This window comes from Dromiciops gliroides, chromosome 5 (assembly GCF_019393635.1).
Source record: "Dromiciops gliroides isolate mDroGli1 chromosome 5, mDroGli1.pri, whole genome shotgun sequence".
Taxonomy (NCBI): domain Eukaryota; kingdom Metazoa; phylum Chordata; class Mammalia; order Microbiotheria; family Microbiotheriidae; genus Dromiciops; species Dromiciops gliroides.
This window is the reverse complement of record NC_057865.1, coordinates 219,084,416-219,156,504: the sequence shown is the minus strand read 5'-3', so window position 1 is coordinate 219,156,504 and position 72,089 is coordinate 219,084,416. Positions and strand designations below refer to the sequence as shown.

The 72,089-nt window shown below is 45.1% G+C and overlaps 1 protein-coding gene across 1 annotated transcript; it reads left to right on the top strand.

The window, feature by feature from the left end:
- Window positions 1-23,015: 23,015 nt before the first annotated feature.
- Window positions 23,016-56,102, top strand: KRT80 (keratin 80). Its single transcript, XM_043968943.1, has 9 exons — window positions 23,016-23,333; window positions 36,643-36,851; window positions 45,291-45,351; window positions 46,191-46,286; window positions 50,526-50,690; window positions 52,007-52,132; window positions 54,114-54,334; window positions 55,281-55,336; window positions 55,981-56,102. Exons 1-9 carry the CDS (start codon window positions 23,031-23,033, stop codon window positions 56,100-56,102), a joined length of 1,359 nt encoding a protein of 452 aa, XP_043824878.1. The 5' UTR covers window positions 23,016-23,030.
- The last annotated feature ends 15,987 nt before the right edge of the window (window positions 56,103-72,089 follow it).

Genomic DNA, 72,089 nt, shown 5'->3' with positions numbered 1-72,089 from the left:
TGGGAGGGAAAGGGGGGGATTTCACTATCTGCCCTCTCCTAGAATAGGAAAGAACTCAGCAATGACTTTGGTCCCTGCACACCCCGCCCCATGGCTTGGCCTCCCAGGGTGTGGCCTGCAGGGAACTTCAGAGCTTCACCTTTGTCCATATAGGGAACCAAAGCATCCAAGGACTGGAAAGTACCTTCCAGATCATCCCATCCAACCTCCTACCCTCTAAAGAGAAGGAAAAGGAGGCTCAGAGGGGTTGCTTTCCTGAGCACTGGACTTGGAGTCATTCTACCTGAACCAATGAATTAACAAGCATTTATTCATCACTATAAGCTAGGCATTGTGCTAGGTCTCTTAGGAAATGGGGAGACAAAAACAAAAGTGAAAATGTAGGGCCCCACCCTCAAGAAGCTTACATCCTGTACCCATCCATATCCTCTCATCTTGTTCAACCCTTGTTGACCCACCATACCCCAGGGTTCCACCCAATGTGCTACCTCTCATCCCCCATTCTTGTCATGTGACCAAAATAAATATAAAGAAATGAAGAGGAGGGGCAGTGGTCTTTGGTGTCTGGGGAGCGGGGCTGATCAAAAAAGGCCTCACATTGAAGATGGCAGGTATAGACATGAGTACTGAAGGAAATTAAGGTTTTAAGACAGAGGGGAAGAGAAAGTACATATCAGACATTTGGAGACAGTCAATGCAAAGTCTGAAAAGAGGAGATGAAGGTATAGTACAGAGGCCTGTTTGTCTGAAGTGTGTGTAGGGGAGTACTATCTAATAAAATTGGAAATGTAGACTTGATCCAGGTGTTAAAAGGTTTTAAGTAAAAAATAGAGAAGTAGGGGCAGCTAGGTGGCACAGTGGATAAAGCACCGGCCCTGGATTCAGGAGGACCTGAGTTCAAATCCGGCCTCAGACACTTGTCACTTACTAGCTGTGTGACCCTGGGCAAGTCACTTAACCCTCATTGCCCTGAAAAAAAAAACAGAGGAGTTTTACTCCTGAGGTTAATGGAGAGATTTATCTTTTCCCCCAAATCTTCTCCATTTCAATCAAAAGCATCATCATCATCCTTCCAGCAACCCAGTTTGACAATCACGGTGACATCCTCGACTCATTCCTACTAGCCCCACGTTGCCCATTGGTTAGCAAATCTTGAGGATTCTACCCCCAAAGCATCCTTTGCATCTGTCCCCTTCTCCTCACCCACACAGTCACTCCCAATTTAGGACCCCTTCCCTCTCTTCTTTTTTTTTTTAATTTTTTTTTTAGTGAGGCAATTGGGGTTAAGTGACTTGCCCAAGGTCACACAGCTAGTAAGTATTAAGTGTCTGAGGCCAGATTTGAACTCAGGTCCTCCTGACTCCAGGGCCGGTGCTCTATCCACTGTGCCACCTAGCTGCCCCCCTTCCCTCTCTTCTTGACCATTGCAATAACCTCTTCAGTGGTCTCCCGACCTCAAATCTCTCACCGTGCCAATCCATCTTCTGTACAGCCACCAAAAGGATCTTCCTAAAGTGAAGTTCCAATCCCTACTTTGTAAACTTCCCTTAGCTCCCTAGTACCTCCAGGAGCAAATATAAGATCCATGGCTTGCCGTTCAAAAAGCTCTTCATCTCACAGTCCCATCTTACCTTTGCAACCTTCTTACATCTTACACCACTTCACAAGCTCTATGGTACAGCCGAGCCAGCCTTCTTGCTCTTCCCTTCATTTCTCATCTCCAGGCCTTTGCACTGGCTGGTCCCCATGCCTGGAATGCTCTCCCTCCTCACCTCCGCCTCTTGAAATCCGTAATTTCTTTTCTTTTCTCTTGACAGGAGATTTTGATGTCTCTTCATTAATTTTGGATAAGTCTAAGAAAAAGATAAACAAAAGATTTCTTCCAAGCTTTAGCTCCAGCTCCTTCTATATGAGACTATTCCTGCTCCCCCACCACCCCATCCTTATCCTCTGACGTTACTTTGTATCTGATTTATATGTGTCTTGTATATAACTATGTGGCTATGTTGAATCTTTAGGGCAAGAACTGTTTCCATTTTGTCTTTGTATTCTCTGATACCTAGGCAACTAGGTTGCAAAGTAGATAAGGGTGGGCTTGGAGTCAACAGGACCTGAATTCAAATCCAGCCTCAGACACTTTCTAGCTGTGTGGCCCTGGGCAAGTCACTTAACTTCTGTTTGCCTCTTTTTCCTCATCTGTAAAATGAGCTGCAGAAGGAAATGGCAAAACCACCCCAGTATCTTTGCTAAGAAAACTCCGAATGGGATCACAAAGATTGAGATAAAACTGAATAACAATAATCCTCAGTACCTAGCACAGTGCCTGGTTGAGATTTGATTGATTGATTAGCTGATTGGTTGATGGGTCTAGAGGAAAGACTTTCTGAAGCAAGGGCCATAGATCAGGATTGGGAAGGGGCTGAGAACCAAGGTTTCTAGGAAAAGAGGCTGGGAAGACAAGATGACAAAAACTGACAAAAGTCAGATTTCCTCCATTGGAGAGAAGTATTATAACTGAAGAATTCAAAAAGACATTAAACAGACAAACAACACAAAAATGAGTGCAGGAGCCAAGAAGTTCAAGAGGAGGACATCACCTACAGGGAGAAGGATGCTTTGCTTAGCTTCCCTGTCTGAGAATGTTTTCTTTCTAAGTTTCTAAGAGCCCTTTGCTCCTACTATACTCTTTTTTATATTGAATATATGTGTGTAAATATACATACATATACATATATCTGTACACGTGTGCATATAAGCATATGTACACATGCACATGTGTGGATCTATACATGTGTATACATGTGTACACATATATGCATGCATTTACATATACATGTGTATATATACATATATATTCCTATTCCCCCAAAACTCCTTAAGGACTGAAACTAGGTTATTTCATCTTTCAATCTCCAGTACCTAGCACCTAGTAATGACTTAATAATTGTTTGTAGAATTGGATGGAGTTGCATTGAAGTATGTGTGTTAGCTTTTGGGGCCTGGCCCAGTACTGAGAAGAATTGGCCGGGGCCCTGTCCCCAGGATGGGAGTAGGGCTCTCATTTTTTTCTCCTTTGTTTACATTGCCCTGAGCTCACTGCCCACGACTCAGTGAACTGCTATTAGCCCTCAGTAAATGCAGGCTATATAATCGATGACCTGGGAAGATAAAATCCCTGAATAGAGCACTATCTGTCCCACTGAAAACAATCATTAGGTCCCCAACCTAGGCCTGGCGTTTGTTTGCTCTCCTGGAAAAGCTGCCCTCAGATGGCAGATCAGAGAGGAGCTGAGGTCATCAGATTCCTCCCAGCACCTGCCCGGCCTCCCCTGCAACACCCCCTCACAGATACCTCAGTGACCACCTGCCCTGTCCTCTCCCACCCATGCCCAAATTTCTACCCCTTCATTCCCCCCCAACTCCAGTGCCTGCCTCGTCCTCTACAAATGTCCTCCCGACCATCTCCATTGCCAGCCTAGGCCCACACACCTGTCTTCTCAGTGTGACTATACCTACACAAGCCATACGCTTAATGCCTGCCTCAGTGGATTACCTCCCTCCTCATCCCTGTTTTTATAGCTTTTCCTACTTCTTTCCAGCTGTGCACATAGACTCTCCCACTCAATCTTCTGCACTGATCTTTAAAGCCCATGTGCCCTTCTTTCTCCTGCCCACCATGGTCCTTAATCCTCAGCATTGATTGGTCCTCCAAACAGTCCCCTTTGCTCCTCAATTATCCTAGCCTTGATGTCCCCTGTGGTCAAAGTTCTAAAGCCAGCTCCATTTCCGCCCCCCACACCAAAACTATCAGTATCCTCCATAAGAAGTTAAAGGAATTGAGAAGGTGGAACAGGCCTTAAGGCCTGTTCCTGCTCTGACCCTTCCCAGTCCTACCTGCTCTGTACCCCTACCCCCAAGTCGGTAATGACTTCCCCTCTTAAACCCTGCATGTCTTTGTTCTTCACCACTAATGTAAGATTACAGTCATCCACAATGGCATCCCATTTCCCTGGTACAAACACCAAGAACTCCACAAAGACAGGGACTATCTAAACTTTGTATCATGTCCCTCAGTGCCCAGGTACATGACTCCATGGACAGTAAGCTCTTAACAAAGGCTTGTTGAGGGAAAGACACAGTGAGCTAGGCTGAACCTCAGATCCCACTCCCAGACAGGGATCCAAGCTGCATCCCTCACCCTTAGAAGAGAAAGAAAAAACTCATACTTCTTCTCTGGTACAAAGGGAGGGTCAAAAAATTTGATGTGGATTTTCCCAACTGAGGGACACCATGCCCCTAACTTCCTCCATGTGAGAGGGATAACAGTAAGTAGGTGATTTTTGTTGAACAAATGCTTATTGAACTGGATTGACACAGACCCTCAGGTTTGGAAGGGAACCTAGATAGCCTCTTGTCTAACCCACAGCTAAACAAGGATCCTCAGTTAGTGGCCATGCACGCTTCTGCTTGAAGACATCCAGGTAAAAGAAACCAACAGTGTGGTGCCATATCCAAGTGCTGGATCACAGGTCAAAGAATTCAAGACTTAACACTGTCACTGGATCAGCATCTCCCCTCTGAGATTTGCTCCCTAAGTCACGTTGGGCAAATCACCTACACTTTCTATACCTCAGTCTTCTCACCTCCAAAATGGCTGGGCTAGACTTGAGGCAGCTAGGTGGTGCAGTGGTTAGAGCTCTGAACCTAGAGTCAGGAAGTCCTTTCGAATCCAGGCTGACACTTAATAAGCTACTTAATTTCTGTTTGCCTCAGTTTCCTCAAATGTAAAGTGAGGAAAATAATAGAATCTACCTTCCAGGATTGTTGTGAGGATCAAATAAGACTATTTGTAAAGTGCTCATCACAGTGCCTGGCACATAGTAAATGGTATGTAAATTTTTCTTAGTACTCAAGGTCCCTCCCAGTTCTAAATCAATGATCCTGTGACTTCACAAAACAGTTCCTTCCATTTGGAGATCACTCCAGTTGTTGACATATGTTCCTGCCATCGAGCCTGAATCAGCCCAGACCTCTTCCATCCATTGCTCCCAATTCTTCCCGCCAGCACCACAGTAAAAATCTAATTCTTTTTCCACATTTGCCACACCTAAAAACACCATCAATCATGTTCCCCCCTAAATCTTCTCTTCTTTTAGTAAAACATTCCCAGTTGTTTTCAACTAGTTCTCCTCAATCACAGTCTACAAGCCCTGCTCTCCAGCTTAAGTTGAATTGATAATGATGATTTCATTTATTTGTTTGTTTGTTTATTATTATTATTTATTATTAAGTGCTTTTCATACATCAGTTCATTGCTCAGCAGTACACAGTGGGAAGTGTGCTAGATTTCAAATCCCATCCCAACTTTGTCACTGTGTAAGTTTGGATAAGTCACTTTCCATCACTGGGTCTCAGTTTCCTCATTTGTAGACAGAGGGGATTGGACCAAATAACCCCTAATGTACCTCCCAGCTCTAAATCTATCATTACCAAATGGCCTTAAGATCCTCACAACCACCAAGTGAGGCAGATACAATAGGTCTATTCTCCCCATTTTATAAGTGAGGAAACTGAGGTTCAGAAGTCAAGTGACTTCATAGAATCATAGATCTAGTACTGGCCAACCCCCTCACTTCACAGATGAGGAAACTGAGACCCAGAGAGGGGAAGTGACTTTCCCAGGGTCTCACGGGGTGTATATATGTGTGTATGTGTGTATATGTGTGTGCATATGTGCATATACATGTATGTATGTATGCGTGTGTGTGTGTGTATACATCAGATGGGGAGATTTGAACCCAGATATTTTGACTTGCTGCTTGCAACTTGCTCATGGTTGAATAGCTATTAAGTGTTTCATTTGGGATTCGAAATCAATTTCTTCTGACTAAAAGTTCAGCATTATTTCTATTTTACCAATGGAATTTAAGTGATTTGAATTGCCTTTAAAGATGTAACCTGGATGGGTGGATGGATGGATGGATGGATGGATGGATGGATGGATGGATGGATGGATGGATGGATGGATGGATGGATGGATGGATGGATGGGTGGATGGATGGCTGGATGGCTGAACAGACAAGTGGATGGATGGATGGATAGGTGTGGCCCCAGTAGCAAAGGTTCTCAGCTCACCCTTGGAGCTACCTCCTGGTTTCTGCCAAGTTGTCTCAGCTGATGAGGGAGCTGCAGTAGGACCTGGCAGAGAGATTGGCACCAATATTGGAGTCTAGGCTGGGTGTGAATCTGAGGATGAGAGTTTATCATTCTCCCTAGCTACAGAGCAGAAACAGCTCTAGATGTGGTTTCGGGCCACTATCAGGGCAGATAAAGGAAATGTCATATTGCTAGTGAAGGAGTGGTTGTTGGTTGTTTCAGCATTATTCACTGGCACCTACCCTACCACTCCCCTGGCCTCCTTTTGACAAAGGACCGCACTTTCGAGCTTCTTTTGTCCCCCCTCTGAAAGGATCTGGAGAAAGGGGGGAGGGACTGGGACCAGCAATATTTTGTGTCATTCATTGTAGGAGAGGAGGTTGAGATGGGTCAGGTGTCACTGGCTGCTGGGAAGGCAGGAGATTTGATGAACTCCGATTCCAAGGCTCAATATAGGGGTAGTGTGAGGGAGACTGAGGAGGAGCAGGAGGAGGAGGAGGTAGAGACTGCTATCTGAGAGGCAAGGGTGCCCAGAGAGGGGATAATTGGATGAGTTTCTGATCCCCAGTAGAAGTCTCAAAATCCAGCTCCTGGATGGCCTCCTACATGAAGCCTTCCCTGATTCCCCTGCTAAAAATGATCACCTCCCTCCTTAAATTTTCCTAGATGACTTTAGCTAAATTTCCCCTTTGCCCCCATCACTCTCCACCTTGTATTATATTTATCTGTCTACATTTCATATGTTCCTAGTAGACTGTAATCTCCTTAAAGGGAGGGTTTATGTCAAAAAGATCGTAGAGGGGCAGCTAGGTGGTGCGGTAGAAAGAGCACCGGCCCTGGATTCAGGAGTACCTGAGTTCAAATCCGGCCTCAGACACTTAACACTTACTAGGTGTGTGACCCTGGGCAAGTCACTTAACCCCAATTGCCTCACCAAAAAAAAAAAAAAAAAAAAAAGACCGTAGATTTACAGCTGAGAGGAAAACAGAGATCACCCACAAGCAGCTATGTGTTATAGTGAATAGAGTGTGGTTCTCAAGTCAAGAATTCTGCCTCAGATACTAGCTGTGTGACCCTGTCACTTAACTCCTCTCAGCCTCAGTTTCCTTATCTGGAAAATGGGGATAATAATAGCACCTACTTCCCGGGGTTATTTCAAATGAGATAGTATATGTAAAGTGCTTTTTAAACCTTAAAAGTACACTATAAAATTTATGAATTATAACTATCATCAAGTCCAATCCCTGCATATGACTGCTCAGAAATCTGAGTCCCAGGAAGTTGAAGTGACTTACCCAACGTCACATAGTTAGTAAGTACCAGAGCTAGATTGCAACCCAAGGTCTTTGATGCCAAAGCCTGTACCCTTTTTGCCACACCATCCTTCCCTCCTCTTAAAACGTTGTTTTACATCTTTCTATGCCCAGTACTGGAAACAGACCTGTAGGAGGCATTTTACGTATTTATTAGTGCCTGCTGCGTGTTTAATTGATTTTTGTCATTACAAAGTGTTCTATGCAATATTTAGTGTTTTGTTTTGTTGGGGAGGAGAAAGGGGGAGAGGATTAAGAAGAAGGAAAGAGGCCGGGACCTGCCCTTAGAGAGCTTCCATACTGATGGGATGAATGACACAGGACACACACCCAAGGAACAGACAGCGAATCAGTGATCTATGACAACAATGCAGACTATGTATGGAAAAGCTGGAAGAAAGAAGTAGAACTGGGTGAAGTCAGTCAGGGAAGGCTTCCTGAAGGAGGAGGGTGGACAAGGAGCAAGATTGGAGGGAAGGGAGGCACCTGGATGGTGCAGTGGATAGAGCACTGGCCCTGGATTCAGGAGGACCTGAGTTCAAATCCAACCTCAGACACTTGATGCTTACTAGCTGTGTGACCCTGGGCAAGTCACTTAAGCCTCATTGCCCTGCCCCCCCCCAAAAAAAAAAGATTGGAGGGAAGGACATATCCCAGGAGGGCTGTAAGGTTGAAGAGCGCCAGCCTCACACTGGCTGTGGAGATCAGCTCAGGTCCATTAGGGCTAATCCTAAAGTCCCCACCGGGGATCCTGAGAAAAAAGGAGGCTGGGAAAGGGGAGGCAGTAAATGGGGAGATGGGACAAGAAGGACAACCTGAGGAGCGGGAAGTGAGGAAAGTAGGTCCTGAGGCACACTGACATGAGAAGCCAACATCATCTTTGACCTGGCATTTCCTTCAGGGGAGTAAAAACAGGAGGATGCAAGTATTTCCCATGGCAACAGAGAAGGTTTTGGCCACCTCCTCAGAGTCTTTCTTTCTTCTTCTCTCCATCCCTCCCCATGGAACCAGACACAGTAGAGTGGGAGGGAGGGAGGAAGGCATCCAGCCACCCTGCCTCCAGTTTCCCCTTGTGCAATCCCTTTTCCTGCTCCTCTCCACCCAACAGCAGGCAGGGCACACATGCCTGAAGTGCCATTGGCATGAACCCAGCAGCCACATTCCAGAAGTGGTGATGGCAATGCCCAGGCAGGGGCTCCTGGAGGACTGATGGACCAGGGCCTAAGGATGCCCAAGGCCTGCTCTCTGTAAACCTCCTGACTGTGGTCTCAGTTTCCAGGTAATCTGCCTGCTCGTGACCTGGTCTCCTGGATACCAGCACAACCTTTCTAACAGAAGCTGGCTCAGGATACCTGTCTCAGGTATCTACTGTTCATACTGACAATTCCAAAGAAGTGGACTTATAGGAAGGGGGACAAGCACTCATTAAGCACCTACCATGTGCCTAGCATTGTGCTGAGCTCTTTACAAATATTTTCTCATCTGATCTTCACAACAGCCGTATGAGATAAGTACTACCGACCTCCAAAACCTGGGATATAGAATTTAGGCGACTAGCAGGGATCTCTGAGCTATCACAAGAATGGGGGAGGGGAAGGGCAGCTAGGTGGCACAGTGAATAAAGCACCTGCCCTGGATTCAGGAGGACCTGAGTTCAAATCTGGCCTCAGACACTTGACACTTACTAGCTGTGTGACCCCAGGCGAGTCACTTAACCCTCATTGCCCCGCAAAAACAAAAAAAAGAATAGGTAGGGGGTTTAAAATGTGATGACATTGGAAATGCCCTCCCAGCTCAGTCCTGTGGTCAAGCCAACCCAAGATTATGTCTCCAATGAAGGCACTGAAAGGTAATATGGTCCACTGGAAAGAACACTGGATTTCGAGCTGGGAGATGGGGTGCATAGCCCAGCTGTCCAACAATGATTGTGTAACCTAGAATAAATCACCACATCTCTATGGCCTTCATTTTTTCCACCCAGAATATAAAAGGGCTGAATTCTAAAGCCCCCTCCTGGTCTAAGTCCTATCCATCAGACAGCACAGAGGTCAGATTGTCCCACCCTTTGGTGTCAATCTCAAGTTTAAGTATGTACTCCTAACTTCCCATTTCCTCTTAATAATCCATTCTGGACTGGTCATCCAGGAATTTATCTCAATCCATCTCGATCCTAGAAAGATGTTAATAATAATTAGCATCAAACTCACTAGTCCTTTAAAGTTTACAAAGTTCCTTCCTCACATCAACCCTGGGACTCAGGTAGTTCAATTTGTAGCCATTTCACAGAGGAGGAAAGAGAGGCCCTGAAAGCAATGAAGTGACTTGCCCAGAATCACCTGGGTGGTAAATACCTGAGCCAGGGCTTGAATGCAAGCCTTAGAAAGTTAGATGACCATCTGGCCCTGCTCCCACAATCTTACAGATGTAAAGACTGAGGTCCCAAGAAGGAAAGTGACCTAACCAAAGTCATTTAACCAGGAAGGGACAGTGTCCCCCGATTCTCAGTCTCCTGATTCAACTATACTAGCTGCCTCCAAAATCTATGTCCATCCTTTCCGTGCCTTTATTGTCCTCTTCCCTGTCAGACTTCTCATCTAGACTGAAGCATCCAAGCAGGTTTTCCTCGGACCCAGGACATCTTTTCAGATACTTGTCAGGCTGGAAAGAACCCACAGAAGTTATCACATTCATGGCCCTGAACCCAGGCATGACTGCAACCACACCACCCTAGGTAGTTAAAATTATCCTTGGGTTTAAGATTCCAAAGCCTCCCTCAGCCACAACATTCTTCTGTCTTACATGTCTTTCCAGTTGGAAAAGTCTAGAACTGGCAACTTTATCCCATTTCCACTTGTTCTAGACTCCCGTTGGAGAAATGGAGAAGAGCAGGCTTTTTGTGCTATGATCTTCAGAAGACTGTAACTCTTAATCCTTTCAATAATCTCCCACCAAGGGGCAGCTAGGTGGCACAGCGGATAGAGTACAGGCCCTGAATTCAGGAGGACCTGAGTTCAAATCCAGCCTCAGACACTTGACACTTACTAGCTGTGTGACCCTGGGCAAGTCAGTTAAGCCTCATTGCCCTACCAAAACACACACATAAACACACACACACACATACACGCAAAAAAAAAATAATCTCCAACCCAACTCCCTCTATCCCTGGTGCTTAATTCCCTATGCTTTATACAATTTCTATTTTCCCAATAGAAAGAGGACTGGACTTGGCATCTATAGATCTGAGTTTGAGCCCCAGATTTGATATTGAATAGTTGTGTGAGTATAAACAATACCCTTAGCTTTTCTGAGTCTGTTTCTTCATCCATATGTGGCATTCCCTTGGGCTCAATTCCCCATCTCAAATTGGTACTGGCAGATTGGGTCCCAGAGGTGTGACTTGCTACCTCCACTTCTAATCTGGTTCTGAATGGCCATTCTCCTAATACTAGAAAGCCCTCACCAGTGTGCTTCCAATTAATAATCAGCCAGCAGACTCAATTAGTTCTTAGAAATCTCATTTATACAAATGGTATGACAAGAGAAGTAGTTACAAAACATTCTTTCCCAAACCCTCATAAATATATTCAGATGCAATGGAGGAAAGTGGCACAAACATAAAGTACAATAGTATGTATCAAACATATGGGTAGGGGCAGCTAGGTGGCACAGCAGATAAAGCACCGGCCCTGGAGTCAGGAGTACCTGAGTTCAAATCTGGCCTCAGACACTTAACACTTACTAGCTGTGTGACCCTGGGCAAGTCACTTAACCCCAATTGCCTCACCAAAAAAAAAAAAAAAAAAAGCATATGGGTGACATGGATGGATAAAACTCACTACTCTGGAACTTCAGAGCCTTGATGCAACTTTTCCAGAGTCTTCATGAAGTTCACTGTAGGGCATGGTGTAGGTGACAGTTGATTTGTCCTGATAATTATCTGCCTCCTTGAAGGTCACAGCATCTCAGCCAGGTGAACAGATCAGATGAGGTTTCTTCACATAGAGCACAGCGTCATTTCTGGATAAATCAACCCACTCCTGGGCTAGACTGAGAGGGCTGAGCAGCAGCTCACCCACACAGAGTTCCTCATTCATCAATGAGATGGTTCTTCAGAGGATGCAATCTCTCTGCAGAAGGGTCCATCCACTGGACTTCCTAAACTCCCTTTTAGATAGGCAACTACCATCTCCACCACATCTGGCTTCTGATTTCACTGGGTATTACAGTACTCTTTTTCAACTGGAATATGACTATTATCTTTGAAAAATAAAGAGACCTTTAGTCTTTAGTCTTCTCTTTGACTCCCTCAGGTCCTTGCATTTGAGGTTTGTTACCTCCCAGGCAAAAGTGGGAGAGGTGTGACCTGATCTGTTTGACAATTCTTCCTGGTTCAAAGTAGGTTTCCCTTAGTAAGGGATGCCACCCTTACTTATAGATTACATTTCCCAGATTCCTGTAGGGGTTCTATGCAAACCAAATGGTTATTGATAATCTGTGCTCTGAGGAAAGTTGATTGTTGGCTAGACTTTCCATCTGCAATTAAGCTATTTAAAGACTCAGACCCCTTCCAAGATTCATTTGTCTCTGAAGTGACCTTACCTTTACATTTTATATTCACTGTTTTTACCCCCTTTGGAACCTTCAACTTTGTCAAAGTCTAAACAGGTCACACTTTTACACCTAAAATGGGAAGAATAATATTTGCCATATGTCTTATATGGTGGTTTTGAGAAAACTAAAAAGCACAACACGTATAGGTGCTATTGGGATTAACACCAATCCTGACCCTTAGGCTGCCATGTCTCTCTGGAACTTATCCCTCACCACCACTATCCTTGGGCACTCTTCTTGAGTCCTTGAAAATTGCCCCCACCCCCGGCCATTCTTAGCATTTGGTTATTACAATACAAACAAGCTCCTGCACCTGGAATTTCACCTTCTCACCCATGGGCTCCTCCAATACTTTGGTCTGTAAGCCTTTGAAAATGTTCCTCAGCTGATTTTCATAAGAAAATCTCTTCTATTTAGAAAGTTCTCGGGGCAGCTAGGTGGCACAGTGGATAGAGCACTGGCCCTGGATTCAGGAGGACCTGAGTTCAAATCTGGCCTCAGACACTTGATACTTACTAGCTGTGTGACCCTGGGCAAGTCACTTAACCTCAATTGCCTCACGAAAAAAGAAAAAGAAAGTTCTCATCCATTGGACTGTCCACCACCTATCATTTAGCTCATCCCCAGATCATCAATGACCACGGACTTAATGTATCCCTACTATGTGCTTTGAACCAAAAGCTATCATCCCTCCTCTCCAGGAAGTTTCCCTCTATAGAATGTAAGTAACTTGAGAACTATTTCATTCTTATTCTATTTCATTTCATACCATGGGCCCTTCACAATGTCTGTGGCACAATAGCTACTTAATAAAGGTTCGTGAAATTTGTTGGCTCATAGGGAGCTAACTCTAGTAATTATGAGAATTATTTATACATGAACAATCAAAAATGGTGCTGGAGCTTGTTGTTGTTTGTTCTTCATTCTCAAAGAGGATGGTGACAGACGTCATGACTTGCATGGAATTGTATTTAAGTGAGGGAGGGCCACGCAAAGTCACCAGCCTCACTTTCTCCTCCAGAGCCATCTGGGTCTAGTGACAAGATATACATCAGGATGACTAGAGATAGCCCCTGATGTTTTAAGGCAATTGAGGTTAAGTGATTTGCCCAGGGCACACAGTTAGTAAGTGTCTGAGGTGAGATTTGAACTCAGGTTCTCCCAAATTCAGGGCCAGTGCTTTATCCGATGGACCATGTAACTGCCGATGGGGCTCTGGGGCCAGGGGGACGGTAAAGATTGAGTGAGATTAATCTGCAAAGTCTTCCTGCAGGTGATACCTGGGTTTCCCTATCAACTAATGCAGTGTTCCTAGCCTTTTTTTGTGTCCTGGACCCCTTTGGCAGTCTGATGAAGCCCATGGAGCCGTTCTCAGAATCATGTGGTGGTGTTTTTTAATGCATAATTGAAGAAACTGCTCATTTCAGTTAGAAGTCAATGGAAATAAAGAATGTCATTTTTTTCCCCAATTTCCCATGGTCCTCTGAAATCTATCCATGACCCCTATTTAGAGTCCTGATTTAATGGATCAGAGCCAAAATTTCTCCCTGTGTTTCCAAAACCTTCATTCCCTCTGTGGGCTTCTTTTCTTTCCCCACACCCAACTGACTGTCTCCACATACTTCAGTTCCTTCCCACCTTGGAAACTCATGCTAAGCTATGTAGCACCCATTCATCAAACAAATATTTACTGAGTGCCTACTGTGTGCAAGATACTGGTTTTGCTTTTATGAGCTAGGCCTCTGCCCAGCTGAGGAAGCAAGGTAAGGAGGAGAAGCTGAAACTATGACATAAGGAAATGCCTTTCCCATCCACCCCTCAACCTTGATGGGTTGAGCTGAGCCACCTTCTCCACCCCCAGATTCTGTTAAGCTGTGAGGCTCCTGTCTGTCCAGGTGGCCATGACTGAGGAAAGAGAGGAAATAAGACAGACAAATAGGCAGACCTAGAGACTAAAAGAGGAGGTGTGTGGAGGAAAGGGGGGGGGGAGGAGAAGGGGAAAGGGAAATGGAAGGAGAAGGAGAGGGGAAAGGAGAAAAAGGAAGAGGGGAGGAATGGGGAGAAGGAGAAAGAGGAGAAAAGGAAAAAGGAGGAGGAGAGGAAGAGGAGACAAAGACAGAGAGAGAGAGAGAGAGAGAGAGAGAGAGAGAGAGAGAGAGAGAGAGAGAGAGAGAGAGAGAGAGAGAGAGGGAGAGAGGGAGAGGAGACAGGGGGAGAAGGGAGAGGGGAGAGAGGAGAAAGAGAGAGAATCAGAAAAGAGTTCTAATCCCAGCTCTTCCCCTAACCTCGGACAAATAGCTTCACTTCATCTGTAAAATGAGAGAGTTGAGATCAGATGATTGATAAACTACTTTTGAATTCTACCACCTTGCACAGTAAACAGGCTTTGATGGCAGTCAATGGTCTGCTTTATGCTGGGGGGCATATGTCCTCCCAGACTGTGAGCTCTGTGAACTCAGGAACAATCTTAATCCTCTCTGTCTCTGTCTCTGTCTCTGTCTCTGTCTCTGTCACACACACACACACACACACACACACACACTCCTCAACACTCTGGTGATCAAATAGGAAGGACCATGTCTGATCTAAACTTTATATTAAGGACCTAGCACAATGCTTTGCACCCCATAGTCCCATAAAAATACTCCTAGTACAATATTACACAATGATCAACTATGAATGACTTAGCTATTCCTGGCAATACAAGGATCCAAGACAATCCCAAAGGACTCATGATAGGAAATGCTATTCACATCTAGAAAAAGAACTATGGACTCTGAATGCAGATCGAAGCATACGATTTTCATTTTTGTGTGTGTTTTTTTTCTTTTGGTCTGTTCTTTACCAACATGACTAATGTGGAAATATGTTTTACATGATTGCACATATATAACCTATATCAAATTGCTTACCGTTTTAGGGAGGAGGGAGGGAGAAAATTTGGAACTCAAAAATTCTAAATAAATGTTAAAATTTGTCTTTACATGTCATTAGAAAAAATAAAATACTATCATAAATGACCACAAACAAATACAAAATGTTGGCTCTGTTGCATTATAGCTGTAACATTCAATTCAATTAATTCAATAAGCATTTATTAAGTCATTTGCTGACAAAAACAAGTCAGTCCCTGTCCCCAAGGAACTCATGTTCCATTGAAAGGATTAGACTCTAAGATTCCTTTAAGAAGAACATCAGCTCCCTGAGGGCAGGACCTAGTTGGGCTTTGTCTTAAGATCTCTTGTTGCTAGGCAGCTTCGTGATAGAAAGAGCCAGCCTTGGAGGCAAGAAGAGCCAGGATCCAGTTCTGACTTTGTGTGAGCTCCAGGTAACTCTCTAAGACACTTAAGTTGCTGAGTGCATGCCTACCTGCAATGGTGGAAGAAGTTACCTTACCTGTATTCTCTGTAGCCATTAAATCAGAAATCTAATCCCCACTGTGTCTGCCCAGTGCCTCACAAAGCACCTTGTACATGTATGTTGGACTGAAATTCTATCCCTAGCATTCTATACGATTCTGCGGGGGGAGGACAGGGGACAAGGCCTTGTGATTTGGTTGGTTTTGTTTATTTGGGGCTTTTCCTCCTGCTGTTCCTGTTTGGCAGCTGGAACAGGCCAGTGCAACACCTTCAGCAGCACCCAAGGGCGACTGCACCAAGCCCAGAAAGGAAGGAATGAATGCTGGACCCTGGTGTCAATTCCCCAAGGCCCAGAGTCACAGCCCTGGGCTCCCCCTGTGAGCACCCTGTGCCAAGCCCAGGGACAGGGCCCTGGGAAAGGTAGGCTGGTTACAATGCTAACAACAGTGCCTTGCCAACAGAAGCATGCCAATACCCACCCAGGGAGAGGGAATGATGGGAATAAGGCAGATTAACTAATGGAAATCAGATATCAGATACAACAGCAAGAGCTCACATGAGATGGAATTTTAAAGAGACAAATGTGAGTGCAAAAAATCAATTTTACAAGTATTAAATAGAATCTGAACAGTCTTTCAGTGGAAAAGATATGAGACTTGTAGTAGATTATAAACTCATAAACAAATGAAAAAGCATTTAAGTACTTGCTATGTGCCAAGCTTTGGCGTACAATGGATAGAGCACTGGGCCTATAGTCAGAAAGACCTGAGTTCAAATCTAGCTTCAGACACCTACTAGCTGTGTGACCCTGGGCAAGTCATTTAACCTCTGTTGGCCTCAGTTCCTTCAACTGTAAAAAGGGGATAATAATAGCACCTACCTGGGATGTTGTGAGGATCAAATGAGATATTATCTATAAACTAATTAGCACAATGAACGTAATTGGTGCTTAATAAACTCGTTTTCCTTCTCTCTCCTCCCATGCCAAGAATTATAGGTACAAATGCAATAGCAAGACAATCCCTTCCCTTAAGGAGCTTACATTCAAATAGGGGGAGATGAAATATATAGGGAAATGGAAGTTAAGGAAGAGTGAGGATTCACTGGAGTTTATTGAGTAGCAGAATGGCATAAGCTTTAGGAAAGTTATTTTTGTGGTTGAATGGAGGATGGATTGGAGTGGGGAGAGACTTGAGGCAGGCAGACCCACTAGCAGCTATTGCAATAGTTCATGTATGAGGCGATGAGGACCTGCACCAAAGTGGTGGCAGTGTCAAAGAAGAGAAGGGGGTATATTTGAAAGTTGTTGCAGAGTTGAAATCAACAGGCTTTGGACAACAGCTTGAATAGGGTGGGGGCTGGGAAGAGGGGGAAATAGTGAGAAATTGACAATGGCCCTTAGGTTGTGAGTCTGAGGGACTGGGAGGATGGTGTTGCCCTCAATAATCATAGGGACGATCCAAAACAGTTTCAAAGAAAATGTTCTCAACATCCAGAAAAAAAGAACGGTGAATTATGAATGCAGATTGAACCATACCGTTTCTACTTTTGGACTGTTTTTTTCCTTGTGCTCTGATTCTTCTTTCACAAGATAACTAATGTAGAAATACGTTTAATGTGATTGTAAATATACAACGCATATCAGACTGTTTTCCGTCTTGGGGAAGAGGGAGAAAAGGGAGGGTGGGAGAAAAATTTGGAACTATAAATCCTGTGAAAACAAATGTTGAAAACTATCCTTATATGTAACTGGAAAATAATAAAATACTTTAAAAAATAGTCATAGGCACCTATCAGATTGGCTAATATGACAAAAAAGGAAAATAATAAATGTTGGAGAAGCTGTGGAAAAATTGGAACACTAATGCATTGTTGGTGGAGCTGTGAACTGACCCAACCATTTTGGAGAGCAATTTGGAATTATACCCAAGGGGCTATAAAGCTGTGCATACCCTGTGACCCAGAAATATCACTTTTGGGTCTTTTTCCCAAAGAGATCATGGAAAAGGGAAAAGGACCCACATGTACAAAAATATTTATAGCTGCTCTTTTTGCGGTGGCAAGAAATTGGAAATTGAGGGGATGCCCATCAATTGGGGAATGGCTGAACAAGTTGTGGTATATGAATGTAATGGAATACTGTTGTGCTGTAAAAAACAATGAGCAGGAGGAGTTCAGAGAAACTTGGAAGGACTTGCATGAACTGATGATGAGTGAGATGAGCAGAACCAGGAGAACATTGTACACAGTATCATCAACATTATGTGTTTATCAAATGTGATAGACTAGATTCTTCTCACTAATCCAATGGTACAAGAAAGTTCCAAAGGATTCATGATGGAAAAGGTTCTCGAAATCCAGAAGAAAAAAAAAGGAACTGTGGAATATGGACACTGATTGGACCGTACTATTTCTTTTGTTTTTGGTGCTGTTGTTTTTCTTTTTTGAGGTTTTTTTTTTTCTTGCTCTGGTTCTTCTCATATAGCATGACTAATGCAGAAATATGTTTAATGTTATTATATATATATATATATATAAAACCTATATCAGATTACCTGCTGTCTAGGGGAGGGGGGGAGGGAAAAATTTGAAATTGGAAATCTTATCTAAACAAATGGTGAAAACTAAAACTAATTAATTAATTAATTATATTTTCTTAAAAAAACAAAAACAAAAAAATAGTCATAGGGAAAGTAGGAGGGGGGGGAGGGCTTAGAAGGAAAGATAATGATTTTTGTTTTGGACATATTGAGTGTAAGTACCTGAGTGATAGAAGATGAGGGAAAGGGGAAAAGAGGGAATTCACAGCAAAGAGCCTGATTTTTTTATGTAAAGAATGAGGCAAAGTTCTCAGCTGAGAGAATGGAGAGACAGGGAGCTATTGGGAGGTATAGGAGTAAAGGAGGCAAGTGGTGAGAGGTTGAGGCTTGACTAGACATATTCTGCAATATAATAAGGGGGCTAGGGATTCAAGGGAGTAGGACAATGTGGAGTTGAATTGGTTCATCAAAAAATCAATGTGGGAAGCAGAGGGAGGGACTAACACAGGGGAGATGTCCTGGGAGAGAACTAAGGGATCAAGGGATCCCAGAGCAAAGAATAGAGTTTTGTAAAGGAAGGGAAAGGGGCAAGTGAAAAGCCAATTTATTATGTGTCCCTTTTAATCACTAAAGGCAAAGTCCAAGTTATCAAAAAGAACTTAGGAGCAACAAAGGGAAATGAAAGAAAAAAAAATTTTAAAGCATAAGACACAAAAGAATTGTCAAGTTCTACATAACAGTCCCTGCAAAGACCAGAGAAGTTGTTCTATAAAGCATGTACAGTGCAGTCTTACCTTAAGATGCCCCAATACTGTGTCACAGTCCAATCCCATTTCCTGAGCTAACGGGGGGGGGGGGAGGGAGAGAAAGAACGCCTAGATCTCCCATTGCCACAATCTGCAACTCAACATAGTTGTTCAACATATCATTTTTAATTAATCACTGAAGATAAAGGTTGAGTTATAAAAGGGACTTTGGGGGGCAGCTAGGTGGCGCAATGGATAAAGCACCAGCCCTGGATTCAGGAGGACCTGAGTTCAAATCCGGCCTCAGACACTTGACACTTATTAGCTGTGTAATCCTGAGCAAGTCACTTAACCCTCATTGCCCCTCTAAATTAAAAAAACAAAAAACAAAAACAAAATAAAAGGGACTTTGCCAGCAACGAGGGGTTGCTGGTGAAGACCCAGTCTCATATAGCCAGGCACAAAACCACAATACTTTGATCAGAAAGAGACTTGAAGAGACCATTTAGTCAAATCAAGATCACATGACATAATACTTGTAAAGAGCTTAGCAGAATGTCTGGTACATAGTAGGCACTTAATAAATGTTTATTCCATCCCTCCCACATTTTATAGGGAAAGAAAGTGAGACCCAGATACATCAAGTGATTTGCCCAAATTCAATCACTTTAAAACTTCAAGGATCTGTGATTTCATTGATAGCAATACCTCCTCTACTCATACCCATTATAAGTCTTCTATCACTTAGTCTTGAGGTTCTTCCTGGTTCTCTGTGTGTATGTGTTTTGGACCTCTTCAGCAGTCTGGTAAAGTCTGTGGTGAATCCTTCAAAGAATCAGGTTTTTAAATGCATAAAATAAAGTGCATAGGATTACAGAGGAAATCAATAAATGAAATTGACGTTAAAATATATATATATATATATATATATATATATATATATTTTTAAGTACACATACTCCAAGTTCAGAACCCCTGCCCTTGGAGAACCAATTAAATTTAATTCCATAAACATTTTATAACAGATAACTTGACAATTCTGTTGATTTATTAAGTATTTCCTATGTGCTGAGCATTGTGCTAAGAACTAGGGATACAAATAAGAAAAAAGAAAGATAGTCTCTACCCTCAAGGAGCTTACAATCTAATGACATGATCTTCTTGAGTTACTGTGGCCAAAAAGTATCTGCAGCCATGTTAATGTTGACTGAGTCTCTCTGAGCTCACCTGGACTTATACCCAGACAAAGAACTACAGGAAGACCTGCTGGGGCTCGCACTCGGCCGCCAGAGCCTGTGGGAACCCTGGGTCACCTGTGGGCCATGGGAAGGCTGTGGAATAGGACGTCAGCAAAGGTCCCAAGGCCACCCAGCTTGGATGGAAGCCCAGCTATTACAAATCCAGCGCCCTCCCTACTATATACCATGCTGCTTCAGTGAGGAAGTGTGAGGTAGTACTTGGAGTCAGGATCTCAGCTCCAGCCCTATCTCAGCAGCTTATGAACAGTACTTTGGACCTTAGCTTCCTTATTTATTGGACTGAATGGCTTGTAAAATACTCATGGTTCTAAATCATAGGGGCCTGCCTTCCTTTCCCTTCTAAGCTATGACCCCTAAGTCTGGGTCCTCCTTGAAACTTCCACGGTCAATGCTTTCAGACACCAGCATTTCACCTTGTTAGAAACGCTCTACCTACCATAAACAAGGAAAAGATTCATTTTTCACATGCTATTGCATCATATCTGACTCTTCATGACCCCATTTGGGATTTTCTTGGCAAAGATTCTGGAATGGTTTGCCATTTCCTTCTTTAGCTCATTTTACAGATGAGGAAACTGAGGCAAAAAGGACTAAGTGATTGCCCAGTGATTGCCACTTAAATGTCTGAAGCTAGATTTGAACTCAGGTCTTCCTGACTCCAGGCCCAGTGCTTTATCCATTGAGCCACTTAGCTGCCCCCTTGGCTTGTCTACATCCATGTGTTATAAATTTCAATCAAATTTAAGCTCCTTGAGGACCGGGATTGCTTCTCTTTATAAGCCCCAACATAATTATTTGCAGAAAGTGATCCTTGAATAACTGTTGAATGGAATGGAATGGAATGGAATTAAATTGCACTGAAAGAAGTGTTGAGGTATTTCCACCACTGAGGTGTTCATACCAGTGGGAAATGGCATGTGGTGTGACAGGGCACCTGGTAAGCCATTGGTTTCAGGCGCTCATTCACACTCTCTCCTACTCTGAAGTTGCCTTTCCATTCCCTTGTACTGTGTGTACCTCTTCTGGGGAAAGCTTTGCTACAAGTTACCTGAGGCCTTAAGCACAGACACCACTGAAGGGTTTAGATGACAATGACTTTGTGTCACTAGATCAGGATCTGTTTTATCCTAGAAAACACGCTGGGCTTGTCCATGCTCCCTTGTCATGCTTAGGTCTAGGGTTCAGAGAATTTGGTTTTCATCAAGGTTCAAGTAGCATCTCCTCCATGAAGACTTTCTTTGTCACCCCAGATGTCATTACCATCTCCAACAAAAACTCACCTTGCTTTTATTTTCCATATACTTATTGTCTTCCCTAATGGACCGTGAGCTCCTTGAGGGCAGGGACTACTTCATCAATGCCTTATACTTGGTGGGCACTTGATAAACCATTGTTGATTGAATAATTGACCCTGACACTGGGACTCAAACCTAGATCTTCTGATTCAATAGCCTACATCCATCCTACTATATCAAGAACACCAAATCTGAGCTCACCATAGATGTTCTCCCTTTCCTTCTGGAAGATGGCCAGGTATGATGTAAGGAGCTAAGTAACCCAGTAGACAGACCATTGGGCCTGGTATCAGGAAGACATGAGTTCAAATCATGCTTCAGACTTAACTAGCTGCATGACCCTGGGCAAGTTACTTAGGTGATGTCTACCTCGGTTTACCCAACTGCAAAATGGAGATGATAATAGGTCCCACCTTCCAGGGTTATTGCGAGGATCAAAAGAGATAATATCTGTGAAGTGCTAGCACAATGCCTAACATACAGTAGGTACTTAATAAATGCGTGTTCACTCCCCTCTCATGTAAGCAGAGGGACAGTAGAGTTATGAGGTCGAGTTTCTCCGCTTTGCAAACTAGTCGTCCCAGGCTATCCTAGGCTGAGGCTAATAGATCCAAGTTTCCTAGATGTTGTACCAACTCATGTGAGGCATGTTCTTTTCTATGTACTCAAGTATCTCCTCTCCTCATGAGCATCCTCATTGTCCCCAAAAGGGTTGCTTCATGAGCAGGATGCTGAGCTGGGCTGACCTCCAGAGCCTAGCCCCTGCTTACTCAAGTCTGCTATGGACATGTGGATGGATGGCATTTAAGAAACCTCAACAGGAGTGGTCAGTGAGGACAGAGCAGGGAAGAGAATATCACCAAGGTGGGGAGCAAAAGGAGACTGAGTCACTAGGGTAGAATTCCATGCCCACTTCATTTCATTTGGGCAAGGCTGACATTCCAGGAAAGCTTCCTGGAAGAGGAGGGCTTCAGGAACTGATAGAAGAGGAAACATCCAGGAGGGCTGGGGACGGGGACATACTTTGGTCACTGATTTATAAACCCTCTGAGATCAGGAAACATCTTTTTCTATTTTACTTTCAAGGTGTGGGAGGGGTAAGGAACAGGAAGGGGATGGGAGGAAGAAAAAAAGGAGGGAAGGAAAGAGGAGGGAAAAGAAAGCTCCTTCTAAAAGCTGTTTTTCACTGTCAGTCTGGCACCTGAGGAACCACCATCCACACCTGAGAGCCCAGGGCCAGGGCACAGCGTTGCCTCAGCTTTTCCAGAAGTATGTGAGTATGACTACGTCACCCCTCAGGTATGCCACTGAGGTCTGTGGTGAGAGCTTCTCTCTCTTTCTCCTTCCTTGTTGTGTCTACCCTACCTCTCTCCCACCCACCCACCCTAGGGCTCCTCCCCTCCCCTCCACCCCCATTCGGAGCCTGACCTGGGTTTTGTTTGGGAGCCTAACAACCCACTCATAGCAAACTACCTCAAGAGGGGAAGGGAGGGGAAGGATTCAGGGAGGTGTTGGGGGGGGGAGGGAGGAGGGAGGAGGGAGCAGCATCATCTAACAGGTTGGTCTGGCTGGGAGGCGTCACGCCCTCCCCGAGTAGGTAATGAGCACAGCACAACAGGTGTTTGCTCCTCATTACCCAGCTCTCTCCTGCCTGGTGAAGACAGTAGAAGACTGGCAGACCCCAGCAGCCACATTCTCACCCAGAGTGCTCCCTTGGGTACCCGGCCTCAGTGCCCCCCAGGGGGGGCAAGATGGCCTGCCAGTCCAGCGTCACTTTCAGCAGCTTCAGCAGCAGTGGAGCAGCCCCAGTGTGGGGCACTGGACCAGGATCCTTGGGATGGAATGGCTGTGGCGGGGCCAACCCCAACCCCAGCTTCAGCTCGAGAAGTCTCAGCAGCTGTGGGTCAAGAGGCACCTTCCAAAAGGTGACCGTGAACTCCAGTCTCCTAGTGCCCTTGGACATCAAGTTGGACCCCACCATCCAGCAACAGAAGAATCAGGAGAAGGAGGAACTGAAGACACTCAATGACAAGTTTGCCTCTTTGATTGGGAAGGTAAGAGGAGGCAGCAGGGGAGCTTTTAGCGAAGTCAGCTTTTTTGGTAACCTTATGCAAGAAGAAAGGGACGGTGACATTGGTCTCTGGCTGACTCCAAGACTGCAAAGTGGGTTTGTTTTGCCTCTTGCTCCTCCCTCCCCATGGCCCTGGCTCTGAGCATCCCCTAGGATCCCTCACCAGCCAATGGTAAGGCAGGATATTTAGCTGGGCTAGTCTCTGAGAAGGGGCGGGACTCTCCCAGCTCCATCCAAATACTTAGCAGGAAGAGGGGACAGCACATGCTGTCCTTGAAGGACGTCTGGGTATTAAAACAGGTTTAATAAAGATAAAGTGTATTGGCCATCCTACCTGGGCATGGGGGATGGAGTGAAATGGTGTTTATAATATTTAGAGCTGCTCCCCAAAGTGCACATGCTGGCTTGTAGCCCCTTCTACCCCATCAGATTCTCTTCTGTATATGGGTCTTAGAGGCCGTCAAAACCAACACCCTCACTTAACAGATGAGAAAACTGAGGAACAGAGAGGTTAAGTAACTTCCTCAGGTTCACACAGCCAGTAAGCATCTGAGGTAGGATTTGAATCCAAGTCTTCCTGACTCAAAGGTCTGACCCTGTGCTTTAAAAAAATGCTATAAAAGTAGAGGTAGAGATTTGTCAAGGAGCAGAGAACAACCAAAGCCCCAATCTCTCTCCAGCCATCCCTCAGGAGCCACTGACTGTGTTCCTGTCCCTTTTTTGTCATCCTGGGAAGGTGCACTATCCTTCTTGGTCCTCTTTGACCAGCTCCCGAGAGTCTCTGCTGAGCTGAGGCAGAGAAGCTGGGGGAGGGGGGAGGGGGGGGGAGGCTGAACCAGGAGGAGGATGTAGGACCGGATGAGGATGCTGCCTCAGGCATGTCAAGGGATAGGAATGTTGGCGGTGATGCTGGGATGCAGGAGATAGCCCAACACGTGGCCTCCCAGTTCCCCAGCTCTCAAGCCCCATCCCCTCTGCCTCCCCATCCCCTCAGTCCTGAACTGTCTTGATGCTCCCCAAAGTGCACATGCAGGGCGGGAGTCCCTTCTCCCTCATCAGATTCTCTCCTGCAGGCATTTGAGGTAGAGCAGGAAGACAATAATCATAGCTAGCATTCATCTAACTCTTTAAGACTTACAGAAGGCTTTACATAGACACCTCATATCCTCACAACAACAGGTGAGGTAGGTGCTTTTGTTATCTCCATTTTTATTAATGGGGTTGACAAAGGTTAAGTGACTTGTCCAGGGTCATGCGGCTAGTAAATGTTTGAGACAGGATTCAAATTCAGATCTGTTTGGAATCCAAGCCCCATCCTCCAACCTAGCTACCTCCCTGAAGAACAATTGTCTAGCTAGGTGAGAACTTTCTGCCAAGCCCTAACAACTGATAAGTCCCCAAACTGTAATTTCCCTCCAATGACAAGCAATTTGTGCATGGGAGGCAGGTCCCTGCAGAGCTCTCCTCTCCAATCCCAGCTTAATCCCTTAAAAGGATTGCTTCATGGAACTATGTAATTTGGCCAGGATGGGTGACTTTTCTCACTTGAATGCCAGCGCTGATATCACTTTGAGCTGTTGCCACGGGGAGAGAGGAAGCCGGAGGTTTTTTTTATCGGGCACTGGGCAGGATGACCCCAAACATCAGGGAGCTCGTGCCCCAGAAGCTGGTATAGAGGAGACTGCCCTTCGAATGCTTTGCCCCGGAAGTTATGCCCTGGGCTCCCCCCAGCCCCAAGGTTCCCTTCAGGGTCACGAGCGTTGGCATTTGGCCAAGATGGGGCCCCACTGATTCTACAACTCTGCAAAGGCAGTGCGCTTGTCTAGCTCCTCTCTTGACCACTGCCCTTCTCCGTCCCGGCTCCTTCCCAGAGGACAGGAAGGAGAGGGCTCTGCTTCCAGAGCTTACAACATACTGGGGAAGATGGACAGAAGCCAGAGCAGCTGGGCAGAACACTAAATCACTGTAGGTTGGGGGGCTTTCAGGGAAGGCTTCCTGAAGACAGGAGTGAGGAGAGGGGAAGGGACAGCTCTGGGGAATCACTAAGGAGAGCCTAAAAAGCTGCAGGAAAATTCAGGAGGAAAGGGAATGGGGGGTGTTATTGGAATAGAGGCCCTGCCGGAGGTTCGGGCAAAATAGAGGGAATGAAGGAGGAGACAGAGAAGAAACTGATAATCATCTGATCCAACCTTTGAAATATGAGGAATCTAAGGCATTTCCCTCCATCCCCTATTTATTCCCCATGGCTAAAGTGAAAATGACAACCAGCATTTGTATAACGATTTTAGATTTGCAAAGCACTTTACCTAGATTATCTCTAGGGGGGTGTAGGTGCTATTATCCCCATTTTACAAGATAAGGAAACCGTGGCAGACAGAGGTCAATGGCTTGCCCGGGGTGACCCAGCTAGAAAGGGTCTGAGGCTGGACTAGAACTCAGAACTTCTTAGATGTGAATTAGAACTCTTAGAACTTTTTGCTGCAAGTCCAGTGCTCCATACATTGTGCCACCCAGCTACCTCAAGGTGATTTTAAAAGTTACAGAATTAGTTAGGAGAGGGGTGGAGACAAGGAGCAGGAGAGGGGGGGCTCCAGGGATGATAAGAGAATGAGGGAATAGTAGAAATGGGAAGAATTGGGGCAGCTAGGTGGCACAGTGGATAAAGCACCCACCCCGGATTCAGGAGGACCTGAGTTCAAATCCGGCCTCAGACAGTTGACACTTACTAGGCTGTGTGACTTTGGGCAAGTCACTTAATCCACATTGCCCAAGAAAAGGAAAGAAAGAAAGAAAGAAGGAAGGAAGGAAAGAAATGGGAAGAATCAGAGGGAGCAAAGATTATTTCCTCTAGAGATGAGAAAGCAGAGGCTCATTGGCCACTGATCATAAAAAAACGATGGTCACACTGACATCAGCTAGCTCTTTAAAGCCTGCCAAGTACTTCAGACACATGTTCTCGTTCAGTCCTCACCACAACCCTGCGACAGAGGCACGACCTGTAAAATGGGGGTATTGTTATATGTCCATTTTACAGATTAGAAAATTGAGAGTGTAGGGGGCAGCTAGGTGGTACAGTGGATAAAACACAGGCCGTGGATTCAGGAAGGACCTGAGTTTAAATCCAACCTTGGACACTTGACACTTATTAGCTGTGTGACCCTGGGCAAGTCACTTAACCCCAATTGCCTCACCAAAAAAAAAAGAAAGAAAGAAAGAAAGAAAAAAAAAAATCCAGACTGTAACTTTTGCAGGATCCTAGATTTGGAGCCAAAAGGGATCTTAGAGATAATTTACAGATTTTACAGATGAAGAAACTGAGGCTTCCTAAACTTAAGTGACTTGTCCCAGGTCACGGAAGCAGGAAGCAATGGAGTCAGGATTTGAACTCATATTCTCTTGTGTCTTTTCCATTACACCCACCCTGTCTGTCAGTCGGTGAAAAGGGCACCTTTGGGGGGGGAGGGGCAGGAATGGTCCATGAATGGATCCTCTTCATTCCCTGAGGACAAAGCAAAGGGAAATGTACTGAAGTGAGGCAGTAAGGAGGAGATGGAAGGAGATTGTGAAATTTGAGCCTCTAGAGATGGGAGCAAAGGGAGGCACTGGCCTCATCTGGGCTGCCTGGAGGCGGAGAGATGACTGAGATAATCTCCACTAGTCCCTAATGAATTCCAGGGTTAGGAGAGAGCTCTGGATACGGTGAGTGCCATCCCCTGCGTGCAGCAGGCTAGCCAGTAGCCATACCAAGGGAGAGAGGGTGCCTCACCCTCCCTGAACAGAGAACATTCTACCTAGGAGCAAAGAGATAGAGCAATACTCCAGGGTCTTTCCAGACAGGAGAGGAGAGGGGGAGCTCATAGCCTAGGGAAGAGGCCCAGCCAGGAAGTCACAGAATGCAGGGCATAGTTAGATAAGGACAGAGAACTGGCTACGGAGAACTCTAACCCCCCTTGTGCTAATCCCCACCCCCCCACCCCCAACCCAACCCCACACACCTCATAGCCAGAATCAGACAGACTTTCTGACTTTCTGTACGAGGCCGGGCTATGGGACAAAGTGTTCAGGGGCATGAATCCAAGAAAGTCTACAAAGATCAGTTTCCCACCCAGGCCTGAGGGAGCATCTCCCCCACTCCCTAGAGCCCCCTCATTCATCCTGCATCCTCCTAGGGCCAGAGAAGGACCACCCAGGCAGGAGCTAAGCTGTGCCTAGGGCTGGGGAGCAGGGGATTGCACCTTCCTGAAAGAGTCCCAGAGGGTTAGCCCATCCCTGCTTGGAGTAGATTCCTTTGGCCTTTTGGAGACAACTAAACTGGCACCTCATCTGGCTCTGGATTAGTGGCCCTTCCCAGCCCTTTTGTTCCCAGCACGGGCATTGAGGGAGGAGGCCTCCAGAAGAGAAGAGTCTTTGGGGAGTTCCTGGGTGGGGGACAGACTCTCACATCCTGATTCCCTCTCCACCCACTATGACAACATGGGGCTCTTTGAGGGGGCAAATGGGCTCCCAGTCCCAGGACTAGAGGTCCCCTCACCTTTAGAGCACTTGGTTTCATTCACACTCTCTTCCTGAGTAAAATTAACTGGGGCTTCAACCAGGAGCCTGAGGTTAGATGGAAGGCAAACCTTCTGGGAGGGAAGATTTGTCTATACACCATGGGTGGAGGAAAGAGAACCTCACGTGTCTCCTCCCTCTCCACCCACTGCATAAACATGGGACTCCTGCCCAGGTACGGAAGGTGGGAGATCACTATGGTGGTGGGAGAAGTAATTCTCCTTCCTCCATCCCCCCCTTCCCAACTCTCTCTCTCTCTCTCTCTCTCTCTCTCTCTCTTTCATAAACACACACACAGATGCTCACACATTCTGATCTCTCTGAACTAATCTAGCTATGACCACTACAGGAGGTAGACTAGACTTGAGAAAGACCTTAGGTAGAGCTTTCCAGAAGGCAGAAGTCAAGATAATCAATCCAGCATCAACTGAATCTTTTCCCCTTGGTCTTCCTGGCATAAAGACTGAAAAAAATCCACAGTCTGCCCTGAGACAGGTAGATAGCCCAATTTGACCTCTAGAGTGCTAAAGGTCACACATTTGTAAAAAGGTTGGGGTCAGCAGAGAGAGAAGTGAAGAGAGATACATGTGAGAGATACACCATCCCAAGCCCAAGAGCAGAAGGGAATCCACAGAAACTCCAGACCTGAGAATAACGGTAATTAGACCTAAGCAAGGAGCCCTTGATGGGAAGAGGGGCAGCACTTGTTGACTAGGCTGGCAGGCCCCACCACCTAGGGTTATTCGAGCAAGCCCAAAGATTACTTGGCTTATTTCACAGCCAGAGCATCAATGACAACAGAGGTCTGTCCTGTCCAAGATTGAGGAGCTCAGCTTCCCCTCTGTGCTAAATAATTTTGCCCTGCCCCTATGCAGCCCTGGTCCCAGAGCATAGCAGGAGAAGTGAGAAGAAACATAGTCTCTGCCCCCAGGGAGCTTCCAGTCTGGTGAGAGAGGTGAGACTCAGCCAAAGAGGAGCATCGAGTCAAGGACAGAATGTAAATGGAGGCCTTCAGTGCTTTGGGGGCACAGACCACCGAAGACAGTTGGGGTGAATCAGGGAAGGCTTCATGAAGGAGATAGATTTATTAGAAGAGTAGGATATGAGCTGGTAGAAAGGAGATGGGCAGGTACCCAAGCTAGGCAGAAATATTTATGGGACAATCGAAGGTGAAGAGAAGTGGTATCAACTGGAAAAAGAGAGTGATGAAGGAATGAAGACACAGCTAGAAAGGACATTATAAGCCATCTAGTTCAGCCCCCTCTTCTAACAAATCAGAAAACTGAGGCCTAGAGAGGTACGTTGACTTGTCCAAGGTCACACAAGTAAGAAGCAGTCTAAATTTTCTTTTTTGGTGGGGCAATGAGGGTTAAGTGACTTGCCCAGGGTCACACAGCTAGTGTCAAGTGTCTGAGGCTGGAGGATTTAAACTCAGGTCCTCCTGAATCCAGGGCCAGTGCACATATCTAGCTGCCCCTGAGGCAGTCTAAATTTCAACCCAGCTCCTCTAGACCCTCACTGTTCCCCTCTGCCTCCCATGTCTGGGTTTGGTTTCACAGAATTCAAATAGGAACATGGAAGAGGGAGGACTGTGAACCTTAAGGTTGATATTGCTGGAGTAGTCACTCAGCAGGGCAGACACAAGGCAGGGGAGGAGGGAGATTAGAGAGCAGACAGCAGCAGCAGCAGCTGTCACCTACAGTCTTCATGGCTGGGAGCTGATAAGTGATAAGCCAAGAGGGTATAACAGTAGGGATGGAACAAGGTTAAAATAGAATTACTCTGACAGACCAGTTGACAGGTGTCACTAGATGTCATCTAAGGGTAGCCTGCTCACTGCCTTGGAATGGAGAGAAAAGCTGCTGACAGGATGGCACGTGCAATATCACCAGTCCAAGAACAAGACTTTAGTTTATTCCCTGTGCCAGCCTATTCCAATGCTCGGATCTCTCTCCCTAACTGTCTGTCAGTTTTTAATTAGGATCAGTAGAAAGGAGAACTTGGGGCTGACCATATTCCAGAGTGCTACATAAAACACTACCTGTAGGGGCTCGGGGATCTCAGCACTTATTGATGTTGTCCATTTCATATCATAGCTGTTTGTGTTCATGTTTTCTCTCCCCTATTGGACAGGGAGAAGTCAGGGGCCTCATTTCATTCTTCCTTGGATTCAAGGAACCTAGCACAGTGTGCTGATAGCCCACCCCATATAATGTTCTTAAGAAATATTTGTTGGATTGAATTTATGTGTTGGTAACCCCTACATGTGGGATCAACTTGGCCTTCGTGGTGTCTCATTAATTAGCCACCGATTTGGGATTGTAACAGGGTCATATCTGAGTTCAGACAGACATTCCTGTTCATAATAACTTGACATTTTTAATGCACCTTAGACAGTCAATAAGTGTTTATTCAGTTGTTTCAGTCATGTTCGACTATTCGTGACCCCATTTGGGGTTTTCTTGGAAGAGATACTAGAGTGGTTTATCATTTCCTTCTCCAGCTCATTTTACAGTTGAGGAAACTGAGGCGAACAGTGTTCAAGATGACTTGCCTACAATGCACGCTCACACTAACACGTTAGTAAGTGACTGCGGTTGGATGATTTTTCCACGAGTCCAGGCCCTCCGATACTCATCACACCTGCCCAACCACTGTAGCCACCTAGCTGCCCTAGCGCTGGATTTTAAAAGGAGGCTAAAAGATAGTGTAGTCCCTGTGCTCAAGTAACCCACAACTCTATGGAGGGAGACAACAAGCAAATAGATGTGTACAAACAAGCTCTATGCAGGCAGATAGTTGAGAAAGAAGCATTAGAACTAACAGGGGTTGGGAAATACTCTCCTAAGAGGTGGGATTTTAGGTGGGACTGATACCCATGATGTTGGTCCTCTTCGAAAACAAAAAAGGAATGACAACCCACAACAAAGGAAGCCAGTAGACAGAGATGAGGAGAGAGAGCATTCCAGGCATGGGAAATAGCCAGAGAAAGTGCCCAGAACCGAGAGATAGAGTATCTTGTTTTGTTTGTGAGATAGCCATGAGGACAATGTCACTGGATTGAAGCATCCATGGTTAGGAGTGAGGTGAAAAAGACTGGAAAGGGAGGAGGGGACTAGGTTAGGCTTTGGATGTTAAAGAGACTTTGTATTTGGTACTGGGGGTGATAGGGAGCCACTGAAGTTTATTGAGTAAGGTCAGACCTGAGCTTTAGGTAAAATCACTTTGGTGACTAAGTGGAGAATGGAATGAGGAGAGACTTGAGGCAGGCAGACCCACCAACAGGCCTATTGCAATAATCAGGTATGAGGTGGTAAGGCTTTGTACCAGATTGGTGGCCAGTGTTAAAGGAGAGAGAAGGGGAAATATTCAAGGCGAAATCAAGCAAGCCTTGGCAACAGATTGGCTATAACTGGGGGGGAGGGGGGGTGATAAGAATAATAATGAGGAGTTGAGCGTCTGCAAGCTTGAGGACTTTAAAATTTAAATCTGCAAAATTCTAAATGTTATTTTCATTGGAGTCTTACAACAACCCTGCAATTTGGTACCATAATTATTATTCCCATTTTACAAATAAGGTCCATGGTCTAAGAGTTAATAAGTATCAGATCCAACACTGGAGCCCTGGTTGGAGGGCAGCAAATGCAAATGAATGAATAAAATGCAGACTATGACTTCACCCTATCTAGTAGGAAACCATAAAATATGAGCACAAAGAGATAGGTACAAAACAGAGACAAAAGCTTAGGCTCCATACAGACCAGCATCTTGCAGAGACCCAAGGAGAAACAGTCACTTCCTTCTCCAGGTCTTCAGCATCTTCAAATCCTCCAGATGTTTCTGCCTGAAACCAAGAGAGTCTTTAATCCCCAGACAAGCCCTTCCCCGACCCCTCCCATCCGGCAGCTCTGCCAGCAGCACCAGCCCATGGTCTTAGCGCACTGCCCAACAGGTCTTCCATCACCAGTCCCCAGCAGCCCTCATCAGCAGTCTCTAGTGACCATAATCTTCCCTCACTTCCCTGGGAGAGCCCAGGACAGAGCCAGGTGAGCAGTCTTGCCATATGACTCCCCTCCAGCAAGGGCTACCCCCAGACCAAAGGTCTCTGAGAACCCACCACTTCCCAGCCTTGCCCAATGACTCTCCAACTCAGCCTCTACCCATCCCTGAGCCAGCGAGGCAACACAGTGGCTGAGGAGATCTGTGCTGCTCTTCTTTCTTCAGCCTCTTTCTCCCCTCTTTCACCAGTGCTTAATGGCCCCCTTTCTTATTAACTTTTCTCTCTGCATCTCTCCGGTCCCTGTGATAACTTCACCTTAAGATCACAGATTTGGAGTTAGAAGGGACCTTCATCCATCTAGTCAAAGCCTCTCATTTTGCAATAAGGAAACTGAGGCTGGGAGAAATAACATGAACTGTCCAAGGTCACAGAAGTGGGGAGTGGCAGGCCTGAGTGTCAAACCCAGGGCCACTGACCCTAAACCCTGAGCTCCATCCATTGTGCCACATTTCCCTCCTGATCTGTATTTGTTGAGATATTGCTGTGTGAACATAGAGTAAAAACACTGCATTGACCTATGTAGCTAGTCTCACTGGTAGCTGTTTCCAGTCAGGAAAGAGGAACAAGTCAAATACTGAATGCCTCCTAGAAACCATTGTTCCTTCTCTGGAACCTCAAAAATGCCAGCCTTCACCCCCCCCAACTCTCTTCCCTTCTGTACCCCTCTCTGTCTCCTGCCCACGTCCTGCCTGCATTGGATGTTTCCTTTTCTGTTTGAAGATACAACCAGAAGTAGGACTCCACTGAGTTCACTCTACATTAGAGAGGGGGTAGATAAAAGTAAAAAACTTCCAGACAGTCCCAGAAATACCAAGTGCTGGGCTCTGGCCCAGAGAGTCTTTTCTCAAGATATTCCATTAGCCAGCCTTGCAGATTGGTACATGCTGTCCAATATGCAACTACGAAGGAGGACACAGGACTGGCATGGTTCAATGGGAGGAGCCATCAGCAGGCGCCAAGGGAAGGAGCCCTCCTCGGGAAAGGGTGTGGTCCACCTCCAAGATAGTAAACAGGATACTAACCAGGTCAAGGCAGAGTTCAACACAATAATAATAGCCCACATTTATATGGTCTTTTTTTTTTTTTAAGCCAGTCTAGTGATATCATTCATGTAGGGAGCTCCAAGGGATGAACTCCCCCTAGTAATGCAGGTCAGCACCTTCTCTGCTTCAAATAGCCAGAGAGTCATCTGGGGCACTGAGAGGTTAAATGATTTGCCCAGGGTCACACTGCCCCAGGATTATCAGAGGTAGGGCTTGAATACAGGTCTCCTTGACACCCAAGCCAGCTCTCTATCCACTGTACTACTTTGCCTCCCATGATAAACCTTTAAGGTGTATTACAAAACACTTTTCTGGAGTCACATAGGATTGCAGTAAGGGAGCTAGATTTGATGTTAGAAAACCTAGATTTGAGACCTGACCTTGAAATTGATCAGCTTTGTGAATTTCAACAAGTCACTTCTCCCCTCTGAGGCTCTCTGTAAAAGGCTCCACTCTAAGATACTTTCCAGATCTAAGGGAACTCAGGCAGATGGTATTAATAATATTAATCACATTTTAAAGATGAGGAAATTGATAGGTTACCATGTACAGAAGGCTAAGAGATAATCCTAGTCCAGTGTTGTAGGTAAGCCTTGCTCCTGTGGAAGAATGGATCTCTTGAGTTTGGGAGTTCTGAGCTGCAGTTGTGTTAAAGCCTATTGGGTGTTTGCCCTAAGGCTAGCACAAATATGGTGAGCCCTCAGCAGGAAGGGTCACCCAGGCTACCTAAGGAGGAGTGAGCCAACCAGGATAAAATCTTCCATACCAATTAGTACTGAGTTCAAACCCATCACTGGACACTGCACTTCCAATCTGGACAAGAGAGGGAGATCCAGTCTAGGGAAGAAGGGAAAGGAAAGGAAGGGAAGGAAGAGGAAAGAGGGGAAAGGGGAAAAAAAGGGTGGAAAGGAAAATAAACTTATCCTTATGCCAGTCTGAGAAGAAAGCCCAAGCCACCTCTACTCTATTCCAATTCCACCCCCATACCACAGACCCCAGCAGCACTTACCCAAATCATGGCAAATCCATTGTCACTAGTCCCTAGAAACCCCCATCAGTGGTGCCTCATGACTACAGTCTGTTCCCCTCTCTCCCATGATCATACAGCTGCCCAAGTGTAGGAACTGGAATCCCAGAGGGCTATGTCAGAGACAACAAAAGGAGTTTACAACAGTGGTCCGGGGCCAGGGAAGTCAGCACCAAATCAGAGAGAAACCCACTCCCAAGAGTAACAACAGACCTGGGGAGATGAGATGCTATTTCAGAGTTTCTCTGTCCAAGATGAGCTTCTCTTGCAATAGAAGCAAGCTGGCCATGGCCCCTTGATGCTCCCCTTGCATAGGCATTCCTCTCTATCCAAACATAAGCTTAGATGGCCACAGTCAACCTTTCTCTCATACCCAGGATCTCAGGCCTTAGGTCCATGGAGAAGGATGGGTATATTGAATCTCTCAAGTCCCCCAGCCTAACTTATCCCATCCCCACTCTTTTCATATCCCCAGGAATCCTTGCCATGTCTCTGCTTCTAAGTGCCAACAAAGAACTTAGAGGAGGCGGCATGGTACAGGGTTCAAATCTGCCTTCTGATACTTAGTAGCTGTGACCTTAAGCAAGTGACTTAACCTCTTTGAATTTCACTTTACTTCTCTGTAAAATGAAGGGGAGGGGGTGAATTGGACAGCCTCCCTTGAGCCCTAGATACCATGATCCTTGACTTCCAGTAGACATGTTACCATTTCATGGCAATTCTCACCCAGGAACCTTTAGCAGTTTATAGTTTCAACTCTTTCACACAGTGACACCTGGTTGTCATACACTGTCCCACAACGGGGAGATATATGCAGGTTGACAATGCATACATAATACACATGCATTCTCTAGTAATATAAGCATATGGCAAAAGGAATGTGCACTTTCTGTCCCCAGTCATAAGGGAAAGGCAATTTCTTTGGAAGATGTGAAGAGAAGGACTTTCCCTAACTCTTGTGGGGGAGCAGGGGGTAAGAAGCCTTGTTTGGGTTACAGAAAAATTAGGTGAGTGCTCGATTCACAATCACTGAGCCTACAAGTTGGGGAGAAAGTCTAAAAGGGTTTCAGCTTTCAACCTGAATCACAATCGTGAACCACATTTCCATTGAAGTCTAAGATTTACCAATCAACAAATATTCATTAAACACCTAATCTGTGTCAGCAACTGTGCTAAGTACTGGGGATAGGAGCACAAAGACAGGCCAGGAGGCCAGATATGCTTCAGAGGAAGGGAAGTATGAAGCCAGGAGGGGGAGAAAAAGGAAAGGAAAGGAACAAGCATTTATTAAGTGCCTACTATTTTCCAGACACTTTACAAATATTACCTCATTTGATCTTCACAACAACCCTGGGAGATAAGTACTATGATTATTCCCATTTTATAGCTAGGGAAACTGAGACAAACAGAAGTTAAGCGACTTGCCCAGGGACATACACCCAGTAAGTGTCTGAGGTCAGATTTGAACTCAGATCTTTCAGACACTAAGACCAGGGCTCTAGCTACTGGGCCATCTAGCTTCTTAGGGGGAGAGATGAGTTAGATGGAAGTGCAGCTACTGAAACTGCTGCCAACACTAAAATAGGCATGCTTGTCGGATAAGATTCCTATGCTCTGTAACTCCTAAATTCTGTAAGACAGTTATATTTTATCCTCTTTTGCTTTCTCTATTTAGTAAAGTTTTTTTCTAGAAAACCATACCCCTGGGGCAGCTAGGTGGTGTAGTGGATAAAACACCGGCCCTGGATTCAGGAGGACCTGAGTTCAAATCCAGTCTCAGACACTTGACATTTACTAGCTGTGTGACCCTGGGCAAGTCACTTAACCCTCATTTCCCCGAGGAAAGGACAGGACAGGACAGGACACCACACCTCTGTCTCAGGAGCAAAGAAAGGGAGCTTAGGCCAAGAGCTTCTGGGGCAGTGAGAGTACTCAGGAAACAAGAAAAGCATAGGCAGTCCCACTCCGTGTCCTCTACCTAAATGAGCTGTGAATGTAATGTTGGGTTCAGATTTCTCTGGCCAGCACATTTTAGAAAGGCCAAAGCTGGAGTACATTAAAAAAAAGGCAACCGAGGGGGTTGGGAGAGGTAGGGAGACCCTGTCGTAGTAGAGTGGACTGAGGAAACCAGGGATAGTGAAAGTGAAGAAAAGATGTGTAGGGACATCATTGCTATCCTCAAATATCTGAAAGGCCATCACGTGGAATAAATTCTGCTTGGCCCCCATAGAGCAAAACCAAGTAGAAGCGTAACAGCAGATTTCTCCTGAGAGCTGTCCAAAAAGCCAAGACAGCCTGAGGCGGGTCCTCATCCCGCCTGCCAAGTGGATGGCCACACTGGTCAGAGCTATCTCACGACCAGCGGCTATTCAGGTTAGAGTGAGACAGTGGAACCTCTGTGCTTGTGAGATTGAATTAAGAGAGAAGAGCAGAGGGAGGTACGATGAAAAGGCACCTGGATTTGGAGTCAGGGGACCTGAGTTCAAGTCTGTATGATCTGAAGTACATCTCAGATCCTCTTCATTCTTTTCCCCTCATTTGGACCCAGAGTCCCCTAGACCCCACCGAGTGGCTCAGCCCCAGACTCCTATGCCTTCCCTGACTCTTCTAGGTGCAGTCCCTGGAGCAACGGAACCAGTTGCTGCAAACCCGATGGTGCTTCCTGCAGGAGCAAGAGTCCACCTCAGTCGACTTCAGCCACATGTATGAGGAATACCTGAACCGCCTGCAGCAGGAGCTGAAGACAGTGAGCCAGGAGCGAGGTCAGCTTGAAGCCAACCTGATGCAGATGCTGGAGAAGGTGGAAGAATACAAGATCAAGTAAGTCTATGTCCCGGGACAGAAGTTGGTGCGATGATTCCGGGGGACAGGGAGGCCCAAGAGAGACATGATTGTTTCAACCGCACACAGAGGTCGGAGCAGCCTGAAGTCCCAGCCTATCCTGCTTCCACTCAGGGCCCCCAGGCACACTGCCTCTACCCCAACTTCCCTCAGAAGCTCTTCTTGCTACCATGAAAAGGAAGGCAAGGCAATTTATCTATAGAACAAAATGGTGGCAGCAATTGTCAATAACCCTTCCAAGGGCACCAGCCTCTCTCCCTACTCTGATGCTATTTGTAGTCTTTTTTATTGCAGCAAAGCTAATCCAAGCTTCTTTATAAACGTCCTTATACAAGAGCTGACTGTTGAGAGGAGGAAGAACAAGAGGTCCAAGAAAGAGCTCTCAGGGGCAGAAGTCTGAATGCCTTTCTCTGTTTGTCCATTTCCCTATAAGACACTTCCCTCATTTCCTCAAATTCTAGTCATTATGGCCGTAAGATTTTATGATCCACCCTGTCTGCCTAGTATTGTCAGCACTTTCACCCTACAGTCTCCCTGACTCAGGAACCCTAATATCCCACCTTCCCCCAACATCTGACCTCACCACTCTTAGAGTTCCCACCAACCACCCCCAGACAGTTGAATGGAGCCCAATACAGAGAGGCCCCAGACAAAGGAAATCCCATTTCTTCTAGGCCTGTCACCTAGTTCCACATTTCACTGTCGAATTTCTCTTTCAGTCTCCACCTAAATTCCATGAGGCCTTTATCTGAATTCTATTAGGCTTCTTGCCTAGTTTCTGTTCGGCTTATTTCTGATTTCTCATTTGGCCTCTCCCTGATTTTCATTCAGTTTTCTACCTTATTTCTTGTGGGCCTGCTGCCTGATTTCCATTAGGTTTTCTACCAGATTAGATCTGTAAGATCCCTCTCGATCTTAAAAAAAAAAAAATTATATGCTTGAATTCTATTTGGTCTGGCATGTGATCTCCATTAGAGTCACTGCCTAATTCTACTCAGTCCTAGGCATGGGCTCTATGGTTTCTCGTTTGGTTTTGGCTAACATCCCATAAAGCGGTCAAGGTCCAAGAAAGGTTCTTCCAAACTGGGCTCTGTGAGAAGCCAAGAGAAAGAGGACAAAATGAAAGGAGTAGATGATGATGAGATGAGAGAGAAATGCCCGGGCTCCCCAGAAAGAAGGGCTCAGGTTGAGGGAGGTAGGCAAGGGGATTATTTTCTATGTCCTGGCCCCCCCCAGGTTGCCCTGCACATTGGAGGGGGTGCCTGGGTGGCTTTGGGCTAGGTCCCAAGTCAGAGAGAACAGGGAGGGGCCAATCCTTGTCTCCACAAAACTGATGAGATCAGCCCTTGCTGCTGACAAGTAAACAGGTTGGGGTGGGGGTGGGGGGAACAAGGCAGCAAATTGAATTAAAGATATTTTGTGGAGCTGGACAGAGGTGGGGAAGGAAGGGCAGAGAGACAGGGTCACCCAGTCTGGGCTCTCAATGCAGGAAGGGGCAACCTCACTGGAACACAGAATTAGAGGAGATCAGGACTGGAAGGGATGTTTTCCAAATGAGACCCAAAGAGGAAGAACCATTTCCCCAAGTTTATTTCTATGGGAAGCTGGGGGCTAAGCTGGGATTCCTGATTCCTAGTCATGGGCTCTTTCCATAACCTGCCAGGGTCACCTCAAGGAGATTGGGGCTTGACACAATTGCTTCCTTCCCTTTGACCTGGAGAAAGGGGACGAAAGCCAGGCCTGCCTCCCCGAGTTCCCAGGTTCCATCACCTTCTGCACCATCTCCCCAAGTTCTAAGATGCCTAATGGGCAGCCTGCTGGGCAGATTGGGGATACCCTAGGCACCAGGGCCACACCCTGCCAGGTGAAAGCAGCAACTACTGAAGACATTAAGCAACCCCTCCTTAGGCGGTTGCCCCTGGCCTTGTCAATAGTATTCAAGACTTTCTCCCCTTCTCTCCCCTAAACTTTGACTTCTAATTTCACTCCCCCAGAACTGTCCTCTGTTGCCCTCTTCTCAGACACTGGGAAGGAGGATATGTGGAAGTAGCAAAAACCTATGGCTCAGGGGCAGCTAGGTGGTGCAGTGGATAAAGCACTGGCCCTGTTCTCAGACACTTGACACTTACTAGATGTGTGATCCTGGCCAAGTCACTTAACTCTCACTGCTGTGCCAAAAAAAAAAAAGAGAGAGAGAGAGAGAGAAGGGAAAAGAAAAGAAGAAAAAAGAAAGAAACCTATGGCTTTCAGAATAAGATGTCCCTGACTCTAGAGCAAAATAAAAAGGAATTGGACATTGGACAGCAAACCCAAAGGAAATTGGGGTAGGCCTGCTACATATCAGGCAAGAAGAACATTGGATCTCTCTGAGCTTCAGTTTCCTCATCTGTAAAATGGGATGGGCTCTTCTAGATGTTATTATGGTTCAGTCATTTGTCAGTCACATCCAACTCTTCTCAACCCCATTTGGGGTTTTCTTAGTGAAAATAATGGAATGGGGTTAAGTGACTTGCCCAGGGTCACACAGCCAGTAAGTGTCTGAGGTCAGATTTGGACTTGGGAAGATGAGTCTTCCTGACTCATCACTGAGACCCAGTGCTCTATCCACTGTGCCATCTAGTTGCCCCATTCTAGATGATTACTGTGATATTATGATCTGGGATATGAGAGGCCTCATGAAAATAAGCCATCAGCAGGGCAGCTAGATGGCGCAGTGGATAGAGTACCGGCCCTGGATTCAGGAGGACCTGAGTTCAAATCCGACCTCAGACACTTAACACTTACTAGCTGTGTGACCCTGGGCAAGTCACTTAACCCCAATTGCCTCATTAAAAAGAAAAGAAAAGAAGCCATCAGCTATGATGACAGTTCAGCAGTAGGCAATAATGAAGGTCAAGCGGTGGACCTCCTGAAAATTAGAAAGTCTGGTGGATCCTCAGTCTTTGAGTAGGTGCATAGCCATGAGAAGGAGAAGAAGCCACAATCTTAGGGACTTTCAAATCTAGGCAGAGGTTCCCTCTGACATGCCCACCCCCACCCCACAGACCCCACCACAGGAGTTCAATGGTGCCAGAGACCGGAAGAGAGAGAGATACCTTAGAACTCAAAAAGCCAGTCAACAAGCAGTTATTAAGTACTTGTTATGTGCTGAGGGTATCAAGAAAGGCAAAAGACAGCCCCTGTCCTCAGAGAGCTCACATTTTAATGAGGGAGACAAGATACACACCAAGAAGCATATACATGGTATTTGTGGTTGTTGTTCAGTCATTTTCAGTCATGTCCAGTTCTTCATGACCCCCATTGGGGGGTTTGCTTAGCAAAGATACCAGAGGGGTTTGCTATTCCCCTCCTCAGTCTCATTTTATGGATGAGGAAACGGGAGGCAGGACAGGGTGATGTGACTTGACACAGCTATTTTAGTGTACAAGGGCTGGAATTTAAAATCAGGTCTTCCCTGACTCCAGGCCTGGCTTTTCTATCCAGTGCAACACCATACCTGCCTCCCACTACGTGAATATATCCATTGTAAATAGAAGGTAGTCTTAGAAGGAAGGGCTGGGGAAAAGAGGGTAGGGACCAGGGAAATGCCTCTTGAGTAGATGGGATTTGAACTGAATAGTCAAAGAAGCCAACACAGCCAAAAGCTGGAGGGGGAGAAGGAGAGCATTTCAGGCATGGGGGACACTGAAAAGACACTGCAACCCCCTGATCCTATAGGGAAACTGAGGGCCCTAGGCTGAGAGACTTGCCCACAGCCATGCAGATAAGTTAGTGGGAGAGTTGGGAATAGAAGCCAGATGTCCTGAATCTCAGCTTGGGACTTTGACCCCCAGGGCATCTCCTATGGGAATCCAGGACAGAAGAGCATGGAGAGGTTGTTTTTCTCTCTGACCAGCAAGCAGCCTGATTTCCAGTAGACCAGTAGACCTGGTTTCTCTCTCTCTCTCTCTCTCTCTCTCTCTCTCGCTCTCGCTCTCGCTCTCGCTCTCGCTCTCGCTCTCTCTCTCTCTCTCTCTCTCTCGCTCTCTCGCTCTCTCGCTCTCTCGCTCTCTCGCTCTCTCGCTATCTCGCTCTCTCTCTCTTGCATGCTTCTGCACAGCTCTCAGATGGTACAGGTCAAGCCTGTGGGCAGGCCCTCCCACTCAGGATCCCCATGGAGCCCAAGGAGCCATGCCAGCTGGTGGCATGGTACGGGGCAGTAACTGGGGTATGGCAAGAAAGGACAGCTATAATTGCCACCAGAAGGTGATTCAGGAATTCCAGGGAGAAAATGATAGAAAAGAGAAGGAGGGACCATCTCTCAGGCGCAGCCCTAACCTTCAGGGCACCAGAAGCAAGCTTATAATGGAGAGGAAGGGAAACACCAGAGCTCCCTGAATGATTATACAGAGATCCTAGCTGGTACAGCCACAGGCTGAGTGTCAAGGAGCAGGTGGGAGGACGATGAATAGCTTACGAGCAATCCTACGCTCCATGGCAAACATTTTCCCAAGGGGAGACAGTTACACAAGATCTGGGAGTGTTGGATGGGGAGGAACCAAGAGAACTCAGGGACCTAGTCCCACTTCATCCCTAGCCCCATCCATCAGACAGGGTCGACATTCCAGCCTAAAGCCCAGCAAAGAACACTTGGAAGCCAAGGAGCAGCAGCACTGCCCAAGGACAACCCCTCATAGGTCATTCTATCTAGTCCCCTGCCTTCAAGAAGACCTCCCCAAGAAGAGAGGCTACCTCTCCATTTTTGTTCTGGCCTATTAGGTGATCTCTCCCAGGACCTAGCCCTAAGTACCCCCAGTGGCAATTACATCTGGTGATAAAACAGGCAGCTAGGAGGTGCGGTGGAATCAGAAAGCCTCATCTTCCTGAGCAAATTTGGCCTCACATGTGAACTAGCTGTGTGACCCTGTTTGCCTCAGTTTCCTCATCTGTAAAATGAGCTGGAGAGGAAATGGCAAACCACTCCAGTATCTCTGCCAAGAAAACCCCAAATGGGATCATGAAGAATCAGACATGACTGAACAACCACGAAGTCTAGGACAAAGGTTAGTGTCTAACTCCTAAAGGATCAGCCTTGGTGAGGGCATTGAAAGAGTATATAATAGGGGCAGCTAGGTGGCACAGTGGATAAAGCACCGGCCCTGGAGTCAGGAGGACCTGACTTTAAATCTAGCCATAGACACTTGACACCTACTAGCTGTGTGACCCTGGGCAAGTCACTTAACCCTCATAGCTCTGCCAAAAAAAAAGAAAGAAAAGAAAGAGTATATGATTCCATCCTCCTAGAAAAGACCTCACCCCTGTCCCTTGAGGAACTCCCACCCTGATAGAATAAATGAACTAAGACACAAATACAGAGTGACCAGGGGATAAAGCAAAGACATCAGGACTGGGAAGATGGAGGAAGGGTCATCAATGAAATCAGCCAGGGAAGGCTTCCCAGAGGAGAGGCCAGAAGAAAGAGCAGGAGGGTACAAAGAGCCCTAGATTCTGAGTCACAGGCTATGGGTTCAAGTTCAGCTACATGAGCTTGGGCAAATCACTTGCTTCTATTAGACTCGATTTCCCCATGTGTAAAATAAGGGTAATCATACACTTTTGACTTCACAGGGCTGTTGTGAGGAACACACTTTGCAAACCTTAAAGAAATATTGTTATTATGCAACATGTACAGCCTTAGGATAGGACTGGAGTAAGGAGAGGAGGAGGGGAGCTGAGAGGGCACCCATGAGCAGCCCATGTGAAGAGAGGCTGAGGTGGAAACAGGGTGCTGGGGGCAGGTTAGCCCGGCTAGAGCAGAGTGAAGCTGGGGTTATGGAAGAGGAGGAGGTGGGGAGATGGCAGGCCCCCTAGGGAAGGACAGTTAAAAGACAGACAGTGAAAGGAGACTGAAAACCAGGTTGGGTGTGCAATTGGGAAAGACTTCCCAAAGGAAGCAGGGCTGCAGGAAGAGGGGGATCAGGGAGTACCAGGGAGAGAAAAGCCTGATGAAGTTTAATGATGACATAGGATTTGGATGATGGGAGTGGCTCAACAGCTGCCCAGAGAATCCAAGCTGAAGGGTTATGGGGAGTCATGGCTTGAGGGTGAGGGTAAGGGCAAGAAAGTGACCCTGATTGCTAGGGTTATTAACTCTTTTCATGACCTCCCTGTGAAAATATGGAATGTGATTCTATCTTTTCCATTTCATGAATGGGAAACCTGAGTGAGCATGGGCAGTGGGGGATATCTATAGGAAGAAAGGAGAGTTGATAAAGCCCCGGCCCTGGATTCAAGAGGACCTGAGTTCAAATCCAGCCTCGGGCACTTGACACTTACTAGCTGTGTGACCTTGGGCAAGTGACTTAACCCTCATTGCCTGACCAAAAGAAAGGAAGGCAGGCAGGCAGGCAGAAAGAAAGAAAGAAAGAAAGAAAGAAAGAAGAAAGAAAGAAAGAAAGAAAAGAAAGAAAGAAAGGAAGAAAGAAAAGAAAGAAAGAAAAAAGAAGGAAGGAAGGAAGGAAGGAAGGAAGGAAGGAAGGAAGGAAGGAAGGAAGGAGGAAGGAAGGAAGGAAGGAAGGAAGGAAGGAAGAAGGAAGGAAGGAAGGAAGGAAGGAAGGAAGAGAGAGAGAAAGGAGAGTTGAGGCTGGGAGTACCAAGGAATTTCCCCCAGTGATATTATAGGTAGAGCTGGGAATAGGGGCCAGGTGGTCCTGATTTACATCCTCCTCCATATCTCAAGCTCTGAACTTGTGACCAGTTTTTCAAACACACAAAAGTGGAATCTCCCCCTGCCCCTTCTCCTCTCACTAACTTGCAGAGTTCTGAGGGGCAGAGTTCAGTTCTGGCCTTGCCTATTAGTATCTGCCTCAGAGTCTAGGTCAGATAACACTCCAAGCCTAAGGGACCTGCAATCCCTAGCTGGATTGTCCTCTTCCCTCTCGGTCCCTGAGGATGCTTGATTCTCAGTCATTCATAGGTCTCTGCCCATATATTCAACCAGAGTAAGTGAGCCCCTTGCTTCCCTCCTTACCCACACCCCACCACACATACTCCAAATACAAAAGAAGGGTAGAATTCAGAAATAACAAGATTTGTTAGTGCTACAAAAAAACCTAAATTCTGAGTGAATAAACAAAGCAAAAATGATCCTAGAGAACAAACAACAAAACACACCTGCCTCTTCTTTGGTGGAGAGGCAGGACATTACATACATACCTTGTCTGCTGAGGTCACTATAAAAGTGCTTTATGCTTAAGTATTTTTCACATGAGGTGTTCAGTTCTGGGTGAGTGGCAGGAAGGGCAATAGCCAGAAATGACTATTTAAGTAAAAATAAAAGGCATTAATAAAACATTTAAAAGCATAGTGTTGCAGGCAATTAAAAGTTACAAGTAAAAGCTTCCATCACAAGCAAAATTTATTTTTAGCTAATGTTCCTTCTTGGTCCCCAAAGGAAAATGGTATCTTCAACCCCCCCCCCCATAAAAAGTTCTGATGTTGATGTGGTATATTCCCACCTGGGCACTCTGGCTCAAGCTTATTGGCCTGTTCACCCTCAGTTGATTAGAAAGTTGGCATTAGCCAGTGCCCTGAATTTGGAGACAAAGGACCTGGCTACATATTCTGGCTCAACTATCTGATGTTGACATGAATATTTCCATATCCAATGAAAAGAAAGCCGATTATATATGAGACCACAAATCTCTTATTATGCACAGCTTGTTGGGTTTTTTTTAATATATAAGGTACTTTGATAGCCTTGGTGAAGTTGTTTGTGAATTTAGGCAAGTCTTGGAAGCTCTTTGCTTTTCTCCTTCCTTCTTCATCTAAAAAGGGAGTGGTTAGAGAAGATGGCCTTCAGCTCTAAGTCCGTGAAGTGCCCAGGGTGTTTCAAAAGCCTTAGTTCAATTTTAAACTGTTAGAGTTTAGAATTCCACTCAGACCTTTGGGACATCCTATAAAATAAATTTGGCACTGCAGCTCCCAAACTTCCCTGCCTGTGTCTTTTCTATCATCCTTTTTTGTTATTTTTACCAATCTGATGGTTGTGAGGTATTTAACTTATATTTCTCTTATTTAGAGTCATTTAGAGCATTTTTTTTCATTTGCTTCTCAATAGCTTTCATTTCTTCTTTTGAAAATTGCCTGTTCCTATATTCTTTGATCTGTAAGGGGATGGCTCTTACGCTTGTACAGTTGAATCAGTCGCCTAGAAATCTTAGGTAATGAGACCTTTATCAGAGAGTTTGCTACAAAACCCCCCATTAACTGTTCCCTTCTAATATTAACTGCATTGACTTTGTGGTAAAAAGTTTCAATTTTATGTATACAAAATTATACATTTTTTTTCTGGTGATCCTTTGGGAAAGGGGTTTCTGAGCCCCACACTTATGGTTAGAGTAGGGGAGCTGAGTCTCTTTTTGTTTCTGTCCCTCTCAGATATGAAGAAGAGATCACCAAGCGGACAGACATGGAGTTCACTTTTGTCCAGTTGAAGAAGGTACTCCCCCTCCTCCGAACTTTCCCACCTCCCAGCCTGTCTGGCCCCAGGACAGACATCAGCTCCCTTAGGCCAGGGACTCGACCTCTTATGTGTCATAGACCCCGCTATCAATGTGGTGAAGCCTATGAACCCTCTTTTCAAATAATACCTGTTGTTTACTTGCATAACTGGAAGAAGTGATAAATTTAAAATAGATGTTAGTAAAAAAGAAAGTTGTAATTTTCTTCCTATCCAAGTTCATGGATCCCCTGAAATCTCAAGGGTATAAAGACCCCAGATTAAAAACTCCTACCCCAGGCCTATGGTTTGATTTTTCTTAGCCCTGCTTTCTGGTTTCCACTGAGTTGGACTGGCCTTTTTTAAACATCTTTTGCAAATGCACCAGTGTTTATCCTAGAATGGAGAAATAAATGATTGATTGATTGATGTTTGTCCTTCATTCTCGAAGAGGACCATGACATCAGGAGGGTGATGTCATGACTTTCACTCAATTGAATTTCAGTGAGGGAGGACTGTGCAAGGTCACCAACCTCACTCTCTCCTACAGAACCATCAGTATGACTGGAGATGGCCCTGGATCCAAGTAGATAGGGCACTGCTCCTTTTTTTCCCAGAGTCCTTTTAGACTCTTCTTCTGCACCCTTCTCTTCCCCCTCCCTTAATTTCTTAGGATCTCCCCTTCCCAGCCAGACACTTTCACTCCATAGAGTTAAGGGACAACCTCAATATCTACCCCACCCTTGCCCTAAATACCCCTCCTTCCTCAGCTCAGTTCAATTCCAATTCAATTCCCCACCGACATCCACTTCCTCACTTGATCACTCCTTCCCCACCAGGATCTGGATGCTGAGTGTCTTCGAAGGACAGAGCTGGAGGCAAAACTACAAGGACTCCAGAGCTTTGTGGAGTTGATGAAAACTGTTTATGAGCAGGTGAGAGAAATGGGTCTCCATGGTGGCTTCATTAGCATGGAAAAAAGGAAACTCTTGTGCCAGTGAAAACAAACAAACAAACAAAAAACCTGTTCCTCTTCTCCCCTAGAAGAGATTACCTTGTCAGTTTAATGTGATGAAAAGAATTCTAGGTCTGGGTCAGAGAACATTGAAGTGACTCCTGTCTCTGTTACTATATATACATACATATATATATATATATATATATATATATATATATATACACACACACACACAGAGACACAGTTATATGTGTAATAACTATATATACACATATAGTAACTCTATATCTGGATATAGAGTTACTATATATTGTAAACATATATCTATATCTAACTATATCTATAGTAACTATATATCTATATCTAACTATATCTATCTATCTATGACCTCAAGCAAATCAATTAAACTCCCCAGGCTTTTTAAAATTAAGGGATGAGGGGCAGCTAGTTGGTACAGTAGATAAAGCACTGGCCCTGGATTCAGGAGGACCTTAGTTCAAATCCGGCCTCAGATACTTGACACTTGCTAGCTGTGTGACCCTGGGCAAGTCACTTAACCCAAATTGCCTCACAACCAAACAAAACAAATAAAATTAAGGGGTGGTGCCAGATGAATTCCAAAGGTTTCTTTCCAGTTCTTCTTATAACATCCACTTCTGGGTGACTTTAGGCAGGTCAGTAACCTGTCTGGGCCTCAGTTTCCTCATCTGTAAAATGAGCAAATCAAAGAAAAGCATCTCTTAAGATCCCTTCCAGCTGTAATGTTCTGAGTCTAGGATTCCTTATCCTAATTTTCACCTGGAAGGGAAGTGAAGGGAGGGCAGGGAATAGACAAGAGACTAGGAGGATGCTGGGGATAACAGGACCTGAGTAAGTGTGGCAATTCCTTGGCCATTCATCTGGCCAGCAAGATGGTGAATTCACAGGCCATGGAATAGTTCTTTGTAAGACTGGTACATATTAGGGGCAGCTAGATGGCGCAGTGGATAGAGCACCGGCCCTGGAGTCAGGAGGACCTGATTTCAAATCCGGCCTCAGACACTTAACACTTACTAGCTGTGTGACCCTGGGCAAGTCACTTAACCCCAATTGCCTCACTTAAAAAAAAAAAAAAGACTGGTACATATTAAGGATTGGGAGAGTCTAAATGTGGGGATAGGTAATTGTGGATTGACTACTAGAGATCCCAGATTCCCACCCAAGCAAGACTCTCTAAGACGGAGCCATAATTCTAGACTAGGCTCACTGGGAGGCTCACACAGTCGTCTCCCCTAAGATCTTGCCCCCCTTGAATTCCACACCCCTCCTCCAATATGCACAAACCCAGGGACTTTTGGCCTCCTCATCCCTTTCCCTACTGCCATTTCCCACAGATTTTAACTCACCTTCCTCCATCTGTCCCAGAGTGGCTGACTCACCCCTTGCTTGCACAGTGTTGGCACACAATGACTCTGTTTACATCTTTCTTACTCCTCCACCTCTTCCCCTACTTTCTGCTTCTGCCTTCTCAGGCTTCCATATGACATATTCTTAGGAAATGGGGAGTCACAGTCAGGATCATGATCTGTACAATTCAATTCAGTATACCTACTATGTTTATGGCAAAAGAGAGACATAAAATAAGGTAGAATTGTTGTTGTTCAGTTGTTTTATGATATTGCCCAACTCTTTTTTTTTTTTTTAGTGAGGCAATCGGGGTTAAGTGACTTGCCCAGGGTCACACAGCTAGTAAGTGTTAAGTGTCTGAGGCCAGATTTGAACTCAGGTACTCCTGACTCCAGGGCCGGTGCTCTATCCACTGCACCACCTAGCTGCCCCGATGGTATTGCCCAACTCTTCATGATCCCATTGGGGGTTTTCTTGGAAAAGATACTGGAGTGGTTTGCCATTTTCTTCTCCAGCTCATTTTACAGATGAGGAGACTGAGGCAAACAGGGTTAAGTTAAGCGACTTGCCCAAGGTCACATAGCTAATAAGTGTCTGAGGCCAGATTTGAACACAAGAAGATGAGTCTTCCTGACTCCAGGCTTGGTACTCTATCCACTGCGCCACCTAGCTGCCAGAGAGCCAGTCTCAAAACCCTGAAGACCTGGATTCAAGTGTCTCCTCTGACACATTTTGGTTGTGTGATCCCAGGCATGTTTCTTAACTGCTCTGACAACTTCTGGACAACTATGAGTTGCTGAGAAGGTGCTGATCTGTTTCAGAACATGGAGTTTTCTTAGCCTGAAGTTCTCAATGAAAATGAGAAAAAGTTCCAATGAAAATGCAGATCCAGGGGGGCGGCTAGGGGGCACAGTGGATAAAGCACCAGCCCTGGATTCAGGAGTACCTGAGTTCAAATCCGGCCTCAGACACTTGACACTTACCCTAGGCAAGTCACTTAACCCCCGTTGCCCCGCAAAAAAAAAAAAAAAGAAAAGAAAGAAAGAAAATGCAGATCCAGCACTATGCTAAGATTTAAGAAAAGCAAAAATAAAAAGGAAACAACCACTTCCCTCAGGGGGCTTACAGTCAATTGGGATCTTTAAAAGAGCTAATTGTCTGCAAACCTTGGACAAGCCCCGTCCAATCACCCATCCATTAGTATGAGTTCATGAGCTCTAAGACTGGAAAGAATCACCAAATTATGGAATTGAAAACTGGAAGGACCTAAAAGGTCCTCCCATCCAATCTCTTCCACGTATAACCTCAGAAAGAACTGAATTACTCCCGACAACCCAGGCAATAAGTAGCAGAATAGGAAGAAATCATAAGGCAAGCCTGATTAAAAATCAGGTTTGAGCCTGAGAGCAAAGCTGGAGGAATGTCGTCCCACCTCCGTGCTGAATTCTAAGGCAGCCAATGTTGAAATTGGAGGCTGTTATCCTAAATATACCCTGGAAGACAATGGAGAGTTTACCTCTGAGCCTGAGCCATGCCAGCCCCTCTAGTCAGCCCATGGAGTGAGGCAACCTCAGTTACTGAAACTCTTAGTATCTAAATGTTACCCATTGGGTATGGAGTCTGTCTCTTCCAGGCTCTCCATATCTGGCACCTTCCCAGTCTTTATTCATATTATTTCCATCCACATGAATTATTCTGTGGTTCAACTGGTCTCCTCACTCTCCCCCATATGTTTTCCAATGTCTGTGTTATTCTCTACGCCGGGAATGTAACTTACCTACACCACCCCACTTCTGTCTGATGAATTTCCATTCACCCTTCCAAATCCAACTCAAATACCTCTTCCTCCATGAAGTCTTCCCTGATTTCTCCCAGGTAGTCATTATGACCTTTCCCCCACTCAGACCTCAAAGTGTTTTATTTGCACCTCTTTAATGCAGTAGTGTATTGCTGTGGTCCATGGGGTCACATCCATCCTGGATGACTCAACAACAATAAATATATGTCACATATTTCTAGTCAACTGTAATTTCCATGAGCCAAAGGAATATGTATTATATAAATTTCATATCCCTTACTACTGCTTAATCCAGAGCTCTGCACACAGTAGGTCCTTTAATAAGCGGTGGCTGTTTAACTCAATTAAGGATGAGTCCTTAATTGGGATCTGAGGAAGGAGAAGACAGTGTCTACCCTCGTGAAGCTACCAGTCTTATGGGAAAGGCATGATGTACTTACCAAGAATGGACCAAATAGAAGGACAGCATGAGACCCAGGTGGGCAGAGTGCCAGGCATCTGTGCTGAGACAATGGGGAGAAAGTAGGAAAAAAGGAATTAGGAGAAGTTCATCTGAGAAGGCTTCCTAGAGAAGGGAGAATGTAGATTGGTCTAGGAATCCAGGATGGAAAGCTTAGGGGCAAGGGAAATGAAAGAAGATGTACCGAGGAGGGAGCACTGAGTGGTTCATCACAGGACCACGGGATTTCTAGCTGGAAAGGACCTCCAAGGGCATCTACTTCCAACTCCACCCTCCTCATTTTGTAGAAAAGGAAATTGAGACCCAGAAAAGGGGAGAGACTTGCCCAAGGTCACGCAGAGCTAAGCTTTGAATTCAGGTCCTCTGTCTCCATTCTAGTGTTTTGTGTTTTCTTCAAAACACTACAAATACTTTCATTCTCTTTTCACAGAGGTGAACATGCTGGAACACCATCTTCTTTGTTGTAAAAATGGAGGAGCTGAGATAATAAAGGGGATAGTCACTCCAAATGGCTTCCCATGCATCCTTCCTCTCTGTTCAATCTTGTTCTCTCCCTCATTCCCTCTTCTCAGGAACTCCAGGACCTGATGACCCAGGTGAAGGACATATCAGTGACCGTAGGAATGGACAGTCGCTGCCACATCGACCTCAGTGGCATTGTGGAGGAGGTGAAGGCCCAATATGATGCCATTGCTGCCAGAAGTCTGGAGGAGGCTGAGGCATATTCCAGGAGCAGAGTAAGGGCTGGAGGAAGGGAAGAGGAAAGGGGAGACCCTGGCGGTGGGGCATCCCTGACCATGCACTGTGTCCCCCAAAGGTGGGAGGGAAAAGAGGAAGGCTGACTCCAGGAAGCCTAGGAGTGGGCTAAGTGCAGGGAAAGAATTCAAAAGTAAGTGTTGGGGTGGGAAAGGTCAGCTCAGGAGTTTGTTCTATCTCAACTTTTCATGAAGAACCTGGCCCAAATGTGAAGGAAGTTTTGGGGGGCAGAATAAGTTCAGGAGATAAGGAGGTAGTCTAGCCCACTGGAGAGAGAGTGCCAGACCAGGAATCCAACTGGCATGGCCGCCAACTCACTCTGTGACCTCAGACAAGTAATTTCTTCTCTCTGAGCTCCAGTTTCTTGTGCAAAATGTAAGACTTGGGGACAGCTAGGTGGAGCAGTGGATAGAGCACCGGCCCTGGAGTCAGGAGGACCTGAGTTCAAATCCGGCCTCAGACACTTGACACTTACTAGCTGTGTGACCCTGGGCAAGTCACTTAACCCCAATTGCCTCACAAAAAAATTAAAAGACTTACAAAATGTAAGAATTGAACTAGATGAACCCTAAAGTTCCTTCCAACCCTGATAGACTGTGTCTTTCCTAGGAGACACTGCAGGGAGGAAACAAGTCAATCTACCAAGTATTGATTTAGCTTCTACTATATGGTAGTTGTGGGAGATGCAAAAAAAAAAAAGAAAGAAGGAAGGGGACAAACACAGTGGTCCCTGCCCTGGGAGTTTACAGTCTAATTAGGAAAATAAGACATAGAACTGCCTGCCATGTGTGACTGTCTATCTGCACTGGCCCCTTAAACTCAACATGGCCCAAAGTGAACTCATCATCTTAACCCCACCCCCATCAGCCCCTCCTCCTATCTTTCCTGTCACTTCATCTTAAAACATGGTGAACAACATTCACTCTCCCTCTGGGCCCTCAACATCCATCAGTTTCCAAGGACTGTACATTCTACCCCTGCCCTACCTTTTCTCTGTCCCCTTTGTTCCCTTCCTTTTGCAGCCACCTGATCAGGCCCTCATTGGCTTTCACCTGGAAATGATAAGAGAACAGGGAGAGGAGAGAGAAAGGCACAAAAGTGGGAGAAAAAAATCGGAAAAGAAAAATGGCGGAGAATAATAAGGAAGCTGTGGGAGAGCCTAAGGAAAAGAGGGGAGAGGAGAGTCAACAGAGAAGGAAAAAGAGGAGGACGGGATGGTAAAAAAAAGAGGAAACAGCCAGCAGAGAAATCTTCCCATGCTGGGCTGTGCCTCCCATTTACTCTTGTTTATTCTCAGCTGGAGGAGAGGGCGGCTCGATCTGCCGAGTTTGGGAACAGCCTTCAAAACAGCCGGAGTGAGATCGCCGACTTGAACATCCAGATCCAGAAGCTCAGGTCCCAGATCCTCTCTCTCAAGAGCCACGTAAGTGCCTCAAAGGGGCCAACCCACCTGGTGGGAGACTCACGCACATCCGAACTTTCTCTCCCAGATATCTCAGCCAAAAAAACTGGACAGGGTTTGCTAACCACCCAAGACAAAAGGCTGGTTTTAAAATATTCCTGGGACGGGCATGTCACAGGTTCCCTTAACCTGGATCATTAAGGAAGCACAGTCAGTCAACTGTGGAACCTAGACTTGGTAGGCCTGGTTCAAGTCCCATCTGGACCATGAAACTTAGATCAGGAAAGGATGATAGCATCCACCTTGTCCAGCCCCTCTGGATGGGCAACAAAGAAGGCAGTTGGCCTATATAGGTCTTTGCAGCATATTTCATCCTCTTATTAGTTGTGGCATTGGCGGGCAGCTAGGTGGCACAGTGGATAAAGCACTAGCCTTGGATTCAGGAGGACCTGAGATCAAATCCAGCCTCAGACACTTGACACTTACTAGCCGTGTGACCCTGGGCAAGTCACTTAACCTTCATTGCCCTGAAAAACAAAACAAAACCAAACAAAAAAGAACCTATTAAGTACAAAGGGGTAGCCAGATGGCACCGCAGATAGAATATTGGGTCTGGAGTCAGAAAGACTCATTCTCATGAGTTCAAACATTTATTAGTTGTGGCATTGGATAAGTGATAACCTCTCTGGTTCTCAATTTCCTCATCTATATAATGGAAATAAGTAAGCAAGCATTTATAAATCACCTACTATGTGCTAAGCGCTTTACAAATATTATCTCATTTGACCCTCACAAAAAACCCTTTGAGGGAAGAGCTGTTATTATTCCCAGTTTACAGTTGAGTCAGACAGAGGTTAAGTGACATTCCCAGGGTCATATAAGTGTCTGAGGTCAAATTTGAACTCAGGTCTTCCTGACTCTAGGTGCAGCACTCTATCTTTTATGCCACTTAGCTGCTTCTAAGTGGGCCTCTTCATAACCCTTTTTCTGCTTATCTCATGGGGTTGTTATAAGTTTCAAATGATTTTTGTTTTTGTTTTTTTGTTTGTTTTTTTTTTTAGTGAGGCAATTGGGGTTAAGTGACTTGCCCAGGGTCACACAGCTAGTAAGTGTTAAGTGTCTGAGGCCGGATTTGAACTCAGGCACTCCTGACTCCAGGGCCGGTGCTCTATCCACTGCGCCACCTAGCGGCCCAGTCTCAAATGATAATGGGGTGATAGAGACTGTAATGATTGGAATGACGCCACCTGCTGGAGAGCTACTGTAGGAAAGCTCTGCCATGAGGAGAAGGCGTCTGAGGGAAAGCCATGCGGTTTTCCTTGGCGTCAGGAAGTGACGTTTGCTCGTGGGTACTGTCTATAAAGAGGCGAGGCTTGCTCTCCTTGGTCTCTCTTCCGGAGGACCTGAGGGAGGAGAGGATCTGGAGACATTGACTCCCTGAGATAATCAGCTGAATCTAGGCCTTTCTCTCTCTCTTCACCAAATTCTCATTCTCCTTAATAAATGCTTAAAAGTCTAACTCTTGCTAAAGCTTATAATTTATTGGTGACCACTCATTAGACATTTTAGACAGACTAGCTAGAATTTTAGCCCCTTACAAGACTAAACCTATGATTTCAGTAACATAGAGAATTCCTAATGTGGAAACTCTCTCTACTAATGAGGACCAGCACCTCCTTTGTAACTTATAGTCTTAGAAAATTACCTAGAGGTTAAGTGACTTGCCTAGGGTCACACACCCAGGATGTGTCAGAGAGGAGACTTGAACTCCAGTCTTGCTTGGCTTCAAGTCCAGGTCTCTATCCATTATACCACACTGCCTTTCACTGGCACTACACTAAGTAATGTACATTAAGTTATTCCTTATCACTTACTGAACTCCTCCACATCTGGGGGATGTGGGTTATGTGATACCCTATTCTCCCTCTACCGGAAAATGTCCAGGCTGGGCTCCAGTCCCTCCCTCCCTCTCTGACAATCTCCCTCATTTTCCCGGTTGTAGTGTCTGCATTTGGAAGAAAACATCAAAGCAGCAGAGGAACAGGGGGACTTGGCCTTCCGGGATGCCCGGGCCAAGCTGAGCCAGCTGGAGGAGGCCCTGCAGAAAGCCAAGAAGGACATGGCCATCCAGCTGCGAGATTATCAGGAGCTGATGAACGTCAAGCTAGCCCTGGACATTGAGATCGCCACCTACAGGAAGCTGGTGGAAGGAGAAGAGTGCAGGTGATGGGAGGGGACGGAGGCTAGACCAGATAAGATGGGAAAGAAGGGGTGGGAGCCGAGAATTAGAGAATCTAAAGCTAGAAAGAACCTTAAATGTCATCTAGCCTAACTCCCTCCTTTTGCAGATGGGAAAACCGAGGTCCAGGAGAGGTCAAATTCCGTGGTGGAAAGAGCATTTGCCTTGAAATCAGAAGACCTTTTGTCCTTGCTCTGTATGACTTTTGGCAAATCATGTGACCTTTTTGAGCCTCAGTTTCCTCATCTGTAAAGTCAAAATAATACTTACACTTCCTACCTCACCTGGTATAAGACTCAAAGAGGTTATGTACACAAAAGCCCTGTGTAGGCAAAAGCAAAGTTCTATAAACATATACAATTACTGTTGTTATTATTATTATTACGCAATTGGCAAAGATATGCAGTTAGTGGTTAATCTGGGCCTATAACTCAGGATTTCCTGCTGATAGAGCTGAGTGCTCTATCCACTCCAGGGCACTGTATTTTATTTTTTAAAATACCAAAAAAATTTTCTATCGTATGTTATATAATGGGAAAATGTCTGGAAGAACATCTTCCCTGAGGCCAGACAACAGGCCAATAGAAATCAGGAAACTTAGGGGCAGCTAGGTGGTGCAGTGGATAGAGCACCTGGAGTCAGGAGGACCTGAGTTCAACTCTGGCCTCAGACACTTGACACTAGCTGTGTGACCCTGGGCAAGTCACTTAACCCCAATTGCCTCACCAAAAAAAAAAAAGAGAGAGAGAGAGAGAGAGAGAAATCAAGAAACTTCCTTGAAGGGAAAAGTAAAACCCCAAAGGAACATATTACTTGCCCAAGTTAACACAGCACAGTAGCAGGAGTCTCCATAAGCTCTGTCCCCCTTCTCTGCTGGATTCACCAGGAGAGCATCCCCCCCAACCTGACCTCCTTCTTCTCTCTCCTCAGGATGGATTCTCCTTCCTCTGCAGTTGTCAGTGCTTTCCAGTCCAGATCCAGACCTGGTGAGTTTATTCATCTTGCCTTTCTTAGGGGGCTCTAAGAGCAGCTCACCCCAATTTAGCAAATGTGTTAAATACCTATGACATGCAAGGCATTGTGCTAGGCATAGGAAAGCCAAATTAAAAAGAAATAACCTTTATCCTAAAAAGTTTTACATTCTGCCAAAGGGGCTAGAACCCAGACACCAAGAAGTAAATACAGAGTGTAATCAAAGTAACTTCAAGAGGTAGAGAAATTTAACAAATGGAGGGGAGTGAGTGGTCAGGAGGTGGTGGTGAGGAGGGAGTAGGTCCCAGACACAGCAACAGCCTAAGATGACATCTCAGGTAACAGAAACAATAGCTAGTATGTGAATCTATTTGGAACAGAAAGTATATAAAGGGGAGTAATAGGAAATAAGACTGAAAAGATAGATAGGAGCCAGACTGTGGAGGTTGGGGGGGATTAAATGCCAGGATGAAGATTTTGTATTTTGTCCTAGGGGCAATGGGGAGCCATGGAAGATTTTTGAGTGGGTGAGGTACATAATCAGCTCTGTGACTTTAAAATATCCATTTGGCAGCTATGCAGAGGGTAGATCCGAGAGGGAGAATGGATTAGGACAGAAGGATGACCCACTCACCTCCTATATTTATTTCCCTTGCAGTTGCCTCCAAATCAGGCTTCTCAAAATCCCCCTCCCAAAGGAGGAAGAACAGAGGTCCAGTGATCAAGATCACAGAGATGTCGGAGAGGCTCATCTCTCAGGAATCTGAGGCCACTCAGTAAGGCAGGCAGTCGGCCCCCTGGCCCGCCTGGCTGCTCCCACAATAGCAGGAGTGACTCAAGGGAGATGGAGCAAAGCACCAGCCTTATGTTGGGAGAAGGTGCCCAGAGGGTGTTAACGATCATTCCTCTCCACTCTCACCCTCCCCAACAGCATCACTCCTCCTGCCTGGAGTTCCCACCCAGTGGTCAGGGCCATTTGCTGGACCTGCTAAATGGACTTCCGGATCACTCTTGCCCCTCTTCCTTGTCACCTTTAGGACTTCCTCTGATTCCCTCCCCCAGTTTTCATTTTAGGTTTGGGGATCTGCACAACTGCTCTCTCTGGCACGATCCCCTGCCCCGGACATGCCCCTCAAGTCCCTGCCTCAGGACAGGATCGAGTGAGCAAATCTCCCATTGCTCCCTGGTCTGGTCACCTTCATGTTTGCCCCTCCTCTGGCACCTCCAGGGAATGGGCGGAGGAAAGGAAGCTTGGGTGCCACTGATCGGCCAGATTAGCAGGGAGGATGAAAGCCCACTACCTTCCTCACCACCAACCTTTACTTATTCCTTAAACACCTGACAGTATTAAAAGGAGGCAGGGTGTGGGGATTCCTGGGGAAGAAATTAGATGTTCTTCTGGGTGGGACCAGGGAATTCACCTCCAGGCTCCTGGGCCTTGATGGCCCAGTTTAGACACTGCATTATCCCTCCCTTTCCCTTCCATCCCAGATGTGTCCTAAACTCCCAGGACCTTTGCTCAAATTTAATCCCCCTCCAGGAAAGGAATAGTCCATTGGCTTGTTCCTGAGCCAGCTTCCCATCTCCTTATCAGAGAAACCTAATATTCTTGCCATTGAGTGGGAGGAAAGGGTTAAAAGATCCCTTCTCCCAGCTTTTCCAAGTTCTCATGGATGTTGCTAACACGTAACCCTTCCCATATACCACTAGAGGGAATCTCATCTTGCCTTATTCAGGTGCAGCTACCATGGGGTCCAGCCAGGGCCCCTTGCCCTGGTGCCCCTGTGGCCCCACACTTGAATTCCTATTCTCTAGCTATGTACACTACCCAAAAAGGCACAGGTCTCCTATCTCCAATACATCCACATTGCCAAGACCATCCCCGCCTCATGCCCCCAAAGATAGAACCAGAAATGCCTTGTACCTACTTCTCACTTTTGGTCATGTTTGGCTGGATTTGCTGCCCTTTACCCTCTCACAGGACTAACAGCTTATCCCTTGCCCCTCTGCCTTCCTGCCTTCCTGCCCACTGGGCCATGAAGAAGACTTACTTAGAGCCCTTTGGAGCCCTGAGGGTAGAGAATCTACCTGTGGGTGGGTAAGGAGTCTCCTTGGCTACTGTCTTCCATAGCTTCTCTAAAGAGGGCATCCTATCAACCCCAAAATGAATGTCTTTAAAAGACACCAGAGTGGGGCAGCTAGGTGGCACAGTTGATAGAGCACCAGCCCTGGAATCAGGAGGACCTGAGTTCCAATGCGGCCTCAGACACTTAACACTTACTAGCTGTGTAACCCTGGGCAAGTCACTTAACCCCAATTGCCTCACACCAAAAAAAAAAAAAAAAAAAAAGACACCAGAGAAAAATACTCAGTATCTAAAACAGGGGTGCTTGGCTCTGTGACCCTATTAGCTTCTTCCCCTTTTCCAGGCAGATTCCAAGCTGCCTTCTAATCACCCCCTTTTTCAGTCTGAAATCTCTCATCAACAGCAGACCCCTCCCTTTCCTCCATCTTCTCCCACATCAGAGCCCATCTTTTCCCTTCCTCAGTCCTCTTCTCTCCCCTGGGGCTTCCTAATGCTCCTAGCCCTAGCTTCTCACTCAGCCCCAAGTCCCACTTCTCAAGGCACTGGGTGTCCAGACTCTGTCCCTTTCTTTGGTCTTAATAACCTTAGTACTCCAAGCTGCTAAGCAGAGTAGAAGGTTATCCACTCCCTGAGTGGCAGGTAAGAAAGCAAGAGGACAGGGGCTCACACACATCTCTGTCTGGGGAGATGACCAACCTCCTCCCAACCCCAAACAAAGTCGATACCTGCTGTTTTCCACACTATTTATTGGTCTCTAAGGGTGCAACACAACAATGGGATATGAGATACATAGAAATATATATTATTTTTTCATAAGTTATGTGGCTCTTAACTTATTGTCTCCCTTACTCTTTCTGCCTACAACATCAATGCTCTTGACTGTCTTTGTGGACAGCACCTGTCCTAGCCACTGTACCTCATGGACTGAGCTCTCCAAGGACAATACCCCCTCCTCTGCCTGGTGGGGTGAATAAAGTGTGCTAAGCATCATCAAAGGATGAAGATGTGTCTGTTTCTATTTTCTCTCTTATATTGGCCAGGGGAATAGAGGGATGGTGAGGGAGCCAGGACCAGACCTTAGATCTGTCTGATATGAGCCAGGTACTAATTCCCATTTGAGAACAGTCCAGGAAATTTTACCTTTGACCCCTGCACTATTTATTTTCACAGTTTTCTCATTTTTTTCAATCCCCACACCACCACCCCCTCTCCAACTCAAGGCACTCAAAGAAGGACCAAAAGAATCACATGATTCTTTTTTTTCTTTTTTTTTTTTGGTGGGGCAAATGAGGGTTAAGTGACTTGCCCAGGGTCACACAGCTAGTAAATGTCAAGTGTCTGAGACCAGATTTGAACTCAGGACCTCCTGAATCAAGGGTCAGTGCTTTATCCACTGCACCATCTAGCTGCCCCTGAATCATGTGATTCTTCCTGATCTCTAAGTCCTTGGCTCCCTGAGTTTGGAAATCTGCTGAAGACAAGTCCAAATGACTTGTCTCCCTCATTCCATCATTGCCATCACAATTAGATGTTCGATTCTAGGATTTGTTCCCTCTTCCTCTTTTTTTATTTTTTGGGATTTTTTGTTTTGTTTTGTTTTGTTTGTGTGTGAGGCAGTTGGGATTAAGTGACTTGCCCAGAGTCACACAGTTAGTAAGTGTCAAGTATCTGAGACCAGATTTGAACTCAGGTCCTCCTGACTCCAGGGTCAGTGCTCTATCCACTGCACCACCTAGCTGCCCCACCCTCTTTCTTTTTATAGCTTTTGTATCCACATAATCCTTACCACAAGAAGGAATTTGCTAGAGTTTATTCAGAAGGGACCAGAAGCAGTGTGGTGCAATGAGTGAATGAATAGTGTTAGATCTGAAGTTACACAGACTTGGGTTTGGCTTCCCACCTCTGATACTTTCAAGTTGCTCAACCCAGGGCAAGTCAATTCACCCCATCTACTAGCAGAGTCTTAACAGGATGTGATCTGCTTGGTGGAAGGCATTGCCACACTGATGTATCCCAATTCATTTCTGTCTTTGAGGAAAGAAAAGGACAAAGGAAACAAGAATATGCACATTCGATTTACTTGGGTCAGGTAAACAAGAATTGGTCATGAAAGAAAACTATATTGTCCCAGGATGGATCTGGGTCAGAGGCTCACACCCCTCTCTAGGTTGGGAACACCTGGCTGCCTCATAGCCACAGAAAAGAATGACATTTTCTGCCTGGGACTATGCCGATTTTGAGTTTGCCCATTTGGGATCAAGATCATTGGTTCTACTATCTCTGGGTTCACTGTCATCAAATCACAAAGCCTCCTGATGGAACTGGGAGTAGGGGAGTATCCTGGTCATATTGCTGTGGTGTCACTTATCCATCCTTCCTTCCATCATTCATTCCCCACCAATTGATAAAAAGTCATGAACCTGTAAGATACAATATGTTGTAGCAGGAAGAACATTTCACTTGAAGTCACAAGGTCTTGGCTCAAATCCTAGCTTTGCTCTTTGTTATCTGTGTGACCTTAGACAAATCCCTTTACTTCACCAGACCACAGGTTCCTCATTAGAAAAGTGAGGGGCTTGTACTAGACACATACTAATCTCCTTTCCTCTCCAAACAGTCTGCAATCCTGTGAAGTACACACTCAGGATGATCCACCATTCCAAAAATAGAAAGCCCAACTGGTACATGACCATCCATTTCAGAATCCTTTGGTTTTGTAAATAATAATAATAAATAGTAAGAACTCCAAACAGCACAGAAGGTAACACTGGCAGCTAAACCCCAGCCCAGCCTAGACAACTACCTTCAATGAAACTCCCCTTCCTCTCATAAAGGTCTGACAATCCCAGGCAGGGTGATTTCTCTAATGACACAATCTCAGAATTGGAAGAGACTTTAGGAGAAATCTGTGGTTCTCACCCTACCTGAAGGATTCATCCACTCCACAGCCAATGTGCAGTTTTCCCAGCTAGGAGCTAGGGAAGGCATGGGAACTGGTTCCATTTTCAATTAGACAGTCCTACATGAGCATACAATGCCATCTGTACTATTCTGGACCATTACAGGGCATTGAATGCCCTATAAGGACAATCTACTACCCTGATCTATGCTATTATTTCCAACATTTCTATGTGAGTCACCATGTGAAAATCTTTTAAGACTCACTTCAAAAACTTCTTCTTAGTGGTGTTCAACAGTAGAATACCCTGCCTTTTGTATTAGTGAGCTCCCCATCACTGGAAATGCATCCTTCTATAGTGCTTGTAGTTGTTCAGTTGTATTCAACTCTTCATGACTCCATGGACCATAGCATACCAATACTGTCCATGGATTTTTTTTGACAGATACTGGAGTAGTTTGTCATTTCCTTCTCCAGTGGAGTAAGGCAAACAGAGGTTAAGTGACTTGCCCAGGGTCACCCAGCTAGTAAGTGTCTGAAGCCAGATTTGAATTCAGGTCTTTCTGACTCCAGGCCTAATGCTCTATCCACTGAGCCATCTAGCTACTTCTCTGTATAGTGTTAGGTACCTATATTTGTTGAATAATAACAATAACTAGCATTTATCCAGGCTTTACTATGTGCCAAACATTGTGCTAAGGATTTCTCAATTATTATCTCAATGGATCCTCATTTTTCAGTTGAGGAAACCAAGAAAGAAAGAGGTTAAGTGACTTGCCCAGGGTCACACAGCCAACAAGTATGTGAAGCCAGATTTGAACTTGGGTCTTCCTGACTCCAGGCTCACTCTGTCTACTGTGCTACTTAGCTGCCCCACATAAATAATAACTAACATATATATAGCCCTTACTATGTGCCCGGCACTGTAGTTTACAATTAATTATCTCCCTTGTTCCTAACAACAACCTTGAAAGGGAGGTGCTATTCTCATTCCCATTTACAAATGATTTACTCAGGATCAAGTCTTCCTGATCCCAGGCCTGGTGCTCTATCCACTACACCATCAAGCTTTTTCTAATGATTTAATGGATCCCACCAGGCCTAAAATGCATGGTAGAAATAAATTCTTTCCTGAGCTACCACTCCTCCTCAAGCCCCATGCCCACATACTCTCATATTCTTCCAGAAGCCCCTAGGTGGCAGCACAGCTGACCTTGCCTGACTTTCTGCAGGATGGCTTCTAATTATTAATAAGAACAGCTAGCATTTATATAGCACTTTCAGATTATCTCACTTGACCCTCGCAACAACCCTGGGAGGTAAGTGCTGTTATTATTCCCATTTTATAGATGGGGAAACCAAAGCTGGGCGGTTAAATGATTTACAAAGTATCACACAGCTAGTAAGCATCCGAGGCAAGATTTGAATCCAGAACTTGCTGACTCCAAGCCCTGCGCTCTCTCCACCAAGTCACCTAGCTGCCTTTAAAAATAATCTCTCCTGCTTCACCCTTGTAGTCTTGAAGACATTTCTTCCATACTCCTTAGCCTCCAAAATGGCAGCTCCAAGATTAGCGTAAAGAGGAAGTGTGGCCATCAACTTGGGGGAGCTAGGGCAGTTCCCAGAGGAGCTCCCCACCAGCCTCAGGCCTCTGCTTAGACACCGCCTCACGGTGAGTAGGTCCATTGGAGAAATCAAATTACAAATGAGGAAATGGCTTGGCAATCACTGAATAGGAACAAAGAGCACCCACTGTTCCCAAAGAATATTTCCACCAAGTTTTGGCAGCCTAATGACCTGCCTCGTCCACCCCAGGGAGGCAAAGAATTAAAACTAATGGCTCCCAATTGGAGCCTCCTCTCTCTGGGAAGTACTGGAGAAACCTCCACAGAGTCTTACTCAACAGCTTTTTCCATGTCTACTTTTCAATACTCCTTATCAACTGCCAGCATCTTCTGTCATTACGGAATGACTTGCCCCATGAGAGGTTACAAATCCCCAGACTCTTGTTTATCTTACACGGGTTACATTTCAGGGTGGACCCTTCCTGGCAAGTAACACAGAGGGAGACACCTTCATCCATCCCCCGTGACTTCTTATCTCTCATCAAGGAGAGTGGCCTTCCCAGCCTTGTCTGGCTCATCCTAGCCCTCCCTAACATTTATCCTGGTTTTGGGGCCCATGGTTTTGTTTGGTTTGGTTTTGGGGTTTTTGGGGGGGGTGCTTTGAGGGTCTGTAGAATAGATTCAGAGTTCAAGTTTCATTTCTGCACATACACACACACACACACCACAGGGCAACTAAGTGGTGCTATAAGGCATGGAGTCAGGAAGACTCATCTTCCTGAGTTCAAATCAGACCTCAGACACTTACTAGCTATATGACTCCGGGCAAGTCATTTCACCCTGTTTGCCTCAGTTTCCCCATTTGTAAAATGAGCTGGAGAAGGAAAGGGCAAACAACTCCAGTATCTTTGCCAAGAAAACCCCAAATGGGGTCATGAAGAGTTGTACATGACTAAAAAAACGCCTGAACAATAACACCCCCCTCCCTCAGCCTAAAGCTCTCCTGGTACAGTCAGTGCCTGCCCAGGTCCTGGCTTTCTGAGGATTGTCTATATTCCTAAATCCCCTCTGCTTAATAAAAATAACACACCTTTCTAAAGCAATTGAAAGTTCACAAAGTACTTGGCTCATAGAATCCCTGTGAGTCAGGAAGTGCAAGTAAGAATATTCCTATTATACAAGTGAACATTAAAATTAATTTGATTGATTTTTACAACTATTTTTTTCTCTCCCTCCCACTGCCCATCCCACAATTGAACAAAAGAAAGAAAAAGAGGAAGGAAGGAAGGAAAGAAGGAAGAAAGGAATGAAAGAAAGAAGGAAAGAAGAAAGGAAGAACTTTCATAACCAATATATATGACCCAACAAAACAAATCCCACATTGGCCATGTCCAAAAGTGTATGTCCTCTGCCCTACCCTACCCCCACCCACTCCCGTTCCCATTCCCTGTGAGTACAGAAAGAACCTTATCCTGCCTTTGAAGTCCCTTCCCCTCTGTCAGGACATGCTGCCTAGTTAATGCTCGGGACTTATTGTATTCATCAGAGTTCTCAAGTCTTTCAGAGTTGTTTTTCTTTATAATGTTGTTGTCATCATATAAATCATCCTCCCAGTTCTGCTCACTTCTCTCAACAATGGAGGAGAAAATTGAGACCCAGTTGTTGTTGTTGTTGCTCATTTGTTTCAGTCGTGTCCCCCTCTACATGACCCCATTTGGGGTTTTCTTGGCAAAGATACCAGAGTGGTTTGCCATTTCCTTCTCCAGCTCATTTTACATATGAGGAAACTAAGGCAAACAGGGTGAAGTTGACTTGCCCAGGTTCACACAGCTAGTAAGTGTGTGAGGCTGGATTTGAACTCAGGAAGATGAGTCTTCCTGACCAGCACTCTGGGCACTGTGCCACCTAGCTGGCCACTGAGACCCAGAGAGGTTAAGTAATTTGCCCATGGTCTCACAGTAAATAAATGTCAAAGATGAACTCAGGTCACTTGGCCCTGAGCCTATGGCTCTTTCCTACCCTGCCTCTTCCCCCCCCCCCCCGCCGTCCAGGACAATGAGGGTTAAGTGACTTGCCCAGGGTCACACAGCTAGTAAGTGTCAAGTGTCTGAAGTCAGATTTGAACTCAGGTTCTCTTGACTCCAGGGCCAGTGCTTTATTCACTGAGCCACCTAGCTTTCCCTTTTCCTTTTTTTAAAAAAAGGTGGGGGACAAACTTTTCATGATTTTCTAATCCTCTGCTGGTGCCCCAAACATCTGCCCTCAGACTCTTTCCCCTTCCCTTCCCCTTCCCCTTCCCTTGCCAACAGGAAGGTTTCCCATTTCCTCTACCGCAGGGGTGGATAGCTTGTGGTATACATTCCACAGTGACAGGCAGATGTGTGTTAGCAGTAAGCCTTAAGAGAAACTATGACATCATGGAGATTTGTCTTTGGCTCTCCCTCCCTGGCGCCTGCCCTGAGTCAATCCCCGGATTATACTTCAGTTTTAGATTAATCAGAGTTGACATTTTTATAGCACTTTATGACTTGCAAAGTCTTTAAGGCATTATTATCTCACTTAATTCTCACAACAACCCAGTGAGATAAGTGTCACTCTTATGCCCATTTTACAGATGAGGAAACTGAGGATTAGAGAGGTGAAATGTTTCCATAGTTACATAGCTAAAGAAGTGTCTTGGCAGGGATTTCAATACTGGTTATTACCAACTCCAAATTCAGCGCTCTATCCCCTATGCTATGCCTCTTCTGTGATTTGAGGATTCAAGGGAGCTCAGGCTCAGGAAATTTACCTAAGTAAAATTTATATATATGAAAACCAAAGGATGTGTGTAATTCCGTGACATAGATATGCTGGGTCTTTCATCCCAGCCTCAGGTATAACCCAGCACATATAATGACTAGCCAGGAGCTAGCCAGCTCAGCCCAGGACTTCAGACTGGCTGTGAGAAGCCCAAATCAAGCATCAAGCTCCCCTCCATTTCCTACCCCAACACACACACATACACACATTCTCTCTCTCTCTCTCTCTCTCTCTCTCTCTCTCTCTCTCTCTCTCTCTCTCTCTCTCTCTCTCCTTTATAATAGAACACAAATAAACCACACAAAGGCACTTTATAAATGCATCAGTGCATGGTAAGAAAGCCCAATGGACTGATAAATAGACCCATCATAGGAGAATGCTCAGTAAAACATAGACAAATTCTTATTCAACTCCTTTTTTCTATTCTCCTCTCCAAAGATCCATGCATGGGTTGGCACAATTCCTTCTTCAGTGCTAAGTGATGGATACCCAGTTACTCTAACTGTTTCTGTCTACCCGCTGTCCCCTTGAGCCTAGGGGAAGGGGTCAAGTCTTATCACCCTATACTACTCTGCTAATAACACTGAGATTAATGACACTGGCTAGTAAGGGATAACTAAAGGTTAACAGATAACAATAATAACAATAACAACAACAACAATAATAATAATGATGATGATAATAATAATAACTCCATTGGTAGAGTTGTGAACTGATCCAACCATTCTGAAGAACAATTTGCAACTGTGCCCAAACAATTACAAAACAGTGCATACCCTTTAACCAAATACCACTGCTAGGTCTGTATCTCAAAGAGATCAGAGAAAAAGGAAAAGGAATCATATGCACAAAAATATTTATAGGAGCTCTTTTATGGTGGCAAAGAATTAGAAATTAAGGGGATGCCCATCAATTAGGGAATGGCTGAACAAGTTGTGGCATATAATTGTGATAGAATACTATCCGTGCTATAAAAGATGATGAGGGGGATGATTTCAGAAAAACCTGGGAAGATTTATGTGAATTAGTGCAAAGTGAAGTGAACGGAACCAGGAGAACATTGTACACAGAAACAGCAATGTTGTAACAATGACCAACCGTGAAAGACCCATTGGCTACCCTGTTCAATATAATGATCCAAGACAGTTCCATAGGACTCACGATGCAAAATGCTATCCACCTCCAGAGAGAAAACTGATGAATTCTGAATGAAGATTAAAGCACACTTTTTTCACTTTCTTCATTTTGCTTGCTTTTTGTTCAACATGACTAATATGGAAATATGACTCTGAGGTCCCTCCATCTCTAAATCGATGATCCTTTATTCATATATGTCTGTCACCTGGGGACCAGCCTAGCTAAATTTGAAAAGGTTCATTACCAGACTGGCTATAAAGGGATGAATTTCTCAACCACTACAACTCATGAAGACCTGCTTAATTAGAGAGGGGTCGTGGCCAACAAGGGCAGCTGGGTGGCACAGTAGATAAAGCACTGGTCGGGGAGTCAGGAGGACCTGAGTTCAAATCTCACTTCAGACACTTACCAGCTGTGTGACCCTGGGCAAGTCACTTAAACCCAATTACCTTAAACATCCAGAGCCATCTCCAGTCATGCTGATCTATATCTTGCCATTGGACCCAGACGACTCTGGAAGAGAGAGTGAAGTTGATGGCTTTGCACAGCCCTCCCTCACTTAAATCCAATTCACTGAAAGTCATGACATCACCCTGATGTCATGGTCCTCTTCAGGAATGAAGGATGAACAACATGGTCTACATCAGTAAAAAGAAGGTGCACACAGAGGAAATCTCAGATCCTTAAGGTATCAAACCAAACACTAGCATTATAGAAGTATGAGCTCTTGTTGGTTGGTTGTTGTCCTTCATTCTCAAAGAGGACCAAAATGTTAGAGTCAAGTTACCATGTGTCCAACTGTGGCAGATCAGACCAATATGATCTTAGAAGGCTTTACCACAGCTCAGTCACAAATAGTCCATGTGAATTCTTTAAATTTGCACATCTCTTAATATGACTGTGCAAGGCAGTGAATACCCAGAGTCCCTTTTTGCTCTTGGAAAATCAAAAGACATTTCCTTTCAGATACTCACATATCTCTATACCAAGAGTTCTTAACCTGGAGCCCGGGGGGGGGGGGGGGGAGGGAGAAGGGTATCCTACAGGAGGTCAACTAACTCTTGGGCAAAAATGCACATCATTAAAAAAAAATGCACACAGAGGGCAGCTAGATAGTGCAGTGGTTAAAGTACCGGCCCTGGATTCAGGAGTACCTGAGTTCAAATCCGGCCTCAGACACTTGACACTTACTAGCTGTGTGACCCTGGGCAAGTCACTTAACCCCCTATTGCCTGCAAAAAAAAATGCACACCATTATTTTCACTAACTTTTGGGTTCTATTGTAATCCTGGGTGTTTCATTTTATGTATTTAAAAAATAATTATGACCCTATATCAGATTACTTGCTGTCTAGGGAGGGAGGGGAGGGAGGGAGAAAAATCTGAAATTGGAAAGCTTGTATAAACAAAAGTTGAGAACTATCTTTACATATAATGGAAAAATAAATAAATAATTTTTAAAAAAAAATAATAATTATGAGGGCAGTTACGTGGCGCAGTGGTTAAGGCACTAAAGGGGTGAAGGCAAGGTGACTTGTCCAGGGTCACACAGTCAGATTTTAATCTGTTTCTTTCTTTCTTTCTTCTTTTTCTTCTTCTCTCTCTCCTTCCTTCCATCCTTCCCTCCCTCTATCCCTTCTCTTCTCTCCTCTTCTCTTCTCTCTCTCCCCCTCCTTTCCTCCTTCCCTCTCTCTCTCTCTCTCTCTCTCTCTCTCTCTCTCTCTCTCTCTCTCTCTCTCTCTGTGTCTCTCTCTCTCTCTCTCTCTCTCTCAGACAGGGTTATCCTATCTTATCCAGGCTGGAAGTGCAGCAACCACTCACAGGCCTGATCTCACTGTTGAGCAACTTTGATACACTCTATTTCTGAAGCAAGCTTCTCCTTATGTATCCTGGTGGCCTCCCCTTCCACCCACCTTAACTCCCAGATTCTCACTGTCTTGGTGCCAGACAACCCACTGTACCTCAGATCCCCCAAATTCAAGTGATCCAACAGCCTCAGCCTCCATTAGTAAGTATCAGGGATTACAGATATGCATCACCATGCCATTATTCATGTTGTTGTTCAATCATTTCAGTCTTGTCCAACTCTTTGTGACCGCATTTGGGGGTTTTCTCAGCAAAGATACTGGAGTGGTTTGCCATTTCCTTCTCTAGCTCATTTTACAGATGGGAAACTGAGGCAAACAAGGTTAGTGACTTGCCCAGGGTCACACAGCTAATAAGTATCTGAGGCCAGATTTGAACTCAGGTCTTCCTGACCTCAGCCAGGTCCAGTACTCTGCACTGCACCTCTAGCTACCACTCAGATCTTCCTAACTCTGAGGTCAGCTCTCTAGCCACTGCCTCTAGACTTTCAGGAAGCTAGAATTACATAGCAGTTCCTCCTCATGTTAAACTAAAACCTGTTTTCCTATAACTTCATTGCACAGTTCTCTGAGGGGAACAGTGAAGGCATCAAGCTGGGTACCTGTATATTCCTGAACTCTATGTCCCTACCTCCCCCAAATTTCTGATTTTGGAGGGCATGAGTGTGGTCAGAAGAAGAGTGTGAAGGCAAACAGGAGAGACCATGCGAAGAGAGCTCCAACCTTCTCCCCTCTTCCCTAGGTAAACCAATTAAGTCACATTCCATTGTGAAGGTCATTCTCTGCCAGAGATAGTGCAGGCTCCCTCTGACTCTGCCTCCCTGCCTGCCCTACTGCCTCTTACACCTTCTTCAAACTGCAGGCTGCAACATCCAGCCCCAGTGTTTCTTAGGATCACCAAGAAGCATTGGGTTCTACCAGGATCAGAGTTCAGGTTGGTGGAAAGGGATAGATGGAAGAAAAAGAAAGGGAAGTCAACCTTAGAAATCACAGGTTCTGAGAGTCTGTAGCTGGGAAAGACTTGAGATAACTCCTCATCTTAGAGAGGAGAAAAACAAGAGAATAAAAGGCATTCCAAAAATGAGACAGGAAATAGCAAGTGACAGAATGTGGATTTGAACCCAAGTCTTCTCACTGCAAAACTAAAGCACTTATAACACATAGATAGGCTTATAGGAGCATGCATTGAAAGGTGGAAGGAAATTTAGGAATTATTTCGACAAGTCAGCTCACTTTACAGATAATAAAAGCTAGGGTCAGTGGTATGCTGGTAAATGTTTAACAAGAGGTTCTCCATAAAAAAGGGGGGGAGGGAGCAGCTAGGTGGTGCAGTGGACAAAGCACTGGCCCTGGATTCAGGAGGACCAGAGTTCAAATCCGGCCTCAGATATGTGACACTTACTAGCTGTATGACCCTGGGCAAGTTACTTAACCCTCATTGCCCCACAAAAACAAACAAAAAATAAACAAAAAACAAAACAAACAAAAAAAAAGCATTTATTATTCTGAGGAGACCATTCTGTTAGAAGGAACTAGCTCTAGTTTTTAACTGAAAAAGAAATATACTGGTTGCTGCTTTAAATAAGGGCCACAGTGACAAAAATGCAAGAATAAGGAGCTCCGAATTGCAGTATGCCCAAGGATATTTTGTGGAATCATTGCATCTGCATCATGAGACAAATGTGTGGATGATAACTGGAAAAGAACTAAGAAATCTGAAATGAAGCTTTTTATAATTCTGGAAGTGCCAAGATGTAAAATTTTTATGTATTTAGAAAAAAACTTTGAATTGTATTATTTGAAATTCATGGAGAATTTATAAATTGTTGAATGTTTTAAAAAAAAGAAAAGGGGGAAAAAGGAAGCCTGATACATTTTTAGCCCTAAAACACATTGTTAACATTTTCTCTGTCACCTTTTTCCAGTCTCTAGCAATCAACAAAACAATAAATCAAGCCCTGATTTATGGCATTTGCCAATGTGTCCATACTCAGGCTGAAATTTTAACAATCGGTTCTTCAAGCAGGCTTGAGCTGGCTGCAGCATAACTCCAAGTCATAACACAGGGCAGCAGGTTTTAGTGTTGGAAAGAAACCAAATGAGAGAAACTCTAGTCCAGGGATTCTTCACCTCAGGTAAGGGGACTGGGGATAAATTTCAGAGGGTCTGTGAACTTGGATGGGGGAAAAACACTTTCATCTTTATTTTAACTAACCTCTAATTAAAACTTGGCATCTGGGGCAGCTAGGTGGTGGAGTGGATAAAGCACCAGCCCTGGATTCAGGAGGATCTCAGTTCAAATTTGGCCTGAGACATTTGACACTTACTAGCTGTGTGACCCTGGGCAAGTCACTTAACCCTCAATGCTCAAAATAAATAAATAAATAAACAAAACAAACAAATAAAAAAAAGCTTTGGCATCTCCTTCAGTTCTGATAGTAGGAAACAAAACAGTATTCTCAAGATTCCATCCAAAAGCTCCACTAGAGCAGGGTTTCTTAAATTTTTTCCACCCCTTCACCCCAAAAATGTTTATACGACTCTGGGTATATAGGTATATAAAATAGGTATACAAATCAAATATTTACCCCCACATTCAGTTACTTCAACTCATAGTTTAAGAAGCTTTGTACTAGACTATCAAAGGCATCCATCACACACACGTGTGTGCATGCACACACACAAGCACACAAGGCTAAGAATTTCTCCTCATCCAACGATTTAATTTTACAAATGAGGAAACTGAGATCCAGTGAATTGCACAGCTAGTATCTCATACTCGTTCCGGGGTAAAAATGTTGTAAGAGTTTCTACATTATAGTAAATTCATTGGCACCTATGCCCCATGCCCGTGTCCTCTCCTTCAGGGTTTCTAGAGCCTCTAGAGGCTGTTTGCAGTTCTATCATTTCCTTCTCCAGATCATTTGACAGATGAGGAAACTGAGGCACATGGGGTTAAGTGACTTGCACAGGGTCACACAGCTAGGTCAGATTTGAACTCAGGAAGAGGAGTCTTCCTGACTGCTGTGCAGGAGTGACAGACTGAATCATTCAGCTGAGTCCAGCTAAAAACTGGGCTGTAAAGGGTGCTCAGAGAGCCTTTGTTGGTGGACAGTTCAGGGTGATGCCTCTAGAACCGTCATCTTATTAGCAGTATCACTCAAGCCGGTGTTTCAGAATTAGCCTTTCTCCAGCCTCCAGCTCTTCTTCCTCCTTCTCTCACTTACTACTCCTAGGACAGGGGTCCTCCCCCTTTTGTGTGTTGTATGGACCCCTTTGGAGATGTGCCAAATTTATAGGTCCTTTCTCAAAATAGTTTTTAAAACAACTTTATTTTTTTCATTTAATTTGATTTGATTTTTAAAAATTTTTTCCAATTATATGTAAAGATATTTTTTAAGTTCCAAATTTTTCTCCCACCCTTACTTCCCTCCCCTTCCCAAACTCAGCAAGCAATCTGATATAGGTTATACATTACAATCATGTTAAACATATTTCTGCATTAGTCATATTGTGAAAGAAGAATCAGAACAAAAGGGGGGAAATGCAAGAAAGAATAAACAACAACAACAAAAGTGGAAATAGTATGCTTCTGTCTACATTCAGACTCCATAGTTCTTTTTCTGAGTGTGGAGAGCTTTTTCCACCATAAATCTTTTGGCATTGTCTTGGATCATTATATTGCTGAGAAGAGTTAAGTCTATCACAGTTGATCATCACACAGTGTTGTTGATACTGTGTACAATGTTCCCTTGGTTCTGCTTCAAAATAGTCTTAAATAATTGATGTTAGTGAAAATACAGATGTAAATTTTTCCCATCCTAGTTCAAAAACCCCCTGAAATCTATCTGCCAGGCTCTTTGAAGTTCCATGAACCCCAGTTTTAAAACTCCTGCTTGGAGGATTTCAGAGAAACCTGGAAGGACTTACATGAACTGATGCTGAATGAGATGAGCAAAACCAGGAGAACATTGTACACAGTAACAGCAAAATTGTGTGATGATCAACTGTTATAGACTTGGCTTTTCTCAGCAGCACAACGATCCAAAACAATTTCAAAGTACTCATGATAGAAAATATTCTCCATATCCAGAAAAAAGAACTGTGGATTCTGAATGCAGATTAAACCATACGGTTTCTACTTTTTGGCTGTTTTTTTTTTCTTTTTTAAGATTTTTCCCTTGTGTTCTGATTCTTCTTTCACAATTTGACTAATTCAGAAATATGTTTAATGTGATTGTACATATATAACCTATATCAGATTGCTTTCTATCTTGGGGAGCAGGGAGGGAAGGGAGGGAGGGAGAAAATTTTAGAACAAAAAATCCTATGAAAACAAATCTTTATATGTAACAGAAAAATAATAAAATACTTTTTTTTAAACTACTGCTCTGTGGAAATGTGCTGCCAGCTT

Coding starts and splice junctions, on each gene's coding strand:
- KRT80 (XM_043968943.1), top strand. CDS start 23,031: ATGGCCTGCCAGTCCAGCGTCACTTTCAGCAGCTTCAGCAGCAGTGGA. Junction 52,133..54,113: donor TCCTCTCTCTCAAGAGCCAC/GTAAGTGCCTCA, acceptor TCCCGGTTGTAG/TGTCTGCATTTGGAAGAAAA. Junction 55,337..55,980: donor CCAGTCCAGATCCAGACCTG/GTGAGTTTATTC, acceptor TTTCCCTTGCAG/TTGCCTCCAAATCAGGCTTC.